The sequence below is a fragment of the Myotis lucifugus genome, unplaced genomic scaffold (genome assembly GCF_000147115.1).
Source record: "Myotis lucifugus unplaced genomic scaffold, Myoluc2.0 scaffold_137, whole genome shotgun sequence".
NCBI classification, from domain to species: domain Eukaryota; kingdom Metazoa; phylum Chordata; class Mammalia; order Chiroptera; family Vespertilionidae; genus Myotis; species Myotis lucifugus.
In genome coordinates this window covers 3380940-3442624 of record NW_005871185.1, presented here as the reverse complement: position 1 = coordinate 3442624, position 61685 = coordinate 3380940, and the positions used below count along the sequence as shown (strand labels likewise).

Genomic DNA, 61685 nt, shown 5'->3' with positions numbered 1-61685 from the left:
AAAGATACCTGACACTTTAGGCTGTGATCTCATTAGTGGTATGCATTCACTACAGATGGTAATATATTCAAAATTTTTTCTTTTTGTTAGCAGTGAGGAAGGAGTCTTAATAGTTGAATGAGTTAGTTGCTCTTTAAGTTGTTTTTACTGAACATCAAACATGGATTTAAAATTTTGTCTTTAACAAAATTAACTCAGTGTTTACTATCTTAGTCAAAAGTGTTATAATTCAAATTTTATTTATTCCATTCAAGAAACAGTGGATGGTCTTTGCCTGATGTCTTAGTTATCCCTGTGTAGCACGTTATCCCAAATTTAGCAGCTTAAAACTTGTATTATCACCCACAATTTCTGAGTCAGGAATCCAGGAACAGCTCAGCTGGGATCTGGCTTGAGGTTGCAATGAAACTGTCAGCCAGGGTTACATCATCTTGAAAGCTTGACTAGGGCTGCAGGAGTCATTTCAAAGATGGCTCACTCATTCACTTGGCTCCTGGAGGGATTTAGTACCTTCCTGTCACCTGGCTTTCCCCAGAGCGAATGATTCAAGAAAGTGAGCAGAAGCCATGCTTTTGTATGAGCTATCTTAAGAAGTGACATGCTAATAACTTCGGCCAAGTTCCGCTGGTCACAGAGACCAACCATTGTACCAACTAGGTACAATGAGGAATACCCAAGGACATTAATACTGGGAAGTGGAGATCAATGAATATGACTCCACATTATACTTGGAGAAAATTTTAGGCTTTGTTGACAATAAAGGCAGGTTTAATAAAAAGATTCTGTTACCTTACTCTCTAGGGCTTAATTTCCTACATAAGGGTTAGAAAGCATTGCACTTTATCGTTATTCAGAATGTAAAAGAAATAGGGAGTGGGTCTAAAAGTTTTGCTCTTATGTTGAGTTTTATGCCTGGGTATATAGTAATCTGTCTCCCAGATTAGTACATTTCTAGCTGTGTGAGTTGAATATTCCTGGGAATTGGGTTACAGTAGTGAGTAGAAATGATGAGCCTAAGAATTTTTCAGGGAATAAATCATGGCAGAGTATCCAAAATTGGACTTGCCTTATAAAGCTGTACCACAGGAATTTAGTCCTAGTTACAGCCAAAATAACATAGCCATATGGATAAAAGAGCTTGAGTAAGATTTTTAAATGTAGTTATCTTGATAGAACACAGAAACGTAAAGTCAGAATAATCTTACTGGGGCAGAAATTCTCAACCTTTCCAATTATAAATTTAGAACATTTGGTTTCTTAGGTAAAATTGTTTATCTTGAATCAAAGTCTGCTCCGGAAATAATTGGGAGCATAAAGTTAATATGAAGCAATCTCTACTTAGCCTCAACTTTAAATCTTGAATTATGGCTTGCTTTATAATTGTGATGAAAGCTTAAATCTAACATTTGTGAAGATATACTAATTGGGAAGGAATAGTTTGGAATTTTTGAACTTTGAATTAGGTATTTCTGATTTGTTAAATTTCATCCATTTTATTCTACTTACTGTCCTGAAAAAATCAAGACATCTGCCCTAGCTGGTTTGGCTCAGTGGATTGAGCGTTGGCCTGCAGACTGAAGGGTCCCAGGTTTGATTCCGGTCAAGGGCACATGCCTGGGTTGCAGGCTCCATCCTCACTAGGGGGTGTGCCGGAGGCAGCCGATCCATGATTCTCTCTCATCAATGATGTTTCTCTCTCTCTCTCCCTCTCCCTTCCTCTCTGAAATCAATAAAAATATATTTTTTAAAAAATCAAGACATCTGCGTTTATAAAGGACCCTAAGTAGTCTAAGTGAAATCCACGTTAAATGGCTGAAGCTTCAACAAGATATCTGACTACAAGGTTTTTCTTTGTTTTCTTGACCAAACTTCTGGAACTCATCTACTTAGTTCATCTTTTAGAAATTGTATTGATAATATCAAAAGTTCTCCATAAAAAGATTTGGACAATCTTAAATCCTATTTGTCACTAGCATTCTCCTACACCAGTGATTTTTCAACTGGAGTCCCACGGCACACTGTTGTGCCACAAGCATTTTTAAAACATGCAATACCTGACTGACTAGTCAAGAGCAGTGACCTCTTTTCCCTTAGAATGTCAAATTTAAAGATGACAACCAAAGGACTTGTATACATACAAAAAAAAAAAAAAATTGACAACAGCCCAGCCAGTTTTGCCCAGTGGTTGAGCATTGACCTATGAACCAGGAGGTCATAGTCGATTCCAGGTCCAGGGGTGCAGGAGTTTCATAACTCTGTTTTTACCATCTTCCTAAAGGAGAATGTTATCTGCCTTTTGTTGATGTAGAAGCTGATCAATTATTCTCTCATCATTGATGTTTCTGTCTCCATCTCCCTCTCTGAAATCAAAAATATATATTTTTTAAAAATTTTAAATGACAACAGCCAACACAATAGCCATCCAGTGTGACTGGATCAAAATTATACCCTGTTTTTCAGATTATCAAAAATAAATATTTTTTGTTATGCTGCAGAAATTTTGTAATTAGTTTATATATGCCATGAGATGAAAATAGTTGAAAATTGCTTTCCTACACTAAAGTATAATAAAACTGGATGAGGACACATTTGTAATAACTAATAAAGAATTTTTTTTAAAAAAGTATAATAAAACTGTCAGGTACCACATGTGTAATCTAGCTTAAGCAGGTAAAATCTGAATATGCAACTTGAAAAAATCAGTATAAATAGCAGTAAAAATTGGGTAAGATGGGGCCTTTATTATAATACACTCAAAGCAGTTTCATGACTTTGTTTTTTTGCCATCTTCCTATATGAGAATCTTGTCTGCCTTTGTTGCTATAGAAGTTGAAAATTGTTTCTACAGATTTATCAAGCACCTACTGTTTATAATTTTTATGGTTATGTTAGCTAGGTAAATAAATCGTGGCCTCCCTCTTAAAAAAGATTTTTTTAATTGATTTTTAGAGAGAGAGAAACGTTCATGTAAGAGCGAAACATCGATCGCCTGCTTCCTGCATGCCCCCTACCGGAGATCAAGCCCACAACCCAGGCATGTGCTCTGACCAGGAATCAAGCTGGCAACCTTTCAGTACACCCAACTGCCACACCAGCCAGGGTACATGCAGGCCTCTTAAAGGGAAGTAAAATTCTAATTCATGTAGAATTCATCTCTAAGTAGAGGCCTGTTTCTTTATTAAAATAACAGCCTCCAAGAATCTTTTTCCATATTTTTATTGATCTTTTTTTATATAAAGGAGGGTGGAGAGAGAAAGAAATATCAATGTGAGAGTGGGATATCAGCTGCTTCCTGCACGCTTCATACTGGTTATGAAGCCTGAAACCTGGGCATGTACTCTGACTGGGAATTGAACCAGAAACCTTTTAATGCATGGGAAGACACCCAACCAACTGAGCCACACCAGCCAGGGTGATCCTCTAAGAATCTTGACTTTACCTTTACTTTGTAAGGAACTTGGTGGAGAGGAGTATTCTCTACCCTGACTTGCTTTCTCTTAGTTGGCATTTTAGTTGGAGATCATAATATCAGCAAAATTAGGAGTGACCTTCCATATAATTTGACCTTTTGCATGAGAATCCAGAGTAAGCTGGTCTATCTCCCTAGTGTTTTGATCATTTGGTTTCTGATCTCTAACAATACTTCTTCCCCAGATTACTGATGCTAAAAATGAGCACCTACTAGCTACTGGATTCAGTTCATTTATTTTGCATATAAGGAAATCTGTTGACCTTTGTTTACACTTACCTGTGCAGGTTTCCTCATACCTTCTTATTTACTTGGTTGTGGTTAAAACACTGATAACTCCTGTAATTTTAACTACCATACTACCCCATATTAGCTTCCCCTTCTCTTGCCATACCCTCTCCCTACATAAAATTGTCTAGGGTCTCTTCACTTCAAATCAAAGGTCAGCAAATAATAGGACAAATTTAGAGCATGATTCCTGGATCATTGCCAAGCCTTAAGGTTAAGAAAAGTGTTCCTTGTAACCTTTAGGTACCCTCCCTTATATGAGATCTGGTCAAGGAGTGTACAATGGGTTAGGCACTGACAATACAGTAGTGAAAAAGATGGGCATGGCTCTGCCCCTGATGATCCTTAGCAGTCTGGTAGGGAACAAGTATTACACTATTTCAATTACCTTGAGGTACTATATTGGGGTGGGAGGCATAATAAATTTTACAGAATTTTTAATACACTCAAAGCAGTTTAAATCAATTTTGACTTTGGTTGTTGGGGAACACGAGACTTGGTTGGAAAGTTTGTAAGGAGGATATCCTATCTAATAAAAGACAAACAGGGTAATTGACCGTACCTTCACTACGCTTCTCATTGGCTAATCAGGGTGATATGCAAATTAACTGCCAAGAAAGATGGCGGTTAATTTGCATACGTAGGCGCAGTGATGGGAGGCGAAAGGGGAAGGACGGAAGCGCGGTGATCGGAAACCCAGGCGGCAGGCAAGAGCCGGGTGGCAGGGCAAAGGCGCCCCCCAGCCAGTGATCGCAATCGGGAAGCCAGGCCACAGGCAAGGTGGCACCCCCGGAACCCAGGAGCCGCCTTGCCTGCGACCGTGATCTTGATCGGAAAGCCAGGCCGGAGGCAAGGCAGCCCCCTGGAACCCAGGAGCCCGTCGGGGAGGTCTGCAGACGAAGCAGTGATCAAGCTATGGGGGGGAGGGTGGGGGGCGGAAGGAGCTACAGGAGCAGCTCTGGCCAGAGACTGAAGACTCCTGCCGGAGCGAGGAGCAAAGACTGAAGGCTCCAGCCACAGCGAAGACTGTGTCCAGAGCGAAGATGGAAGGCGGTGGCCAGAGTGAAGGTCTGGGTCCCGGGTGCCAGAGGAAAACTGGTGCCAGCAGCCAGGGGAAGGGAAAGCCTATTGCACGAATCTTTTCATGCAACAGGCCTCTAGTATTCTAATAAAAGGGGAGTATGTGGAAGGCTGCTTGCCCTGTTTATCAGTATGGAGACTTAGGGGAGTGCCAAAGGTGACACCCCCGATTATTCCTTGACCTCCAAACAAGTCTGTGCACGTGCAGACCCCTGGGTGTTTACTGGAATCCTTATGCTTAATCCCTGGATGTCCTTGCCTAGAGGACAATGTAAACACTTGTGTCCTCCCAAGATTACTCACCCTATTGATTGTACCAGTATTTAAAGATAAAAATTCCAATAAAAAAGCCTAACTAGGCAGGCAATCAAGGCTGCCTGGCCGCTATCGGCCATGCCATCCCTTAGCCCTCTCCCCCACAGTGAAACAGTGCTGGAGTAATCTGTTTATCCGTTGTCCAGGGGCTACTGGTCAGCCCCGGCATTTGGTTATGAATACAAAATGAATAATTGAATGTTAATATTGTGGGGGTTTTTTAAAATATATTTTTATTGATTTTTAGAGAAGGAGGAAGGGAGAGCAAGAGAAACATCAATCATTGTTTCCTGCATGCACCCCAACCATGGATTGAACCAGCAGCCTTTCAGTGCACAGAATGGCGTTCAAGCAAATGAGCCACACCAGCCAGGACAATATTGTTCTTTTTTTTTTTATATATATATTTTATTGGTTTTTTTACAGAGAGGAAGAGAGAGGGATAGAGAGTTAGAAACACTGATGAGAGAGAAACATCGATCAGCTGCCTCCTGCACACCCCCTACCGGAATCAAACCTGGGACCCTTCAGTCCACAGGCCGATGCTCTATCCACTGAGCCAACCCAGTCAGGGCAAGAATATTGTTCTTGTTAAACCTAATTGTGAAAAAATGGGAGATAATTAATATAAGACTTTAAAATTGAAAAACGCAAGATATATTAGCAACATTTCTATACAGAACCAACTAAGTTTAATAAAAGCTAGATACAAGTTATCAGGAGCATTCTGATAACACTCACCAGCTAGAAAGTGGAAAACTAACCCATTTACACATTGCAAAGGAGTAATTTAGTTTATACAATACTAGAGCCCCAGTGCGTGAAATTTGTGCAAGAGTAGACCTTCCTGCACCGGCTTCCCTCAGGCACCCAGGACCCGGGCTTCCCTCGCAGAGGGAGGCCCCACCCACCCGCAGTAGCCCACTGGCTGGTGGCCTGGGCCTTCCTCTGCAGGGTGGTCATGGGGTGATGGCCGGGCCCATGACCAAACACATCGCACCTGCCTTGGCTGGCCTGGCGCCAGTAGGTATCATAGTGTGGTCCCAGATGGTCCTTCCACTCTTTAGCCGTTCAGTCGATTTGCATATTACACTTTTATTATATAGGATAGTAAGTTCTTTTGAAACTTAGTGAATTCTCAGAATAGTGATATACCACATTCATGGATGTAAAGAATATTAAATGCCTTAAAAATGTTTGCAAAACAGAAGTTTAAGAATTCTAACAAGTATAATAACCTCAAGGAAAGTTGTAAAAATCAAAAAGTTTTGAAAAACAGGTCAGATTTAACAAAAGTACAATTATGTGTCTTAAAATGGGGGCTGCAAAATTTTGCATTAAGACAACTTAAAACTTTTAAAGAGCTCATATCTAAGGGAAATATTCAGATTTATTTTATAATGGAAGGACAAATCACAAAAAATACAAATAATCAAAAAAATTAAGTAGGCAATTTACAAAACTATGACTTTATTTTTGCCTCATGATGAGAATTTGAAGATATTTGCATCCTGCCAAGCCTAACTCTGCTGCCTTGTACCAGATTCATTTTTTACTATCCCATAATTCCACAATTGGATATTTTAAATTCTTGGTAAATGTTAAGTAGATAGAAAATAAGGCTATAGAAGATGTAACATTTTCAACCAACTTGACCTAGTAAACATATGTAGAATATATCACCCACCAACATAAGAAGACATTCTTTTCAAGTGCACAAAGATTATTCTCCAGCCCTGATCAGTTTGGCTCAGTGGATAGAGCGTCGGCCTGGGGAATGCAGGTCAAAAGTTGACCACTTGCTTGTATCGCTGCCATTCATTTCTGAAAGCTTCTAAAAAGAAAATTCAGTCCTTCCAGTATGGCTCAGTAGTTGAGTGTTGAGTGTTGACCCAAGAACCAAGAAGTCACCAGTTCAATTCCAGTCAGGGCAGTTGCCCCAGTTGCAGACTCAATCCCCAGTAAGGGGTATGCAGGAGGCAACTGATCGATGTTTCTCTCTTAGCAATGTTTCTCTCTCTTCCTCTCCCTTCCTTTCTCTCTCAAATCAATAAAAACATATTTAAGAAGAAAAAGATAATTCAGCCCTGGCTGGGTTGCTCAGTTGTTGGAGCATCATCCTGATAGGCCAGAGTTGTAGGATTCCTGTTCAGGGCACATGCAGGAATCAACCAGTGAATGCATAGATGGGTGGAGTGGCATCTCTCTCTGTCTCTCTCTCTCTGTCTCTCTCTCTCTCTCTCTCTCTCTTACCCCCCCCCATCTTCTCTTTCTCTCTCTCTAAAAATCAGTAAAATAAAATAAGCCATAGTTGGCTAGCTCAGTTGATTAAAGTGTCTTCCCAGTATGACAAGGCTGTAAAATTGATCCCAGCTTAGGACACATATAAGAAACAACCAATTAATGCATAAATAAGTGGGACAACAAATCTCTCTCTCTCTCTCTCTCTCATCTATAAATAATAAATTTTGAAAACTAAACATAAATGAATTAAAATAAAGAAAATGCAAGCTGCAGTCATAAACACGATGAGGTATTGGTGTCAAGATTGAAATAGACACTTTGATCCATACTTCTACAATGTACAACAATTGATTTAAAATACACCATGGGTCTAAATATCTCTTTATATCAAAGCCTAAGTGCCCAAACAACCAGTCAACTGGTTGCTGTGATGCACACTGACCACCAGGGGACAGACGCTCAATGCACAAGATCGGGCTCCCTCCTGTCTGGATTGGGCCTGCAGGGATCCATACAAACTGGCTACCCGACATCCCCCCAGGGGTCCCGGATTGCAAGAGTGCACAGGCAGACCAGGCTGAGGGACCCCACCAGTGCATGAATCCATGCACTAGGCCTCTAGTAAAGCTATAAAACTCTAGGAGAAACATCTGTGTGATCTTGTGTTAGTCAAAGATTTCTTAGATATGACACCAGAGGCAGGATCCATAAACAAAAATAATTGATAAATTGAACTTAAAATTAAGAACTATTATTTGAAAAACATTGTTAAGAAAATAAAAGGATAACTCAGGAACTGCGAGAAGGGATATATATCCACAATATGTAAAGACAAACTCTCAAGACTTAGTAAATAACAAGCAATGCAATAAAAATGGGCAATAAGTATATGAAAAGATGCTCAGTACCACTAGTCATTAAGAAAAAGTAAAGTCACAACAAAATATCACTATACACTTACTAAAATGATAAAGTTTTAAAAGACTGACCATATGAAGTGTTAGCAAGGATATGGCACAATTCAAATTCTTATACTAGGTGTACCAGTTAATAATGCAGATTTTTTCAATAGATGGAGTTACAGATATGTTGATATATATGCGATTTGATATGTATGTTATTTTGTTGTATTGACAACAAGCTTCAAAACTTCATATGTCAAATTTTCTGAACGTGTTAACATAGGTATTTTTACGCTTAAAAATATGCGATTTGATATGTATGTTATTTTGTTGTATTGACAACAAGCTTCAAAACTTCATATGTCAAGTGCTGCTGAATACTTTGGGAAGCTTATGGTGAACATACTCCATCTCAAGATACTTGTGAACGCTGGCTTGAACGTTTTGAAAGCGATGATTTATTTTTTTTTTATTTTTTTTTTATTTTTTTTTTTTTTTAATATTTTTTTATTTTTCGCTTAAAGTATTACAAAGGGTATTACATAAGAAAGCGATGATTTAAATGTGAAAGACAAAGAACGTCCAGGTCAACCGAAAAAGTTTGAAGAAAGACCAACAATGACAAGCATTATTGGATGAAGATGCGTGTCAAACTCAAAAACAACTTGCAGAAGGATTAAACATTGCTCAGCAAACAATTTCCGATCATTTACAAGCAATGGGACAGATTTTAAAGGAAGGAAAATGGGTGCCACATCAACTGAACTAAAGACAAATGGAAAACTGAAAAGTCATCAGTAAAATGTTGCTTCAACGGCACGAAAGAAAGACTTTTTTGAACTGAATCATGACTGGTGATGAAAACTGGGTATATTTTGAGAATCCCAAATGCAGAAAATCATGGGTTGATCCAGGTCAACCATCAACATCGACTGCAAGGCCAAATCGCTTTGGAAAGAAGACAATGCTCTGCGTTTGGTGGGATCAGGAAGGTGTGGTGTAGTGTGAGCTTCTAAAAGCAGGTGAAACCGTTAATACTGATAGCTACAGACAACAAATAATCAATTTGAACCATGCTTTGATCGTGAAACAGCCAGAATGGGCCGGAAGACACGGCAAAGTAGTTTTGCTTCATGATGACGCACCATCACACACTTCAAAACCAGTTAAAGACACGTTAAAAGATCTTGCCTGGGAATTATTAACCCACCCACTGTATTCACCAGACCTTGCTCCTTCATATTACCACTTGTTCAAATCCATGCAACACACACTTTCTGAGCAGCACTTCAAAACATATGAAGAAGTGGAAAATTGGGTTTCTGAATGGTTTGCCTCAAACCAAGAAAAGTTCTATTGGGACAGTATCCAAAAATTACCTGAAAGATGGGGAAATGCGTAGCTACCGATGGATATTACTTTGAATAAAGCACTTTTGACATTTCTCTTGAAATTATCATGTTTTCTTTGATTACATAGTCTATTATTGGTGGGAATATAAGACTTTGAAAAACAGTTAAGCAGTTTTTATTAAGAAGGCACACTACCCAGCCAGCATGGTTCAATGGTTTAGTGTCAACCTAGGAACTAGGAGATCAAGGTTTGATTCCAGGTCAGGGCCCTTCCCTGGTTTCTGACTTGATCCCCTGTAGGGAGAATGTAGGAGGCAGCCAATGATTCTTTCTCATTATTGATGTTTCTCTCTCTCTTGCTCTCTGAAATCAAGAAAAATATATTTTAGAAAGGCACACTTATTGTATGAATCATCCATTCCACTGGATATTCACCCAAGTATTAACCAAGGAAAATGAAAACAAATGTCCATATAGGGGGAGACTGAGTGGGGTTGGGGGGGGGGGGAGACAAAAGTAGGTTTACAGTTGTATGTGAAACAATTTATTCTTGTATTATTATTTACTAATTATTGTGTTATTTTCCATACAAACAACTGTAAACCTACTTATGCCCCATGTACAAGATTTGTACACAGATGTTCTAGCATCTCTATTTGTAATAGTCCAAAACTGCAAACAATCCACATGTCCACCAGTGTTGAATACATGATATATCCATACAATGGATACTATTTAGCAACAAAGACTAATTATTGACCCCCACAAAAAAGTGGATGAATCTCCCCCCAAAAAAGTATGCTAGATGAAAATGAAAGATCAGTAGGAGGCCGAAAACCAGGTGACACAGACTTTATTAGAGGAAAGACCTGCTGGGCTGTATTGCAAAGGGAGAGCAGCAGCCCGTGCAGCAGTTAGAACTCTTTAAGGAGAATGAGGAAGGCACGAGGGCTTGGGGTACTTGGTAAGAGCTGGTTGGTTAGTCGATGTATATGTCCATACAAGGTGTTCCTTCTGGACTGGGGCCATATCACATTTACAGTAAGTCATCGTCATTCCAGGGACGGGTGGGTTTATTAATCACATTCCAGGGAAAGGTGAGTCTATCAGAAAGGAGATAGACCAATAAATAAATGAATAAATAAATAAATAAATAAAAAATAGTCTGTACATACTGAAAGGGCGAGGGCTACGCCCTCCATCTTGCCCCGAATCCTCCATTTTTGGGCAGCCATGTGCTCAGCAAGGAGCTTCTTCCCGGAAGCCCAAACCTCCGCTAGCCACACCTAGGATTTCTTTAAACTAACCAATGATAATCAAGGGAAGTGTGCGCCATAGATACGACCACATCCTGTGTAACAAGACACCGACTTGCGCCTGGCCAATCGGCAGGGCCCACAGTCCTCTCTCCTCCCCTTACTCCAACCCCCCTATAAAACCCCTCTACCCACAAAGCTCGGTCTCTCTCTCGTCTCGCCGCTGCGTCGGTAAGGAGGCTGGGGGAGCCAAGCCCGGGCTTGAATAAAGACTCTTATGCTTTTGCATTGGACACGGCTGGCTCCCTGGTGTGGTTTCTTTGGGATCCTGAAATCTGGGCATAACACATACTGAAGTATTTCAGTATATAATATTATAGAAAATGAAAAGGAACGTGTAATGACCTCAGATTAGTGGTTTCCTGGAGAACAGGATGAGGGCCAGAGGAAAGAATTAACAAAGAGCATCAGGAAATAAGAGGGCAGAATGGATACGTCCATTTCTCATTGTACAGCATTGTTAACGGAAAAAACCATTGAAACCTGTGAAGAATTTTTGTGAGTTTATTTGAGCCAAACTGTTGACATATGCCGGGAAGCAGAACCTCAATGAATTGAGATAATGCTCTGGAGAATGGCGGTTACATCTGTATTTATACATTGCAATCAAAGGAAAGGGACCTGGGTGGGTTCCATGAAATCCATTGGTGATAGACTAGAGAGGCGAGAGAAAGCAAAGGAGGGAAACCCCTGGGATTGGATAAAAAGTAAAATGATAGACACATACTTAGGTGGGTGCAGGAACAATTAACATGATAATGAAGGAATGTGTGGTTTCTGTCCTGGCGCCCAGCACATTAGGTTGTGCCCCAAGGGGTCCAGAAAAAGTGAAGTTACAAGTTACCCTACATTTCAGAGGGTATGTTATCACAGATGCAAAAAGACAAATAGGCTCAGTTAAGGTAAAGGTTGACCTTGTCAGTAAAGATACCGGCTTAGGATATACTGGTAACTACCCACCAGCAACTGCTTTCAGTTAAAGTTTAATTTCAGACCATCCTTTGTGGTTACTTTAGGTCTCCGAGTTTGCAAGACGGCCACGCAGGCCTTCCCTGAGTGTGTCAGGTCAGCATGTGGCCCCTTTCGGCCACAGTATGATTTCACAGGTGTATACAGGGGTCCAAACTTATCACATTGTACATTTTTAAAAAAAATATATTTTATTGATTTTTTACAGAGAGGAAGGAAGAGAGATAGAGAGTTAGAAACATCGATGAGAGAGAAACATCGACCAGCTGCCTCCTGCACATCTCCCACTGGGGATGTGCCCGCAACCCAGGTACATGCCCTTGACCGGAATCGAACCTGGGACCTTTCAGTCCGCAGGCCGACGCTCTATCCACTGAGCCAAACCGGTTTCGGCCACATTGTACATTTTAAATATGTTCAGTTTCTTGTAGGTCAATCATATCTCCATGAAGCTATTTTGTTTTTTCAAGATACAGACTGGGTGAAAATATTTGCAGGACATGTATCAGAGAAAAACCCTTTATTCAGAACCTACAAAGAACTTTAACCATTAAATAAGACAAGCATCCTGATTTGAAAATGGCCCAAGATTCAGACAAACTTTACCAAAGAAGCAATGCAACTGTCCAATAAACAAACATGCAAATATGCTCAACAGCTCTAGCAATGAGAGAAATTAAAATGACGGGAGTCCCTCTATACACACTATAAGAGGTAGAATGAAAAAGACTGATAATATCAAGGTTTGATGATGATGTGGAATATGTGGAGTCCGCATATATTGCTGTTGAAAATGGGACACATTACAAGCACTTTGAAAAGCAACTGGAAAGTTTCTTTGGAAAATAGGTAAGATTTCAAAATTGTACCATTGGCTTGTATCGCTGGCATTGATTTGTGAAAGCTTGTAAAAAGAAAATGCAAGCCTGGAGCATGTCTCGCGCCGCGCGTGCATGGTGGGGCCAGAGGTCAGCGCCAGGCCTGGCACCCCGGCACGAGGGGGCGCGGACCGCCCTGACGAGGGGCAAAAAGGTGAGCATCACTAAGCTCTGCCGCAGGCAGTTGCCCTAAGAAGGAGGCACTGCTTTCACTTATTTTACTTACTTAATTTGTGGTGCCCTTGACCGGAATCGAAGCTGGGACCCTTGAGTCCACAGGCCAACGCTCTACCCACTGAGCCAAACCAGTCAGGGCAAAGCCTGATGTTCTTTATGCAGCCCTGGCTTCCAGGAGCAGGGAGAGGGTAAGTGGAGCAGAGCCCAGAGCTGCCCCCTGATGCGCCCGCCCCGCCCAACCCTGGGCCGCACCCCACCCCAAACCACCTCCGTTTGGTCAGCAGCTGCCCCCTTGTCATTCATCCCCAGATGTAGGAAAACAGAGATGTCACGAAATGAAACTGGGGATGTAAGCAAGGGATTTGTAAGTCAGGAAATGGGTCTTTTAGAGCCGTGGAAGGGTCTTAACTATTCGAGTGAAAGGCAGAGTCACTGGAGCCCTGTGAAAAATGGATTTGGCCTGGAGGCAAGGAAACAGATTTCACTTGGCCACCATATTTTATCATCAGTATGAGCAGTCGCCAGCTAGATAAAAATTGGAGGCGGGCGACGATCTGATGTCATCCTCTCATATCTATGAGGTTATACAGTAAACATTTGCTGAATGGGCACTGGGATTTGGGCTTCAGTCAGGAATGAGAATTAAAATTAGAGAGCTAATGTTCAGACCTTTCATTCAATAAAAATTTGTCTTATTAAACACTTCTAAATTGTGCCAGAAAGGTTTTAATGTGAAATTAATGGTGGTCCAAGGCAACTCTTAAATCATATTTTCTGAGCCATCAAAATTATTTATTTTACTTCAGGTTCCACGCAATGTAGTTGCTTAGAAAATCATACATAACCCTAGGTATGACATTTATTAACCAGAATAGTTTTTAAGCCAGAATACCTTATATTTTGATCACAATGAAATTATTTCCTACAGCTGGACATATGCATACTATACAATTTCTGGGAGGTACTACCAGTGTTATTATTAGGCTCTGAATCCTAGGGTCTTACTCATCTGCAACTTTGATTTGATTGTGCTACGTTCATTCAGAGGCTACTTAGAACTTCATATGCTAAGATGCAACAGTTAAAGAAAATTTCCAGACTGTTTATAGTTCTATCATTTATAAGCAACTTTGCAGGCCTTCTGTTTCATCATAGCTTTTAATTTTTTAAAAAAAATATTTTTATTGATTTCAAAGAGGAAGGGAGAGGAAGAGAGAGATAGAAACATCAATGATGAGAGGGAATCACGGATTGGCTGCCTCCTGCACGCCCCCCACTGGGGATCAAGCCCGAAACCTGTGCATATGCCCTTGACTGGAACTGAACCCGGGACCATTGAGTCTGAAGACTGACGGTCCATCCACTGAGCCAAACCAGCCAGGGCATAGCTTATTTTTAATTTACATTGATAGTTTTTAACTTAAAAAAAAATAGATTTTAGAGAGCCCTGGCCGGTTTGGCTTGTAATGAGAGTGTAGGCCTGCCTCCTGCAGGGTGGCAGGCTTGATTCCAGGTCAAGGGCACTTACCTAGGTTGCAGGTTCGGTCCCCCCCGGCCCCCGCCCCCTCCGTGCAGGAGGCAACCAGTGGATACCTGTCTTTCACATCCATGTTTTTCTCTCTCCTTCCTCCTCCCTCTCTTGTACTCTCGAAAGATCAATGGAAAAAATATCCTTGGGTGAGGATTAACAAGAACACCAACAAAACTGATTTTAGAGAGGAAGGGAGAGAGAGAGAAACATCCATTTGTTGTTCCACTCATTTATGCATTCACTGGTTGATTCTCGTATGTGCCTTGACAGGATCAAACCTGCCACCTTGGCCTATCAGGAGAGCGCTCTAACCAACTGAGCTACCCACCAGGGCTCATCATAGCTTTTAAACTGCTGCACAAACATATGATGTGGTTACTGTTTAACTCTACACTGTTTCTCAATACAAGGTCGGCTTCCTCTGCATCCATACTCCAGTAATTCCCATTATGCCATGCCCCGTGCATCGTCTGGAAGCTACCTGGTCTAGCCCACGGACACCTCAGATCTGGGACATTACAGACCTGGCTGTGGAAGCACTTGGAAATCCTTGACCACCACCACTAAATGGAGGACACCTGTTTGGGGGGGCGGGGGGGGGTATGAAATATGAAGTGAAACCAGGAAACCGGAGCTGTGACCACGGCTCCAGGGCTCCAAACCCATCTTGGAATTAGGAGACCTTCAGGTCTTCATCCCATCACCCGCGGGATCTAGGTCACACCTCCTCGATCTAGGTCCCTAGGACCCCAAGCTCGAGGTTCCAAACCCCATGCCCCCGAGCCACACATTCTCTTCTCCCAGCCGCGAAGCCCCCTCACCCCACCCCGACATTTCCGAAAACGGTCGTCTCCAGTTCGCAGGAATCCGTGCTTTGTTGCAAATGAAGGATGACGTGACCACAGCCTACATTTTCGAGCTGCATCGGGTCCGCGACGATCCTCCAGGGAAAGGGCAGTCGGAGACCTCCGGGTGCTTTTCCTGCTTTCTCACCTCCTGTCTCAGAGGTATCATCGCGCCTTCCCACCCGCTAGGCTAAGAGGAGCTCTCTCATCATTCTTGAAGCCCTCGATGCCCTCTTCCTTTTCAGTTTTTCCACTTATAAACATCTCCACAGAAAGACGTGGAAGGTAAAGCAGAGAAGAGGATACAAAGAAGTTTCTTAAAACACCTCCTTTTACAGGTTCTTAAGGCGTCCCCTTTAAGGAACCAGGCCCACCTCTTTCCCATTCATAATGGCTTTCCTTCCTGCCCATCACTCTACCTTTAAGAATATTTCCTGTTCCTTCAACCCAACTTGCACACCTCCGCCCCACGGCCCTCCTCATTGGGCCGCCTGAGGCTCGTTCACTCTTCGGTTTTCCCTTCACCTCCTCCCGCCCTCCAGCCTAGCGCAACGGGATCCCGGGTTGTGATTGGCTACCACGGCAGCCTCCCCGGGGCCTGATTGGTGGGCTGAGGGGCAGGGGCGGGAGCGCGGCGCACCCATGGTAGGCTGTTTGCCTGCCGAGCGGCCGCCGCGGAGGGGCGGGGAGGGGCGGGGGGAGGGGGGCTGGGAAAGTTGAGGCCGCGCTGCCGCCGGGTCTCCTGCCTAGAGGGCTCCGGCTCGCAGCGGCGGCGGCGGCCGCAGGAAGAGGCGGCGGGGCGGGGGGAGAGGAGGGCCTGGGCCCGCGCTCCCCCAGCCCCAGAGGAGCCGGCGCCGGCCGCGGAGGGAGAGCTTCGCCGGGGCGGTCGGACAGCCCTGCCTTACGCGCCTGGGATCATGACCCGGGCGGGGGTCGCCGCTGCCGCCGCCGCGGCCGAGACCGCGCAGCCCGCGGGTGAGTGACTGCGGAGGGGGCTGCTGACAGCGGAGCGGGGGGCGGGGGCCGGGGCTGCGAGGCCGGCTCCGGGGGGCGGCTCCGGGCTCCGCTCCACCCACCCCTCCCTGCTCCCGGAGGCGAGGGCTGCGCAAAGTGTGCCTCTTTCGTGGGGACCCTGCTGGCGGAGGCTGTGGGGTGCGAGCGCGGGTGCTACGTGCACCCCTCTTCTGCCCGACCTCCGGGCGCCCCCTGGTGCCAGGCCGGTGGGGGGCTCTCGCTGCTCACCGGCCCCAGATGCGCGCGGGGCGAGAGGCTCCTCGCCGCCCTGGTGCATAAAGAGCTGGGCACCCGGGCTCATCCGGACGGCCTTTGCCCGCCCCCTGCACCTTTTCCGGTCTCGTTCACCCCCTCTGCTCTCCTGGCTCGGAATTTCCTTGGGACCTGCTGGTCAGACTCACGTGACTTGCTTTTTGACTCTCACCCCCATGTCGCAGAGTTAGGCTTGCGTTTTCCTCTTTAGAAGCTGTTCTTTTCCTCTCCGAGTACGAGCGGTAGAAGCTAATGGCCAACTCTTGGAATCTTGTTCGTGTTTAACATTGTGATTGTTGGGTTCTCCCATACTCGCTGCCCCCTTTCCACCTTCCCCACTTACCCCCTACGGTTTCAGTGGGGGTACAGTCCTTTGAATTTATTAACTTCATCTGGAAATAAGAGACTGCATAAACCTGTGTGTGGAAATCTCAGCTATAGGCTTCCAACTTATGTTCTCATACCATTTTTTTTTTTTACCAGTTGTGGCTAACTTAAGTTTGCATAAAGAAGACAGTTGCTTACCTATAAACAAAGTATTCTTGAATAAACCCTTCAGTGAGTAACATGGAACCTGAAGCATATTCATATCTATGTTTTTTCTTAAAAAACGAACAAGCAAAAACAAACAGACCTGCTTTTTGAGGGATCAACAGGCTGTCCTACTCTCCAATCACCTTAATGACTTTTTCCTCCCACACAGGACACTTGTTCAATGTAGTACAGAGTTGCTGTATGGGGTACATTTGTTGTTTCCCTTTATTTGTGAAGTACTCGGAAAGTATCTGTTGCAAAATACTTTGTAGTTATTGCACTGCTGAAACCAGGAACAGTACAGTATAATGTCTCCAGGTACTACAGGAATCAATACTTAATATCACATTTTGCTTTAGTCTAAGCAGTGTGACTTTTGTATACATAGGTATTACATTCTCCCTGTATTTAAAAGAGAAATTTTATGAAATCCAGACATGGATGCAGCCTAGGACATTCTTTAATATAAAAGCACTTCATTGCAGGGATCTAAGGGCAGTTTAGGATTGAAATAATTATTTACTAAATTAGTTGTCTATGGGCCATCATGGAAATGAAATTCAAAAGTTGCAGATTGTGCAGTCAGTGAAACAGTCACGTAAGAGAAATTTATAGGCTATTTTCCCATTTTCAGAGTTTAGCATTGAAAATGCTAAGGGGAAAGAAACACTAAATCAGAGAATGTTTAACTCAGGTTAGAAGATAAGCTTCACCAGATGATCAACTCAAAATTGTTGCTTATGAACAGGGACTGAGATCAAGCGTGGGTCTTCACCATATCTGTCATGCTTTACCTTTCTTTTCTCTAGCCCCGTGGTTCTGAACCGACTGTACTTTAGAATCACCTTGTGTACTTTTACATTTTAATGCTCAGGCCATCCCCCCTCCTCTTCCCCCCTCCCCGAGATTCTCTTACTTTTTATATGGGATAGTCTCACCCATAGGTATATTTTTAAAACTCCCCAGGTATTTCTATTCAGTCAGAGTTGAGAACTACTATGAGTCTAGAACAGTGATTTTCAACCTTTTTCACCTCATAAGCTACTAAATTCCATAGCTCTCCAAAAAATAAACTTTTTGCTGATCTGACCAAAAAAAAAAAAAATAGGTGTAATTTTGATTCATTCACACTGGATGGCTATTGTTGTGTTGGCTGTTGTCACTTTTAAAATTTTTATTTTATTTTTTTCATCACCATGTTGTCATTTTTTAAAAATAAATATATTTTTATTGATTTCAGAGAGGAAAGGAGAGGGAGAGAGAGAAAGAAACATCAATGATGAGAGAGAACCATTGACCGGCTGTCTCCTGCACACCCCACATTGGGATAGAGCCCAGAACCCAGGCATGTGCCCTGATCGGGAATTGAACTGTTATCTCCTGGCTCATAAGTCAACGCTCAACCACTGAGCCAAGCTGGCTGGGCCATGTTGTCATTTTTTTATTTGACAATCTAAGGGAAAAGAGGTTAGTGCCCCTGACTAAATAGACATGTTTTAAAAATTTTTGCGGCACACCAGTGTGCCTCTTGGCAGCATACCAGTTGAAAATCACTGGTCTAGCACAGTGTTCAGTCTGCTAGGCTTGTGTTCCAGACTCTTCTAAATTAGGCCTTCACTCATGTGTCCACCTTTCCCCCCACTGCTTCCCAACAGGAACCTTGACCTCTTTGTGGTCCCACAGATACACAGGTCAAATCCCTGCTTTTGTTAACAACATTGGTCTTTCTCAGCATACTAGTATCTCCCCCTCTGCTCCCTTCCTCACCAATGTTTCTAACTCTTCTTTTATGAAGATTTTCCTGACAGCTCTCTCTAACTCCTAGTGATTGGCTGGCTCTCTTTGAACTTTGATGCCATCTATTGTTTAAAAGATTCTCTTTATGCTTCTACCATGTGGTGATTTAAATTCCTTTGTATATGGGTTTCATTATTCTCAAACTTAAAGGCAAGGAGTATTTTATTTTGGGCCCTTCTACAACATTTTGCTTTGAGTTGATTGGTTTGCTTTGGAACCCTACAGACTCTCCTTGCAACCATAGGTTTGATTCCATCCCAGATGGTTCTGTCTTGGTAGCTTCCTCACACTTTAACTCCCGTTGAATCATATATGGATGTCAGTTTCTTCCATATCTTTTCCTGACTTCTTTAGTAGGTTGACTGTTTTCTCTGTGGCCCCGTGACAGCTTGTACTTATTTCTGTGTTAACACTAATCACATTGCCTGAAGTAAGTGTTGATCCACCTCCTTCACTAGACCACTACCCCCAGAGCATGCATGTTGAGCAACTCCAGGAGGTACGAGTCACATAATATTCTTTTGTGACAAATACTGTTGCATATGGCAGAGCCAGAACACAGGACTGTGTTCTCTTCATCTTCGCATTCCTGGGCCCTAACAGCACTTTTCATTAGTAGGCACTTAAATGGTTTTTGTCTGAGTAAACAATGGTTGTGCTATATATTGTGCAAAGATAACCATAGACATCTTTAAGACAGATTGATTTGGCTTTAATTAATTTTGCTTTTAAATATTGTTATCTTTTACTCCTGTTATGGATTTGTTAGGGGTTAGTGGAATTTAAGTAATTATGGTTGTGACAGACCCCTTAAGCATGTAATCTTCCTTGCAGTATGCACAGGGAATATACTTTGAGTTTTTTACTCTGAGCTCTAGAGGTTGGCCTTTGTTATCCTTAAAATATTTGTGGAACTCTCGCTAAGAGAGAAACTGTTAACTGTCCAATTGGATAATTTTTCTTTTTCTCATTAAATTTTCCATATGGGTACAATTGCACTACTTCAGAAGGCCAGATCTTTTAATTAGATCGGTAGGGCATGATAAGTTGCTCCCATTAAATGTGCTAATACTGCGTTTTTAATTCAGTTCATCAAGTATTTATTTTGTGCTTACCATGTGCCCAACACTCTTAGGTACTAAAGAGAATACAGAACTAGTAAATGGTGTGAACTCAGCTCTTAAGAAGTTTTTAAACTTATTAGGAGAATTGGGAAACATCATATCAAATAATTAAGGAACTGAACATAGTATTTATTAGATGCTAATTTAAACATAAGTACCCCAAATCTATTATGCAATGGTCAATACCATAGGAAATTAAGAGAGGCCAGATACTCTTTCAGTAGACACTTATTACTCCCATACTGAGTAATTGTTGAGGATACAAATATGGAAGTTGTAGTTTCTACCATTTAGAAGCTTATAGCCTCGTGGAAAAAACCAATAAGCATCTAGAGCAGTGGTTCTCAACCTTCCTAATGCCGCGACCCTTTAATACAGTTCCTCATGTTGTGGTGACCCCCAACCATAAAATTATTTTCGTTGCTACTTCATAACTGTAATTTTGCTACTGTTATGAATCGTAATGTAAATATCTGATATGCAGGATGTATTTTCATTGTTATAAATTGAACATAATTAAAGCATAGTGATTAATCACAAAACCAATATGTAATTATATATGTGTTTTCCGATGGTCTTAGGCAACCCCTGTGAAAGGGTTGTTCGACCCCCAAAGGGGTCTCGACCCACAGGTTGAGAACCGCTGATCTAGAGTGTATTTCATGTTAAGATATTGTAGAGTATTAAGTCAGGATATTTTGGACCACCCTCCAGGGATCAGAGAAAGTTTCAAAGAGGATGATTAGGAGTTCCCAGTTGGAAAGTTGATATGAGCATTCCAGACAAAATAACAGATACAAAGGAATGGAAATGAAAGAGGGAATTTCTTGATTAAAGAACTGCAAGTAGGTTGATATTAGTAGAAAGTGGTATGTTGAAGAGCTTGGATTCTGGAACCAGACACAGGTGTTTTGCAAACTTTTATTCCTGAGAGGTCTGAGCTTTTGCAGATCTTGCCTGTGTGAGGTAGCAGTAGTCTACTGGTAACTTCCCTGCTAGTGTTAGTTCAAAGAGATGCCCCAGGATCCACACAATTCTCATCTATTCTCCTTGTAACTTCCCTTTTGTCTGTTGCCTTATTGCATGAGGACACTCTGATAGCCATACCTCCCAATTAATGAATCCATTATCAGGTCCCCTAGCAAAAGCATTCTCTCCTTAGCTACAGTAATTTCCTAAACAACAGAAGCCGCAGCGAAGGGGACAGAGAGGAGAAATTTGTAGTGTAACCATGAGAGGTACCACTTCTGTCTCTGCTTGCAGGACCAATTTCTCTTTGGTTATAAGCAACAGAAATTCCTTTGGCTAAGTTAAGCAGAAAAGGGGATTTATGGATAGATACTGGGTAAGCTCACAGAAGTGAAGAAAGACTAATGAAGCCTTGGGAAGGCCAGGGCACAGCAACTTCTAGGATCACATGGGTCTGTGAGGCTAACTCAGTCTCAGCCCGTTTTCCTTCTTGGACAGATCCTTATTGGTCAGCCCCTTGCCCACCCCAGAGGTGAGCCCATATTTTATGGTCCCATCAGGACCTCAGGAATGAGGAAGAGAAGCTCTCCAAAGAACAAGTGAGGTGTTGCCAGAAGGTCAAACATAAGATATTTCCTACAAAGTTCATTGAAGTTGGCAGTGTGGAGATCTTTTGGTGAGTTTGATGTAAGCAATTTTAGGAATAAAAGCCAGGTATCAGCAAGATGAAGAGTGAATGGCGAGTGAGGAAGAAAGGACAGTGAAGGGGCCTGATGGTTGGGCAAGAGAAAGAATGGGAACATCTAGAAGCTGTGGAAAGGAGAGAGAAAAAACCATTTTTGCCTTTTTAATTGGAAAAAAATAAGGATATATTTGATGAAAAAGCACTAATAGGGAAGGAGAGATTAATATATGAGAGAAAAGATATATTTTGTAACAAGATTACTGAGAAATGGGAGAGCTAGAGTCCAGAACAAAGGGAGAGGGTATAGTGTTAGCTAGAAATATTAAGGATGGTTTTATAGAGGAAGATAGACTTGCACTGGGCTTTAAGAAGTCAATAGGATTTAGATAAGCAGAGGGAAGTGGAAAGTCATTTCAGTGAAAAAGTAGCATAGATTTAGCTAAAAATGCACTAACTGATAAGGAACACAGGGAAGAACCTATCTGAATTGAAGAAGAGGGAAGAGTAGATGACATGATTAGTTCTATTACCCTGCTCCTTCATGTGTTGTACCAGGTGTAAGTGGATGAGTGAGACTGGTCTGTGAAGAAGGTAGTGTTAGGTAAGCCATGAAAGGTCAGACCCAAGAGTGGGTTTGATGCAGTAAATGTTGGAAAACACAGTATTGTAGATTTTGGACCAGGAGGGGTACATGTTGGAATACAGTGAGTTGGCTAGATTACTAAAATGTTGAGTTATAAAAACATTGAAGAATAGGGAAAAGACTGGGAGCAAAAGAGTACTAAGAACCAGGTATATGTAAAACAGGGCCTAGTCTAAGGTGGTAGTAATGAGCAGGAGAAAAAGATTGTGAAAATAATTGATATCATTTGGTGAGAAGATATGAAGATTATTTGGGGGTTTAGAGCCAGATTAAAATTAAAAAAAAATTTTTTTTAATTGATTTCAGTGAGGAAGAGAGAGGGAGAGACAGATAGAAACATCCATGATGAGAGAGAATCATTGATCGGCTGCCTCCTGCACGCCCCCTAATGGGGATCGAGCCTGCAACCTGGGCATGTGCCCTTGGCTGGAATTGAACCTGGGACCCTTTAGTCCACAGGCCGATGTTCTATCCACTGAGCCAAACTGGCTAGGGCAAAAATTTTGATGTCATTGATAAAATGGAGAAATTGTAAGTAGGTCTCTTAGGAGGCAAAGCAGATTAGCATGTTGCAAACTGACTTGTTAACTGGCTTTGAAATGAAATGTTCTGAAGAGGGCTTTGCCTAACCAAAGATTTGGAGCATGATCAGTGTTGAAAGGTAGCTTTATTATAAAAACATAATGACTTTTACACAGAAACAATTTGAAACTTTGTAGTGAGAAAGCAACCAGAAAAAAAGCATTGAGCTTTGGAAGTCCAAGTGAGAGAAAGACAAGGATCCATATTAGAGAAAGATGATGCATAATTGGAAAAGAGGAAGACACCCTGGGAGAGAGAATTTCCAGGAAAGGGAGAGTTCAGCAGCCCAAATCTTGCAGAGTGGAGAAGGAAGACAAAGAAAGGGCCTTTTGATTGGTGGAAAATAGTCCCTGACCTCTAAGAAAGCAGTTTCGGTTGGCAGAACAATCAGAAGGCATAATGCCATGGGTTTAAGAAGGACTGGCCAATGAAAGAAAGGTGAGAAATTTCACAGGAATAGTAGGAGAGAAATGGAATGATAGAAAGAAAAGGCAATAAATTCTTGTTTGATATGAGGAAAACTTTTGTATTTTGGAAGCAAACGAGGATTAAGGAGGAAATGAAGTGCTAAAGAGGAAAGAATCAGGTGTAGAGTCCCTCTCCACAGATGGTGGAGTTGTCTTTAGGATGGTCTGGTGGGCTGAAAGGATAGATGTATAGATAGAGGTCTGATATGATAAATGTATGATCTGGTTAAGGAACTTGTAGCAGATGACCTCCAACTTCCCAGTGAATTAGTGGAGGGTGGGAATAGAAAAAGGCAACTAATGTTTATTGAGCTCTTGTTATGTGCCAGACACTTTGCTTGACCCATTAAATGTGTTATCATGTAAATTCATAACAGTCCTCTGAGGGGTTGGTGATAATCTCCAAATTTTAAATGTGAAGATGCTAAGACTTCAAGGAATACTTATTTAAAAACCAAATAGCTAGTAAATGTCAGCTTTGAGATTTGATCCTAGGTCTGATATCAAAGGCTGTTCCCATTCCACTATACCACTCACTCATTAATGTGAGGAAAAGGATATGTAGGGACTTTGAGGATCTGTTAGTGATTACAGCGGCTGTGCCTCAAAATCACTTTAGGAGCTTTAACAATTTCTTGTACCCTACCCAGTCATTCATTTCTTCATCAGCATCCTCATTGATTACCTACTACAGTAGTCAGGGTACTCCAGAGAAACAGGACCAATAGACATACATCACAAGATGGGCCTGGAGCATCTTATAGGGCCAAAAAGTAAGAAAGTACTAAAATACAGGGGTGGGGGAGAGGAGCGGGGCAGTGTCAAAAGGACAAGGAGCCAACCTGAAAGAGTGCCCAGTGGCCAAGCTTGAACAATTTGAATACTAAAATAACGATAGCATTAAATTTTGACCCAAAGGATAAAATATATGTCCTGGAGTCTATACTGATAAAAATAAATGATTGTATAAATAAATGGGGGAGAACAGATAAATCTAAGAATTCTAAAAATATAATTAGATACTCCCTTCTCCAAGAGATGGAGATTAATTCTTCACCTTGAGTGTGGGCTAGACTTAGTACTCATTTCAAAAGAATAGGGTATAAATAAGGAAAAATAGTAACAGCAGTAATTACTTGAGTAGAGTTAACAGCAAATTTGAGGAAGAAAACTAGTGGGGAAAACTACTTTTTTACTTAAGTCCTTCAGTATGAGCTGAGTAGTTTAATATAAGGATGTTTTATTTGTTTAATGAGAAAAATCTACTTAAGTAACATAGAAAAAAATAAGAAAATAACAATAGTGTTATTAGTGTTGACAAGCTGGAAAGGGTAGTATTGAAAGATCAAAAGCATTGAGGAATTTATGAAAAATGCAAAGCATATAGGGTCAGGTTGATGACAAAACCTTACAATCTGTAACCCAATATTGTCTTAAAGGGGAAACACTAGAAAAGTGAGTTTTCCTTACACAGTTCTGGAGAACCCCAAAGCTCAGAGACTTTGAAAAGTAGTAGGAGGTTGAGGTTGGTTGTCTTAGTCTGTTTGGACTGCTATAACAAAATACCATAGCCTGGGTAGCTTATAAACAACAGAAATTTATTTTTCACAATCTAGAGGCTAGAAGTCCATATCAGGGTGCTAGGATGCTTGGGTTCTGGTGAAGGCAGCCTTCTGGGTTTCAGACTGTCGACTTCTTGCTGTGTCCTCACATGGTAGAAGAGGCAAGCAAGCTCTCTGAGCCTTCTTTTTATAAGGGCACTGATCTCATTCAGACCATAGCAATGGTCAAAGGGTAATTAATTAGACATCAGCACAACTGTTCCAGGACCATTTAGAATAGCTCACAGAGTAAGCTGCTAGAACATCTATAATAATAAAAGCGTAACATGCTAATTATACCGGACAGCCAAATGACCTTCCAGACGTCATTCTGGACTTCCTTCTGGATGAAGCCACGATAGCAAGGGCTGAGGCAGGGGCAGAGGCAGTTAGGGGCGATCAGGCAGGCAAGCAGTTAGGGGCGATCAGGCAGGCAGAGGTGGTTAGGGGCAATCAGGCAGGCAGGCGAGTGGTTAGGGGTGATAAGGTAGGAAGGCAGAGTGGTTAGGGGCAATCAGGCAGGCAGGCGAGTGGTTAGGGGTGATCAGGCAGGTGAGCGGTTAGGAGCCAGCAGTCCCGGCTTGCGAGAGGGATGTTTGACTGTGGGATCGGGCCTAAACCGGCAGTTGGACATCCCCAGGGGGGTCCTGGATTGTGAGAGGGTGCAGGCCGGGCTGAGTGCCCCCCCCATGCACAAATTTTGTGCACCAGGCCTCTAGTCTACACTAATAAAAGAGAAAGATGCAAATTAACCATCACTCTGCCACTCCCACAAGCCACGCCCACCAGCCAATCAGGAGCAGATATGCAAAGATGGTGGCCCCCAGGGAGCTGGAGCAAGCAGGAGGCTTGGATTGCCCCTGGCGATGGAGGAAGCCAAGCTTCCTGTCTGCCCTGGCCGGCCCTGGGCTCTGCTCAAGGCTACAAAGTTTCACTTATAGAAGATAAATAAATCCCAGATACCTGCTTCCAGCCTACCCTGGCCTCCGCTCAAGGAGGTGCTGGGGGGGAAAAAAAAAAAAAAGAGAGGCTGGGAGCTTGGGTCGCTGGGGGGCATGGCCAGCCTGAAAATGGCCATCAGCCCCTCCCCCAGGCTGGCCAGGCACCCCAGCAGGACCCTCCCCCCGCCCCCACACTGAAGGGGCTGTGGCCAGCCTGCAAACAGCCCTCAGCCCCTCACCCAGGTTGGCCACACCCCCCATGGGGTGAGGGTTCCCGCTGTGGGGCTAGGCCAGCTTGCAAACAGTCATCAACCCCTCACCCAGGCTGACCAGGCACCCCAGTGGGGATCCCCACCCTGAAGGGGGTGTGGCCAGCCTGAAAACAGCCCTCAGCCTCTCACCCAGGCTGGCCAGGCACCCCAGCGGGACCCCCACCCTGATCCGGGACACCCTTCAGGGCAAACCAGCCAGCCCCCACCCGTGCACCAGGCCTCTATCGTATATAATAAAAGGGTAATATGCAAATTGACCCTAATAGCAGAATGACTGGGAATGACTGGCACTATGACACACACTGACCACCAGGGGACAGATGCTCAATGCAGGAGCTGCCCCCTGGTGGTCAGTGCGCTCCCACAGGGGGAGCTCTGCTCAGCCACAAGCCAGGCTGATGGCTGCCAGAACAGCGGTGGTGGCGGGAGCCTCTCCTGCCTCCTCAGCAGTGCTAAGGATGTCCGACTGCAGCTTAGGCCTGCTCCCTGCTGGCAAGTGGACATCCCCCGAGGGCTCCTGGGCTGCCAGAGTGATGTCTGACTGCCAGCTTAGGCCCACTCCCGGGGGAGTGGGCCTAAGCCAGCAGGTGGACATCCCCCGAGGGGTCCCAGACTTCGAGAGGGCACAGGCCGGGCTGAGGGACCCCCCCAAGTGCACAAATTTTTGTGCACCGGGCCTCTAGTCCTATATAATAAAAGCCTAAAATGCTAAGTGTCTGGTTGTCCAGTTGGCCATTCAACCAATCAGAGCGTAATATGCTAATGATATGCCAAGACTGCTCAACCACTCACTATGATGTGCACTGACCACCAGGGGGCAGACACTCTGATCAGTAGGTTAGCTTGCTGCTGGGGTCTGGCTGATCGGACTGAGCGAGATGGGCCGGACATGCCCTGGAGCCCCTCCTTGGTCCCTCCCTGGCTGGCCAACTTCCCGCATCCCTCCCCTTCCCTGATCCTGCACCAGTGTGGTCCCTCGGCCTAGCCTGACCTGCGCCCTCTCGCAATCTGGGCTGAGGAAACCCCTCCCCACCCCTCGAGTGCACGATTTCATGCACTGGGCCTCTAGTACATATATAATAGGTAATTCTGTAGAAAGATCAGGAAAATTAATGTCAAATTGATTCCCAACTGGGATAGGGTAGAATTGCTAAGTGGTAGGGGGACTTTAATTTTCCTCCTCAAATAAAAGAAATGTGGTTAGGGGTAATATTTACTTTTTTTTTTCCAGTATAGTATTTTTGAAAATTTAAAATTCAATTGAGACTATGTACTATTTACAAATTAGTGACTTTAAAAAAGAGAAAAAAAAGAAAAAATAGAAATTAGTGATTTGATAATATTACATATCAAAATCTATGGGCTGTGGACAAAGATGTACTTTGAGGAAATAGTCTTAGATGCATTTATTAGAAAAACTGAAAAGTTAATGCATATTTTAGAAGAGAAAAGGCATGCATGTGACAAAAAAATTAAAATTATATGAGATATACCCTGTCTCCCTTTTCCCCTCCCCCAAAGATAATCTTCCCAGATATATTCTGTGTCCCGTTCATATATATATATGTTTATGGATCTTATGCGCTGTATTGTGTCTCCCAAAAATTCTTAAGTTGAAGTCCTATATATGTATGTATATTTTCTTTTCCTCATTCCAAAGGATAGGCATTATGTACAAGTTTGTAACTTTCAAATTAAAATATGTATGATAGATATATATAATTATATTCCAAAGTAAAAATAAAGCATGTTTCAGCGACATATATAGCATATTTTATGTAAAAATTTATGTTCATGTGATAATATGTATAGAATAGGTAATTCTGTAAAATATATATCCTATCTAATAATAGACAAACATGGTAATTAACGGTACCTCTGACACGATTCCCATTGGCTAATCAGGGCAATATGCAAATTAACTGCCAACCAAGATGGCAGCCGCAGCCAGGCAGCTGAAGCGAACAGGAGGCTTGCTTGCTCCTGTGATGGAGGAAGCCAAGGTTCCCCGCCTGCCGCTGCTGGCCTCTGAGCTGCACTCTAAGAAACAATGTTGCAATTATAGAAGCTAAACAAACCCCAGAAACCTGCTTTCAGCCAGCTGGGCCTCAGAGCTGGAGCTGCAACAGTGTTTCAATTATAGAAGGTAAACAAACCCAGATACCTGCTTTCAGCAGCGGAGGTCTCAGAGCTGGAGCCGAGCCTCAGAGCTAAAGCTGGCTCTCAGTTACAGTGACAGCCATAGAAGGTAAATAAATCCCAGAATAAAAAAAAAAGAAAAAAAGGAGAGGTTGGGAGCTTCAGTCGCCCGCCAGCCTGAAAACGGCCCTCAGCCCCTCACCCAGACTGGCCAGGCACCCCAGTGGGGACCCCCACCCTGAAGGGGGTGTGACCAGCTGCAAACAGCCATCATCGCCTCATCCAGGCTGGCCAGGCACCCAAGCGGGACCCCCACCCTGATCTGGGACACCCTTCAGGGCAAACCAGCCGGCCCCCACCCGTGCACCAGGCCTCTATCCTATATAGTAAAAGGATAATATGCCTCCCAGCACCAGGATCAGTGGAGCAGCGAGGCCTCACTGTCCCGGTGTCAAGTGGAGCCGCAAGGCCTCCCAGCGGATGGGCTGGGATCAGCGGATGGGCTGAGAATTTATTTGTATTTTTAACTATTACCTTCTGATAATTCTTTTTAGGAATGGTTAGGAAGCATTGCCCTAAAGTGGACCTAGGTTTCTCAAACATTTTTGTTCCAAATAAAAAAATGAAGAAGAAGGAGGATGTGAAGGAGGGGGCGGGGAGGAGAAGAAAGGAAAAGAAAAAATAAAATCTCCTCGAGACCTTGTTGAAAAAACAGATTCCTGGGCTCTACCCAGTGCTTCTCATTTGTCTGGAATGAATCCCCCAAATCTGTTTTTAGAGCTGTGTTTCCTAAAAGGAAAGATTATTTGATGTGAACCTCAAGAAGGGCTTTATCTGCTGAGATGGACTCCCCATGGTCTACCTGAGGGCCCAGATTTTATGAACAGTAAGAGTCTAGCAGCTGTTTGCTCACAGGGGTCCCTCGTGTACTCTGTATATTGGGAAGAACCTCAGACTGAACTCTCTGCTTTCTCTTTCTACCCTGGTTTCCTCTTTCTGCCAATGGATTGAGACCTGCCCTGTCCAATCAGAACTGCACAATTTTGATACTTCATTTACATAAATGGACCTAATTGGGACCCTGGATGGGAACTACTGCTATAAAAAAAAACCATCTTACCCAGCTGGTGTTGCTCAGTTGGTTGAGCTGCGTCTTATGCACCAAGAGGTTCCCGGTTTGATTCCCGGTCAGGACACATGCCGGGGTTGCAGGCTTGATCCCCAGTAGTGGGTGTGCAGGAGGCAGCCAATCAGTTTCTCTCTCATCAATGTTTCTATCTCTCCCTCTCTTTAAAATCAATAAAACCATATTTAACCTCACCCCCACCCCACCCCCCGCCTCTCCTTTATCTTGGTGGAACACAATTTAGGGTGCTACCTGAATCTGTCACCTGGGCTACAGATCTTTTTGCTCAAATAAATGCTTTGAATTCTTTATTATAGCCTAAAATTAATTTTGGTTTACAGAACTCATACAGTGCACAGTCTGAGTGCTGTCTTCCTAGTGTAGCCTTAGTGAAAGGTCCTTGAGTAAGTTTTCAGTCACTCTGACAGGAGAGAAGCGAAGCCGGGGAGTAGGAAATTAAAGGAAAGATAATTTTAAAATTAAGGATAGGTCTTAGTGTAAGAGATAGATGGAGGACAGTGAGAACCTGAGGGATAGTGAGCATGCCTAAGAGAAAGGAGAAAGTCACCTGGGGACCAACCATCCCATAACTGCAGTACTATCATCTTTGTGGGGTGGAGCATGGCTAAGCCTTAGGAAAGGGACTTTTGAAAGCAATTACATTTATTGCCTTGCAAGTGAAAATCTACCTGCATGCCATAGATCACCAGTTCTTGTTTTACATGCTGCTATAAACATGTATTGATTTTTCTCTGTGTAGTAAGAAGAAAACATAACTTATAGACCATCTTCTGGCAGAAGATGATAGATTTGGATCATAAACAGGAGGCGTTGGAAGCCAGGAATCAAAAGTGAAGAAATTCTGCAAGCCCTTGGGTAAGAAAGTGATGGATTTATTTACTCACATGCCTCACATTATCATTATATGGTCATCTAATGTGAGTGTGTTGCTTCTAGGCAGATATGTAACTTCACAAGTGTTAAGGATAAGGTAGAATAAGCTGCTGAAAATGGGTCTTAAGCACACATTTCTCCTTAGGCTGTCATCACCTCTGCATTCACTTCTATTATTTCCCAGGACCCTTCACTTCCTTCCCAGGTTAAAGCCTTAACCTAAAATACCTCATTAATATTGATAGCTAGCATTTATTGACTTCTTACTGCTAGGCTCCTTGCTATTGTGCTCTCCTTGCATTCTTTCCTTCCTTTCTTGAAATACCTCAATAATCTAGGTATGTGATTATGATCCATTTTGTAGATGAGACATGTGAGGTTCCAAGAGGTAATACAACTTGCCCAGGACCTCACAGCTAGGAAATGGCAGAATCAGGTTTTACAGTTGTGCTGGCTTCTGATTCCATACTTGCTGCCTTCTTCCTTCCTCTGATGGAGAAAAATGGGGAACCACACCTGCACATCCTCCAGTGCACCAGAACAGGTTGCCCAACTTGACAAACCTCTTTTGAAAGATTGTCAATCCCTGAGATTTAAAAGCATTTTAGTTTTCATTACAGAATATTTGAAAATTAGAAAAGAGAAAGAAATAACCTCTATTATTGCTGGCCTTACATAACTATGATTAATATTTCAAAGTATTTGCTTTCAGGCTTTTTTGGCACATGTGTATATTTTCTTATAGTACATACATTCTTTACTATTATGATATTTTAAATATAAATAGAATTTTCATATTCAGAGTTTAATGACTCTCAAAATGGTAACTTAAGACTTTTTTCAGTTTGAAATGAAAGAGGCCTAGCAAATGAGTGAATGAATGAATGAATGCTTCCATGTATAGAATATTACGTATTTGTCTGCTTATCACTTTTGTTTGTTCTGTGTTCAGAGAGAGGGTTCATTGTTCTAGTTTAAATTTTGTATCACAAACAAACAGTATCATGAACAAAGAACATACTCTCCCAACTCAAGTATGTTTTACCTGTCTTTCTAGGTCTTGCTCAAATCCATACCCTTGATTAACTTTCCTTGATTTCCAAGCCCATATAGTCTTTCTGCTTTTTGGCTACACCTCACATTTGACATGCATCTTGTTCTCCATCTGCTAGATATAATGTTTTTGTCCTTTTTTCTTATACATTTTTCTATCCCCAGAGCTTTTTTCATGATAACACTTTTATTTTTTTAGCATTTGGTATTTGAACCAAATTGCTATTAATATTTCTGAGATACTAGAATGATTTTAAACTTTCTGGTGTGTCTTTCCATGCCTTGTAGGTCCCTATCATTGTAACCATGCCAGAAATGACAGAAAATGAGACTCCTACAAAAAAGCAGCACAGGTATGTAGCCGCAGTTCAAAAATAATATAGTCTTAGAAGATAAGAAGCAGAATTAGTCCCTACTTTATTAAATAGGTAATCCTTAGGGAACTTTCATTTGGATGCCTAGAAAATCATTACTCTTTTAAAATATGTGTGGATAGATAGAAATCGCTTTATAGAAAGGGGTACATAGTTTACATTTACCTGTTCTTATTCTGCCAGCAGTGTAACAAGTGTAATACCAAATCAATTCTAAATGTTTAGTTTCTTCTGAAAGTTTTTACTCCAAACAGGATTAGTCTTTGTAGATCCTAAGCTCACGCAGGCTGAAGTCAGTTTGAATAGACATTTTGTGATATTAGAAACCATTATGTCAATATGCATATCAGTACAATATTATTTTTGGTTCTTTTATTTTTTTAGCATTTGGTATTTGAACCAAATTGCTATTAATATTTCTGAGATACTGGAATGATTTTAAACTTTCTGGTGTGTCTTTCCATGCCTTGTAGGTCCCTATCATTGTAACCATGCCAGAAATGGATTTTACTCCCTTCTGGATTTCTACCATTTTGGCCAGTGTTTCTCCTTAGAATTACATGGCCAATATTTCCATTAATTTAAAAAAAATATTTTTATTGATTTCAGAGAGTAAGGGAGAGGGAGAGAGAGATAGAAACATCAATGATGAGAGAATCATTGATCAGCTGCCTCCTGCAAGTTCCCCTTGGACCTTACCCCCCCCCCCCCCCCCCAGTCCCCCGGGGATCGAGCCTTCAACCCGAGCATGTGTCCTGATTGGGAATCAAACCATGACCTCCTGGTTCATAGGCTGATGCTCAACTATTGAACTCCACTGGCCAGGCTGCTTCCATTAATATTAAAATCACTATTCTCTTTTTTTACCCAATAGCTGTTAGAAAATGTTAATGTGTTGAATAATGGTACCTGAAAGGGAAAAATCAATCTTTTTAATAGATTAGCTTTTAATAAAATTTAAGGGTTTGGATAACTTAAGATACATAATTGCAAAAGATGGCTGAAATGCCACTTGTCAGTGCTGGTGGCTGCCATAGTTCCCTTCCTGGGGATTTCCAGGTACCTCCCTGCTGTTGCTTATCTCCTTTAAACACTCACCTCCACCTTAGCCTGGGTGCCAGGCAAACATCAGAAGTCACCTACTTGTGCCCTGGCTGGTGTCCTCAGTGGATAGAGTGTCGGCCTGCGCACCGAAGGGTCTCAGGTTCAATTCCTGGTTAAAGGCACATACCTGGGTTGCAGGTTCCATCCCCACCCCCAGTCGGGTGGGTGTGGGAGGCAACCAATCAATGTTTCTCTCTTTCTCTCCCCTTCCCTCCCTCCTACTCTCTCTAAAAAAAAAAGAAGTCACCTACTTGGCACATTGAGTGTTGACTAGTTCCTTAATTACATTTTTCAAATAGTTTTTGTTGATTTGCTTCCTGACCAATGGCTTGTGGGTGTGTAAGAATAGAGAATTGTAGTTACTTTCAGAAATTGTGGATTCTAAATTTATATTGATACTAGGGGCCCGGTGCACGAAATTCGTGCACTGGGGGGGGGGGTCCCTCAGCCCAGCCTGCCCCCTCTCACATACTGGGAGCCTCAGGGGATGACCTACTGACGGCTTAGGCCCGCTCCCTGCTCCCCTTGGGGAGCGGGCCTAAGCCACAGTCTGGCCTCCCTTTGTGGGAGGCGACTGGGCTGATCAGGGGAAGGCACCAGCCCCATCACGCTGCTGCTGCAGCCACTGCCAGTCACCACAGCCACCAAGGTGTTTTCATCAACATAGACTCCAGTCCCTTCACCATGAAAAAAATGACAACTTTCTTTAGGCATTTTCAAGATGTATCTTTCATAGGATATGACATTTCTTTCTTTTTTTTTTTATCCTCACCTGAGGATATGTTTCCAGACTTTTAGAGAATGTGGAAGAGAAAGGGAAAGAGAGAGAGAAACATCAAAGTGAGAGGAACACTTTGATTGGTTGCCTCCTGCATGAGCCCTGACCTGGGCCCCGGCCAGGGAGAAGCCTGCAACCTAGGTACATGCTCCGATGGCCAGCTCCGCCCCTGCCCAGGCCTAAAGCCTCTGGCTGAGGCTTTAGGCTTGAGCAGGGAGCCCCTCGACTCTGATCGCAGGCTCGGCCCTGCCCAGGAGCCCCCTGGCTCAGGCCCTTTTTAGGCTGCTCAGAGCCCACACGGGGCCTACCTCAGAGTGACCTCGGTGCCGATGATGTTCCCGGGACCCAGGCCACTGGGTGCTTACATATGCAAATCAACCGCCATCTTTGTTGGGTTAATTTGCATAGTCACTCTGATTGGCTGGTGGGTATAGCAGAGTGACACCAATTTGCATGTTTGTCTATTATTAGGTAAGATATCTGCAGTTAAGTTTACATACCATAATATATATTAAGCAAATTTTCTTTAGTTTCTTATTGATGCAACAAATACAAATTCATAAAATTGATTTTTATGGTTCTCAAAATGTAAAGTGGTGAAAATGGTTTTCTATTATTTTCATGTTCCTTTTATCTCCACTTTTTGTTTCAGAAAGAAAAACCGGGAGACACACAATGCAGGTAGAAACAGCAATTTAAATTTCATTTGTTAACATTTTTGTATTCAAAATGAAATTATACTACAGTTGATTATAAGCTTTTATGCTATATGTATAGAATCATTTTAGAAAAGTCTTTCTTTCTTATTTTTAATTGACTGAACAACCTTGCAACTCATGAAGATGGCTTGCTTATCATCTTCTGATTTATTGTCTGTTTAGATAATTTAAGGGTTAATATACCCTTGGAGCTACTGTGTTAAGTGATTTCACTCACTGAGTGATTTTAGTATTTTGAGTGATTCCAGATGTACTTTTCCTAAATAGAAAGTAGAGTATGTGTCTTTGCAGAAATTCCACAGGGAGCTGGCTGCCTAGAGGAATAGGAAAGAGATGAGCAGCAAGGTGTAGATCTTAAAGGTACTTAAAATGTGAACAGTCTTAAGTTGTGAAGTCCTAAATTATAGGAAGAAGTATAGAAAATAAATACTTAATTTTATCTCAAACATGAAAATTATAGGCCGAAGCCAGATAAACATGTATAGAAGTAATTGCACATACATTTACAATTTGGTACATTTTATAACATTTATTTTCTATCAGAGACTTCACTGAAATCAATCTAAAAAAAATAGAAGTTAATTTCTGTTATCTATATTATAATTGATATCTTCCTTTCGCTAAGTAAAGAACCATGGGGAAAATTTTATCTATGGAGAGAAGTGTTGACCACTGGTGGGATATTGCTGTTCCCCAGAAGGGAGTTGACTGCCTTTAATTCCCCTTTATCACCATGGGTAAAAGAGTCTTAATGTTGTTGTTTTTACCTCCCCACATTAAAAAGTCCGCTCCTAGATAACAACAGATACTATTGTTAGAGAATTCAGAAGAAAGGTGAACTATATGTATTGCTTTGCTTTTTTTTTTTTTTTTGGCCATATGAGTTTAATCTCTTTCAGATATATGACCTAAATCAAGCATGTCAAACTCAAAGGCTAACACAGGCCAAATAAAAAAGGTTTAAGTTTATCTAGACTGCAAAAAAACAAAAGCTTCAATTTTCATAGAAACATAGGTTTATTTTCGATAGAGACATGCTAAATACAAAAGGCTGAAATCAATGAGTAATTAACATAAAATAATAGAACATTTTAATAAAAATTAATATTTTTTCCTGAACATTAACTTACCAGACACTGAATAACTGCACAAATTAGTAAGCATAATGCAAATAAACCTATTTTTCTTGTTCTCCAAAAGCGAGGTATTTCCTGTTGCCCACACCAAACAAGTCAGTCCAAGACTAATGACGTGGCAATGGGCTGCTAAAATATTCGCTGCTAGTATTAGTGGAGAGAAATGGTGTGCCTGCGTGTAAGGCACGTAAGGGAAATGAATGCAACACCATTATAGTAATCAGTCATTAGTGAATGTTGTAATTTATTATTAATAATTATGTATAACAGGATATTGTAAAAATAAAGTTACGAAATTTTTATTAAAACGTTTCTTATATACCGTTATATTGGCTGGGCCACAAAAATATTCGTTGTGGGCCGCATGTGGCCCGTGGGCCGCAAGTTTGACATGCTTGACCAAAATGTTTTAATGGTGTCAGCTGTCACATGGTGCCATAAATATGTTCTGATAGTAATTTATTCAGAATGATTAGATATCATTGTAAAAGATGTCCTTACTGCTAGATTCTGAAGCAAAAAGAATATCTTTTGCAAAGCAAGACCTACCTATGCTACAATTTGAAAGATCATCCTTTTAGAAGCACTGGAATCTTATTAGACAGGAAGATTTTAGAAAACTTTCTCACAGAAAATAGCCAAGACCAATGTTTCTACTAACAGTGTCTTATAGAAATTATTTAGATAATGTCTTGTATCCTCTTTTGTTTTTTTTAATATATTTTTATTGATTTCAGAGAGGAAGGGAGAGGGAGAGAGAGAGAGAAACACTAATGATGAGAATCATTGATTGGCTGCCTCCTGCAAGCCCCCTACTGGGGAATGAGCCCGCAGCCCAGGCATGTGCCCTTGACCAGAATCGAACCTGGGACCCTTCAGTCTGCAGGCCAATGCTCTATCCACTAAGCCAAACCAGCTAGGGCTCTTGTATCCTCTTGATCCTTCTATACGACTTTTAAAGTTGTAGCACATAAACTGGAACATTTCCCAGTTCATTGAGAAGTTGTCAGATACCCAGTTTCTTGGATGGGAAAATTTCTGTGTGGCCAAAGTGAACAACCCAGACCTCATAGAAAAGGCCAAACCACTGCCTTTTCTTGTCTATTTTAAGTTATAACTACTAGATGTTTCTATTCCACAAATGTTCTCTAGTCATCCTAATCTGTTTAGAAAGGTCTCATTTGCCTGTCTGCTAAAAAGAGGCAATTTTCTAGTAACTTAGCTTATTAGTGGGTTCTTGAAATTTGGTTGTTAAAATCTCTCATAAATGCCCTAAACCAGTTTGGCTCAGTGGATAGAGCGTCAGCCTGCGGACTGAAGGGTCCCAGGTTCGATTCCGGTCAAGGGCATATACCTTGGTTGCAGGCACATCCCCAGTAGGAAGTGTGCAGGAGGCAGCTGATCAATGTTTCTCTCTCATCGATGTTTCTAACTCTCTGTCCCTCTCCCTTCCTCTCTGTAAAAAATCAATAAAATATATATTTAAAAAAATCTCTCATAATACTTGAACTACAATATAATTGCCTAACAGTAATGTAATATTAGCAATTTCTTTTTATAATTTGAATTTATTTATTATAGATCTCATTTTTTAAAGTGCTAATAAAAGTATTGCCTATATCAATTTTTATAACACTAGACTTAAAATCTGACACTTAAAAATCTTACTATAGTTAGTAGATACTATTTGATAAGATTTTCTTAGGTTTTTCTATGCCTAAAATTTCTTTACTAGGGAGAATGAAGCAAATTGTCTGTAGGTTTGATAAATGGATTTCCCCCCCCCCCTTTCTAGTGGAGAGGCATAGGAAGAAGAAAATCAATGCTGGGATTAACAGAATAGGAGAGCTGATCCCATGTTCCCCTGCGCTGAAGCAGGTAAGAAATACCCTTATTTTTATCCATAACTTGTGTACAGATAATCCCCCGTTGTTTCAAAGGTTATTCTTGTTCCCTGTCATGAATAGTTTTTTGGAGTTAATAATTGTCTCATAATTTTTCATTTTCTTAAGTTTCTGTATGGCTATATTTAATTCTTCCCACAATCTTCTAGTACAGTTTCTACATGATCAAATGAACCATATCATTTCTAGATCTTTAAAATCTTAAATTATTCAGTCCCATGATTACATGTATACTAGTATGTATGCAACTGTATTTACTAGGCATTTCTTTTATTTTCTCCAATCATGTTCTTTACTATCTTAAATTCTTACCTAGAATCTTCTAAGGATCTCTTCTTTATTTTGTTCTCCATACCTTATCAGCCTCTACTAAAATCTCAGCTTATTTAAGCTGACAGTTTTCTCTAAGTTTTTTGTTTCTTCTGATAATGAGGATAAAGCCTGCTCACTGAAATCAAAACAGTAAAAATGGAAACAATATGGAAGGCATAAAAAGTTTAAAAAATAAATAGAATACTGCCAACAATTAAAAAAATCTTAAAAAATAAGTTAAATAAATAAATTGACATCCTACACTCAAGTTATAATCACTGCTAAAACTTGTTACACATCTTTTTATACATTGCTTTGTGAATATGTCTGTGTAGTTTCACAACCTGCTTTGTATTTTCACTCAGTGGTACATAGTAGACTTAGCTGTAGATAGACACCTTTCCTCATGTGTTGTAACATTTTACTGGTTATATAGTATTCCATTGTAATGGGATATCATCATTTGACTTAGCCTTTTTTGAATTAATTTCTTTTGTATTATAGTATTTCATGGTTTTTATTAGCATTTCCCTGAATCGAAAGAGGTTTTAAACTAGTTTGAAAAACTATTTTTCTTTTTTACATTTTAAATGAGTATTTGTATATACTCTTTTTTTATGTAGTGCCTATTCTAGTTTTTGACCCATTTTTCTAGTGGGTTTTCTTTTTTTAAAAAATTGTATTAAGTTTATTGGGGTGACCATTGGTTAATACAGCTATATATTTAATTAAATTAATAGATTCAACAGTTAATATATACACAGCAAATAGCACCAAAAAGCTTAAAACAACAACAGACATTGGTCTCCTGCCTACTACTTCCCAATTCTAATGTAGCTCCTTAGAGGCAGTCATTCTCAACTGTTTCTTCTGGTATTTACCTTTCTATTTCAAAGTAACATGCTTATATTATTATATCTTATTTTACATTTTGTATATTGTCCATTAACTTCCTCTTATGCTTTTCCCTTGGCTTTCCCTTGAGTAATCCAATGTAATTCTACCATAACTTTTGATTAAATTGGCATTCAGTTTTTATGTTATGAAGACGGTCTAAATATTGTGTATGGTTGAGTCAAGGAGTATACTATATTATGTTTCATTTCGCATGCAACTTTTTTTGAGTTAATAATTGCCTCATTATTTCACATTTGCTTAATTTTCTATATACCTCTCTTTAATTTTTCCACACTTCCAACAGTCTCTTAATACAGTTTCTACCTGGTCAAATGTACCACATAATTTCTTTTTACCTTTTTTTTCCTTTGAGACTATACTTCTGGAGCCCTCTACCCTTTCTTTTCTATCTCAATTGGTTGGTCTCCTTTAACTCTTCTGTTTTAATTTCAGCAGCAAAACACTCACCTCTACTGAAACAGGTGGATAAGGAAAACATACATTTATATAAAGAACTGAGTGTAATATTCTAAGCAAATCCTATATAATAAAAGAGAAACATGTAAATTGACCGTTCTCATAATTACTGCTCTCATATTTTTAATTTCCAAGAGTCTTTTTTCTTACTCTTTTTGTTTCTTTTCATGCCACATGTTTGTTTCATGGAGATAATATCATCTCATCTATGAGAATGTTACAGGGTTTTTAAAAAATATTTTCTGTGTTAACTTTGTATCTTCTGATTTTTTTTTTTGTTTTTTTAGTTAATCCTCACCTGAGGATATTTTTCCATTAACTTTTAGAGAGAATGGAAGGGCGAGGGAGAGATAGAAACATCGATGTGAGAGAGACATAGATTGGTTGCCCCCTCCTGCACATGCCCCGACCAGGGCCAGGGATTGAACTTGCCTTTGACCAGAATCAAACCCGGATCCTTCAGTCCTCGGGCCAGTGCTCTATCAACTGAGCCAAACACTCGAGGGCCCGATTTCCCATTTTTACCACCACCTCCTTAACCTTTTACTTGGCTAGTATTATGGAGAAAAAAGATGCTTACATATTTTCCAGTATCAAGTATCATTTTTATAAACTTTCAGTACCTATGATAGATTAGGAACCTCTACGAATGTTTGTCTTTCTGTTTGGAGACTTTCCTGAAATGTTTAGTGATACTTAGTTGTTTTTTCATATTTGAGAATGAGACATTAAAAAGCTGATTGGCTAAGCTTGTCTGTTGGTAGCTCTGAGTGTTGAGTGATTAGTTGGTGAACGAGTGTTGTTGTTGTGAAACTCAAAAATATCAGTATTTGTTGCTTTTTTTGTTTGTTTTGGGGGTAGCTATTAAATTTTTTTTCCAGAGCAGAATTCTTGAGCCCTGTACCTAGGAGTGGGAACGGTCGGAAGAGCGTGAGGCTAGTTGCTATTATTCTGGAAGCTGAGTCAGGGAAGTGAGTGCTTTAGGAGGCGGTTTGACTTCACTCCGGTTTTCACTCAGGAGCCTCATAGTGTGTTCACTTCTGTGCCAAGTATCCCTGAGGCTGAAATTCTCTGGTTACATTTCACAGAAAACAAACTTGTCTCCGGTGGTTGGGGCAGAAAGGGGAAGTCATCCAGCTGCGTGGGGATTGGTTCTTATTACTGCATAAGAAGAGTCCTTCCACCAGCCTCCCAGTTTTATCCCCATACCTTTCACCCCACCTTCGTGGTCACGGAAGCGCCCAGTCCTGAACCTCCCGGGCTGTGGCAGGGAGGCCCGGATCAGTTTGCTTCTTCTCCACACTGTCCCCTTAGGAAGGTCTTTCACTTAACTTTCTTTTCATTCTCCCCTCCAGGGTGGTACTTAGTCTTGCATAAATGTTTTTTAGTCTTCTTAAAAACACACTTTCAGTTTCTTTAACAAATAGCAAACTTAAGGGCAGACACTATGTCCTCTGACTGTTTTTCTTCCTCTACATCTCAATGTATATAGTAGCTGCTCAGTAAATATTTGTGTTTGCCTAGTAAAATCTTATTTTCCTGCTCTTGGCTTTCATTCCTATGAGTGTCTCTGAAAGGAAACCATAATCATTTTAATTTCCTCGGTGTCTTAGACTGTGCAATGGAAATCAATCTTTGGCTCCCAGAAGCTGAATAGATTAAGATTTCCTGCATTATTGCTGCATGTCTCCACCCCCATCTGAAGTAGAGAGGCAGAAAATGGGCACTGTAAGGCTCTGCCTTTGTCTCAGCTCTTTTTTGTTGTTGTTGTTGTTAATCCTCACCTGAGGATATTTTTTCCATTGATTTCTAGAGAGAGAGGAAGGGAGGGGTAGAGACACAGAGAGAGTAATATCTATATAAGAGAGACCCATCAATTGGTTGCCTCCCACATACACCCCGACCGGGGCTGGGGATGAGCCTGCAACTGAGATATGTGCCCTTAACTGGAATCGAACCTGTGACCCTTTAGTCTGAGGGCCAATGCTGTAACCACTGAGAAAAACTGGCTAGGGCTGTCTCGACGTTTGAGTTAAGAAAGGACAATATCAGTTTTCTCTCTCAAAAGTGTTTCCTGGGTTACTTTGGTTTTTTGGGGGACTCAGTCTAAGGAACCCAGAATTGTAACTTGCTGAACCAAAGCACTAAATCACCAATTTCTGCATGAAAAGAGTTGTCTGGTAAAGTACTGGAGATATTTAATAATGTGCACATGGGAGTAGGAGTTAAACATGCACTGCAACATTTAAAAAATTATTTTTCAAAAAGATGTAACTTTATAATTAAAGATTTTTGGTCTTTCATTTGCACATTTTTCTGTTAGTCTTGAGCAAGGTTTTCCCTACCTGCATAAAAGACCAGATCTTACAGATTTCTGACTGTTTTTGTAAGTGGCCAGGTTACAGCCTGTCTGTTCTGATGGGTAGGTAGAAAAAAAACTATAAAGACCCACCAAGGTGATACTGGATTTGGTACCTATTGTGAAGAGAACCAAGATGAAAACATCTAAGTCGGGACCCCAGCCATGGTGCTGAGTAGAGAAACACCAGCTAGTTATCAAGACTGGCTGTTCTTTGACTAGCCAGTGTTGCTCAGTGGTTGAGCATCGACCTATAAACCAGGAGGTCACGGTTTGATTCTCCTTGATTCCTAGTCAGGGCACATGCCCGGTAGGAGGTATGCAAGAGGCAGCCAGTCAATGATTCTCTCATCATTGGTGTTTCTATCTCTCCCTTCCTCTCTGAAATCAATAAAAATACCTTTTTAAAAAACTGTTCTCAAAAATAAATAAATAAATAAAAAATTATTTTTAATAGCTGCAACATTTTTAATAGCTGAAGAATAAAAAACTGAAATGCCTCTTATACAGCTTAAATATTTATTAGTAATAGATAAAATAAATACAGCATTCAGAAGGTGTAACGTAGATACAGAAACCTAAATGCTATATAAAAGTGTCTCCAAGGGCCGAAACCGGTTTGGCTCAGTGGATAGAGCGTCGGCCTGCGGACTGAAAGGTTCCAGGTTCGATTCCGGTCAAGGGCATGTACCTGGGTTGCGGGCACATCCCCAGTAGATGTGCAAGAGGCAGCTGATAGATGTTTCTCTCTCATCGATGTTTCTAACTCTCTCTCTCCCTTCCTCTCTGTAAAAAATCAATAAAATATATTAAAAAAAAAAAGTATCTCCAAGGTATATTTTTAAATTTAAAAATAAAGTAACTTACTCTTTATAGTATCCTTCTATCTGGATTTAAACACACACACACACACACATACACACACACACACACACACAAACGGGCATAGAACATTTTGGAAGGGTATACAAGTCACTTTATAGTGGTGGCCTCTGGAAAAGGGTCTGGAAGGTTAAAGCCAAAAGAAATAATAGCTTTCATTATATATCCCTTTAGATTGTTTAAATTTTTTTTGCTATATGCACATATTGTGTTTTCAATTTTTAAAATTATTAATTAAGAATAAAGCAGCACTTTGACATAAAATACAATCTTTTCAAAAAGCTTAGGAATGAAATATACTGGGAGCATGACTCCAAAACTCAGTCAAGTAACTTTGTAGTTCTGGCTGACAGAGTAAAGAATAACATGAAATTTAATTTAAAGTCTTTAAATGGTCTTTAAGGCCCTCATTGGCCTCTTCTTTTACTACTCTTCTCCTATGTACTTTAGTCGGCTCATCTCCTTACTGTTTCTCCAACACGCCAAGCACAGCTCTGCCTGAGAGCCTTTGCTCTTACTGATCCTGCTACCTGAACCCTCTTCCTCCTGATACCTTTAAGGCATATACTTTTTGTACCTCCTTCATGTTTGTACTTAAATGTTGCCTTACAGCCCTAGTGGTTTGGCTCAGTGGATAAGAGTGTCAACCTGAGGACTGAAGTGTTCTGGGTTCTATTCCGGTCAAGGGCACGTGCCGCTGTGTCAGGCTCGATCCCTGGCCCAGGTCGTGGAGAATGTGGGAGGCAACCAATCAATGTCTCTCTCACACTGATGTTTCTCTCTCTATCTCTCCCCCTCCCTTCCACTCTGTCTAAAAATTAATGGAAAAATATCCTTGGGTGTGGATTTAAAAAAAAGAAAGTTACCTTACAGAGAGGCCTTCCTCAGCCTCTCTATACAAAATAGATTATAACAGAGTGTCTTAGTCATTTGGGGCTGCTATAAGACAATTATCATAGACTGGGTGGCTTAAACAACCAAAATTTATTTCTCACAGTTCTAGAGGATGGGAAGTCCAAGATCAAGGTACTAGCCCAGCCGTGGGCAAACTATGGCCCGTTTGAAATGAATAAAACTAAAAAAAAAAAGACCGTACCCTTTTATGTAATGATGTTTACTTTGAATTTATATTAGTTCACACAAACACTCCATCCATGCTTTTGTTCCGGCCCTCTGGTCCAGTTTAAGAACCCATTGTGGCCCTCGAGTCAAAAAGTTTGCCCACCCCTGTACTAGCCAGTTCAGTTCCTGGTGTGGGCTTTCTTCCTCACTACGTCCTCACATGACACAGAGAGAGAGCACTTACCTCCCTCATGTTTTCTTCTAAGGGCATCTCATATGAAGAGACTACCCTCATGACCTAATTATCTCCCAAAGGCCCAATCACCGGATACCATCACAGCAGGGATTAGAGTTTCAACATGAATTGTGGGGGGACACAAACATTCAGTCCATACACAGAGTAACCTCTGCCATCTCTCTGGCCGCTTCTTACTCTGCTCTATTTTTTCCCCCCACAGCATTTTATTCATATATATGTATAAAATTCCTCAAATTCAGGAACTTTTTCTGTTTTGTTTTTAATATCCCTAGTGCCTAGTACAGAGCCTGACACATAGTTGATGCTCAATAAATACTTAGTAAATGAAAGATAAATAGTAGAAGCTTTTGAATATTGGTGAATTTAAAACATTTTTCAAGATACATATCACATATCCTATGTAATAACAGCCTAATATGCTAAGTGTCTGACTGTTCGTTCGACCAGTTGCTACGATGCACACTGACCACTAGGGGGCAGATGCTCTGACTGGTAGGTTAGCTTGCTGCTGGGGTCTGGCTAATTGGGACTGGGCGAGACAGGCCAGACACGCCCTGGAGCCCTCCTGTGGTCCCTCCCCGGCCCCAGTTGTGCACTGGTCGGGTCCCTTGGCCTGGCCTGTGCCCTCTTGCAATCTGGGACCCCTCGGGGGATGTTGGAGAGCTGGTTTTGGCCCAGTCCCCGCAGGCCAGGCCGAAGGACCCCACCAGTGTATGAATCCATGCACCAGGCCTCTAGTATATGATAAAACCAACACTTTAAGTTTCTTTGGCAAGGTCTTAAAATGAAGACCTTTTAAATGGTTAATTTTCTTTGGCAGAGCAAGAATATGATCCTGGACCAAGCCTTTAAATATATAACAGAATTGAAAAGGCAAAATGATGAATTCCTGCTTAACGGAGGAAATAATGAACAAGGTAAATATTTTTTCTTTTTGTTTTTTTCCCCCCAGTGTTTAGACCTTTGCATCACAGTGCAAATTATGTTAGGATACAGAAGGCTTTTTGCCCACAAACATTATTAAGACCATGCATTCAGTGGATCTGGGAGAATAGTGTTGCAGATAAATTCATCTTAGTGAGCAATTCTAAATCTTGCAGGCATACATAACTTTGATTTTGGACTTGTCTGTACTTTTCATGTTTGCTTAACTCATGATATAAGTAATGCTGGATCTCCTTTATTCTAGTTGAATCATCCAACTAGGAGGAGCTTATAAGAGGATATAGAGGGATCCTGCTCAGTATAACTTAAAAACAAGATAAAGATATACCTGTGCCAAAACTTAACTGTGAATTTGCTCAAAAGGCCAAACCCTCAGTTCATGATTGTTTATATTACATGTAATGTGCACATCAGACTGCCTGATCATTTAGTAATATTTGATCTTGCTCTGGCTGGTTTGGCTCAGTGGATAGAGTGTTGGCCTGGGGACTGAAGGGTCCTGGGTTCGATTCCAGTCAAGGGCACATGCCTGGGTTGCAGGCTTGATCCCTAGTGGGGAGCATGCAGGAGGCAGCCAATCAATGTCTCTCTCATCATTGATGTTTCTATCTCTCTCCCCCTTTCCCCTTCCTCTCTGAAATCAATAAAAATACATTTAAAAAATAATATTTGATCTTTAGATAGAGGTGAGTCTTTCTATGTTATCAAATGAACCTCTTTTTCCACTTGAACTGGAGAATGGGTTTCCTTATAACAGCTGAACAGAAGAATATCACAGGCAAGTATAAAGCTCAGAGTGGTAGGCCACTGACAAGAGGAGAGAGAGAATTTCCTGTGACACCTCAGAAGGTCACATTTAAAGGAGAGAAACAAAGGCAGAATTTGTGGAGGTGGGGCAATGCTGGGCTGTTTATAAGAAGCGGGAAGGATATTGGAGACCATACTTGAAGGTTAGCTTCAGAATTTCAATTAGATAACAACTTATCCCCTCAACTAGCTCAGTTATCTTTATGGCCCAGGCCCTGGTTATGATGCTGTCAGGTAGTTAGATATATAATATATGTTTGGTACCCGTTTTGAGGCATCCTATAAAATGATTTGTAGACTTTTCTAGTGAGAGCTTCTTTGATTTCACAGCCCAGAGGCTGAAGCAGTCAAGTTACCTTAGGAAAAAGGGAAATTATTGAAAAAATACACGTTGCATGAGGCCCAGGAAAAGCTGAACAGCCAGGCCAGGGGTCGGAGCAGCAAAGGAGGCAGCTTCAGTGTGACTACTTGTCATCTCCGTCATCATCCTTTCTTTGGTGCTTTTTTGTATATCTGCTCTCTCTTCTTCTCCCAACAGTTTCCTCCACATACTCACGGTCCACATGACAATCTAGAACAGTGGTCAGAGCAGTGGTCTTGGGAGTCAGGGCACCTGGGTTTGTGTCCTGGTTTCATTTATCACTTAATTTCTCCAAGTTTCAATTTCCTTATCTTAAAATGAGGATAATTATAGCATCTATCTGGTTGACTTTAGATAAATTATATAACTACTCTGAGCCTGTTTCTCACATCTGAGAATGAAGACGACAGTAGGTAGTTCCCATCTCATGGTTGTTATGAAGATTAAAAGAGATAATTCTGGCAAAGCACTTGAAGTCTGGGACTTCAAGTAAATGCTTGATAAATATTATGTTATGATTGTTGTTATTGTTATTAAATGAGACAGTGAATGAAAAGTCCCAGGCATATAGTAAGTGTGCAGTAAGTGAGAACAACCATTATTATTTGGTCTATAATAATTATTTTTAAATTTCTAATGTCCATGGCACATTGACATCTTTTTCCTGTGTCTCTTAGTTTAAATATCCAAGGAAATAATTTTCTAGTCTCAGCTCATCCTTGTCAGGACAGACTGTTCATTTCAGGCTACCTCATAGGGCATTGGCCTTGAGGATTGGCTGCCTTTGTACCAAGAGTACCCCTGAGGCAAGACAGGTAGGGATATACGGGTCACAGAGCATAAATAGCAGCAGCCCAGGTTGCCCCGTTAGTAGGATCCAAGGGTGAGGCTGTCTTCCTTAGAAAGGAACAGGGGTGTGACAGACATCTCCATTACTCAGTAGGGTAACATACATCGTCCCTGCCAAGGAAAATGCAAGTTCCATTGTTGACGTTTTCCTCCATGTTCTGTCACTTTGTTTCTTACATGTTCTACTTGTTCTCTGTTGTTTCAATGGGTAAATTAGAAACGAGTTTAATGCCATTTATAAAAGAGACAATTACCACCATAAGTAATGTTAGCTGTTGTAGCATTTAATGCTGTGATATTGATATTCACTGTTATTTTCCTAGCATGTTACCATGATATCAGTATGTCTCCCTTGCTTTACCTTTGTAGCTGCCCCATTGGGAATTTTTGAATTGGGGATTTTAAGATTTCTACATTATGAGTAATTTTTAAAAAAATTATTATTTTTTATTTCAGAAAGGAAGGGAGAGGGAGAGAGAGAAACATCAATGATGAGTGAGAATTATTGATCAACTACCTCTTGCATACCCCTTATTGGGCATCAAGCCCACAACCCAGACCTGTGCCTCGACTGGGAATAGAGACCTCCTGGTTCATAGGTTGATGTCCAACCACTGAGCCACACCAGCTGGGCTTTTGAGTAATTTTTGACCTTTGAGTTGTTTACCTTTAAAGATATATACTTTTATTTATTTATTTTTTAAAAATATATCTTATTGATTTTTTACAGAGAGGAAGGGAGAGAGAGATAGAGAGTTAGAAACATCGATGAGAGAGAAACATCGATCAGCTGCCTCCTTCACACCCCCTACTCGGGATGTGCCCGCAACCAAGGTACATGCCCTTGACTGGAATCGAACCTGGGACCTTTCAGTCCGCAGGCCGATGCTCTATCCACTGAGCCAAACCAGCTAGGGCTAAAGATATATACTTTTATTTTTTATTTTTATTTTTTAAAATATATTTTATTGATTTTTCACAGAGAGGAAGGGAGAGAGATAGAGAGCTAGAAACATCGATGAGAGAGGAACATCGATCAGCCGCCTCCTGCACATCCCCCACCGGGGATGTGCCCACAACCCAGGTACATGCCCTTGACCGGAATCGAACCTGGGACCCTTCAGTCCACAGGCTGACGCTCTATCCACTGAGCCAAACCAGTTTCGGCTAGATATATACTTTTAAAAGATGGGATAGAAGTTTGAGATACCATTCTAAAAAGAAGAAAGAACTTGTATTAGGAAATAGCTGAAGATTTTCAGTTGAGGTATTTAGAATGCTAGAATTAGATTTCAGTAGTTTTAGTACACAGTTCTTAAATTATTGTAAATATTGATGTTTACAGGTAATTGTTTCATTTTTAATATTGTAGCTGAAGAAATTAAAAAGCTTCGTAAACAATTGGAAGAAATTCAAAAAGAAAACGGCCGATATATTGAATTACTGAAAGCAAATGACATATGCTTATATGATGATCCCACAATCCACTGGAAAGGAAATCTTAAAAACTCAAAGGTCTCTGTTGTTATTCCCAGTGACCAGATTCAGAAAAATATTATTGTTTATTCCAATGGGAGTCAGCCTGGTGGCAACAGCCAGGGAGCAGCTGTTCAGGGGATAACCTTTAATGTTGGCCATAATTTACAAAAGCAAACCGCCAATGTGGTGCCAGTGCAGAGGACTTGCAATCTTGTGACTCCTGTGTCTATTTCTGGAGTTTACCCTTCTGAAAACAAGCCATGGCATCAGACCACAGTTTCTGCATTGGCTGCCAACCAGCCTGTTCCTCTTTGTCTTCCGGCTACCATTCCTGCTCAAAATATTCTCAAGCTTGCCACCTCCAAAAGCGATTCACGTGTGCTTGGTGCCACCAGGGGCTCATTGGTTGCTGTTCCCATAGGACCTGAACCTTGCCAACATCGGTCCTTGCACACAAGTGTAAATGATCAAAATTCTTCTGAAAATAAGAACGGGAAAGAGAATCCTAAATTATTGAAAAAAACAGTCCCTTGTGCCACAAGCGTCCCCTCCAGCTCCTCAGCAACTACCACTAAAGTGAACCCTGGAGACAAGTCTTGCCTGAGCACACAGGATTTGAGAAGTGATTTTCAAACCACCTTTGTTGTTTCAGTTACCACCACAGTCTGCTCCCAGCCTCCCAGATCTGCAGGTGATCCCGGTCCAGTGAGCATTAGCAAGGGTGCAGACTCCGCAAGCGTTACTGCAGTGGTGGCCCCATCTGTCCCTGGAGGAGGGAAGACCACTGCTCCTGTGAGCAGTCCTTCTGCAAACCCTTTGGATAATGGTTGGACTCTTTCTTGTTCTTTGCCTTCTTCAGCTGTTAGTGCTTCAGATTTGAAAAACATTAATAGCCTTACTCGAATTTCCTCATCTGGAAACACGCAGACAACGTGGACTACTTTGCAACTGGCAGGAAACACTATTCAGCCCTTAAGCCAGACACCATCTTCTGCTGTGACTCCAGTATTAAATGAGTCTGGTACTAGCCCCACCACAAGCAAGCACGGTAGACATATGGCTACAAGCATCAACTTGAATAATTCCTTTCCAGCAGATGGGCAGCCAGTTGAGCAAGTAGTTGTAACCTTGCCTTCTTGTCCATCGTTACCTATGCAGCCAGTTATTGCCCAGCCACAAGTTAAATCTCAGACTCCCCCAAATATCCTCCCATTGAATTCAGCAATGCAAGTGATTCAGATGGCTCAGCCAGTAGGGACAGCTGTTAAAGCAGCTCCAGCTAATCAAAACGTTATCATTCTTCAGCCACCCAGCACCACTCCATGCCCAACAGTGATGAGGGCAGAGGTTCCCAACCCAACTGTAGGTCAACAGATAGTAATCATACAGGCAGCTAATCAGAATCCTTTGCCACTCCTCTCAGCTCCACCTCCTGGTTCTGTTCGACTCCCTGTCAATGGAGCCAATGCTATAATAGGGTCTAATTCTGTGCAAAATGTTCCGACTCCACAAACTTTTGGTGGAAAGCATCTTGTCCACATATTACCAAGACCTTCATCTTTATCAACATCTAATTCAACACAAACTTTTTCTGTTACCATGTCGAACCAACAACAGCCTCAAACCATTTCTTTAAATGGACAGCTTTTTGCTTTGCAGCCTGTGATGTCTTCATCAGGAACTACAAACCAAAACCCTATGCAAATTATTCAACCCACCACCAGCGAAGATCCAAATACTAATGTTGCCCTGAACACATTTGGCGCTTTGGCCAGCCTCAATCAAAGCATATCACAAATGGCTGGGCAAAGCTGTGTACAATTGTCTATTAGCCAGCCTGGCAATCCCCAAACTACTGCAAGTAGTCAAACCACCCCAGCTAACTGTGCTTCATTAACAGCAACTGTAGCATCTCCCATGACAACAGATACTTCAGCCACACTACCCAGTACTTATAATCTAGTGACTACTCCCTCAGTGAACACTGTAGCTTGTTTGCCTAACGTGAAGTCAAAAAGGTTGAATAAGAAGCCAGGTGTCAAGAAACACTTAGCAGCTAACAAGTCAGCATGCCCCCTGAATCCAGTCAGCAATGTGGGCCAGGTGGACTGCCCCAGTACTGAAGGCTCAGCAGAGCCACCATGTAATGATGGACTGCTGGAAAGCCCCCCTCTTGTGGTGCCATCTGTCACTATGTCCCAGGCAGAGAGTACTGTGAGTGTTTCTGGTTCACCTTCTTTGGATGTTCCGAATTCGGAATCGGTGATACCTGAGTCTGTACCCAAATCTAAGTCAGCAGAAGAGTCTAACTCACCCTGTCAAGAATCTATAACAAGTGAACATTTTGTGGTGGCCCCAGCAAAATCCAAAGATTCTGTCCCCATAGTGCAACGAGAGACTTCTCAGGATAAGCCACCAACTAGTTTAGCATTGTCTGATGCTCCCAAATTTGGTACTTCAGCCAACGTGTTGATTCCATCTCCAAATGATCCCCATGTTTTGGTTTCTCAGGTTTCTGGTTCATCATCTACCACAAGCACTACAAGTACTGACTGTGTTTCTGAGGTAGAAATCATTGCTGAACCTTGCGGAGTTGAGCAAGATTCATCAGATAGAATGCAAACTACAGGTCTCTTAAAGGAGCAAGGTTTAACTGCATTGCTGTCTGGTCTTGCTAAAGAAAAAGACCCTCAGAAATCATCTCTTTCAGTCCAGGTGGACCATCCTGACTTTTCTTCAGAAAATTCTAAAATAATTGATTCAAGTATTGATTTGCATTCCAAACAGGAGCTGTTACTGATGAACAGTGATGATAGAGATCCAGGACAGCATCATTCCTGCATCCCTGATCAGGAGATTATTCATGGCTCCTTGCTTACCAGTAGGCAGGCTGACTCTCCCATGTCAACCAGCTCGGGCAGTAGTCGTAGTTTTTCAGTTGCATCCATGCTTCCTGAAACAACTAGAGAAGATGTCACCAGCAATGTAACAACTAATACGTGTGACAGCTGTACCTTTGTAGAGCAAACTGATATAGTCGCTCTTGCAGCAAGAGCTATTTTTGACCAGGAAAACCTTGAGAAAGGAAAAGCTGGTACCCAGGCTGATACAAGGGAAGTTACTTCAAAGCCTTCTGAAGCATCATCTTTAGAGGGAGACCAGCCTTTTAAAACACAGGTCTCTAAAGAGAATAGTCCAGGTCAGGCAGAAGCAACACCAAATGAATTTAGTTCTCAGGATTCAATTGAAGCAACTGTGGATAGGCCCCTTGAAAAACCAAGTTGTTCGGTAGGAATTAAAACATCAAATGCCTCTTTGCAGGTTTCGAATTCTCAGCCACCAAGCATTACCAGTTTAAGTGTGAATAATCTTATTCATCAGAGCAGCATCAGCCATTCTCTTGTCAGCTGTGCTGGATTGTCTCAGACTTCAGAGTCAACAACTGTTTCTGCTACAGTTAATCTGACTGTTTCATCTAGTTCCTATGGCGGTCAGCCTCCTGGACCATCTCTGATGACTGAATATTCTCAAGAACAACTAAGCACTATGACTGGTACTGTACCAACTTCACAGATTCAAGAGCCACTCTTAAAGCCAAGTCATGAAAGCCGTAAAGACTCTGCAAAACGTGCCGTCCAAGATGACCTTCTACTGTCTTCAGTGAAACGTCAAAAACATTGTCAGCCAGCCCCCCTCAGGCTTGAAGGTATGTCCCTGGTTAGCCGAACTCCAGACAGCATTTCTGATCATACTCAAATGATGGTTAGTCAGATCCCTCCCAACTCTTCAAACTCAGTTGTGCCTATTAGCAACCCAGCACATGGAGATGGCCTTACGCGATTATTTCCACCTAGTAACAACTTTGTGGCCCCTGCATTGAGGCAAACTGAAGTTCAGTGCAATTCTCAGCCTTCGGTTGCTGAGCAGCAGCAAACCCAGGCTAGTCAACATCTGCAGGTCCTGCAACAGCATGTTCCAGCTCAAGGGGTATCTCACCTGCATAGTAACCATCTCTACTTAAAGCAGCAGCAGCAGCAGCAGCAACAGCAGCAGCAAGCAGGGCAGTTAAGGGAGAGGCATCACTTATATCAACTGCAGCATCACATACCTCATGCAGAGAGCTCTGTCCACTCTCAGCCCCATAATGTCCACCAACAGAGAACTCTGCAACAGGAAGTTCATATGCAGAAAAAGAGGAATCTTGTTCAGGGCACTCAGGCCTCCCAGCTTTCGTTACAACCGAAGCACCATGGAACTGACCAATCCCGACCCAAGAGTGGTCAGCCACATCCCCACCATCAGCAGATCCAGCAACAGATGCAGCAACACTTTGGAAGCTCCCAGTCAGAAAAGAGTTGTGAAAACCCTTCAACTAGCCGGAACCACCCTAACCATCCCCAAAACCATCTCAATCAAGATATTATGCACCAGCAACAGGAGGTTGGAAGCAGGCAGCAAGGCTCAGGGGTTTCTTCTGAACATGTATCTGCACATAATCCAATGCAGAGGCTCTTGACATCAAGAGGCATAGAGCAGCAGATGGTGTCCCAACCAAGTATTGTGACTAGACCTTCAGACATGACCTGTACTCCACACAGACCAGAGAGAAATAGAGTTTCAAGTTATTCTGCCGAGGCACTCATTGGAAAGACATCTTCTAATTCAGAACAGAGAATGGGTATATCGATTCAGGGTTCTAGAGTTTCAGATCAGCTTGAAATGAGAAGTTATCTTGATGTACCCAGAAATAAGAGTTTGGCCCTTCATAATATGCAGGGTCGTGTGGACCATACTGTTGCCTCAGATATCCGCCTGTCTGATTGTCAGACATTTAAACCAACTGGAGCCATTCAACAGCCCCAGAGTAATTTTGAAGTACAGTCTTCAAGAAATAATGAAATAGGTAACTCTGTATCGTCATTGAGGAGTATGCAGTCTCAGGCTTTTCGAATTAGTCAAAACCCTGGTCCACCACCAATTGACCGCCAAAAGAGATTACCTTATCCACCAGTTCATAGCATCCCAACAGGAAATGCTATCCCACCAAGGGACAGTGAAAATACATGTCATCAAAGTTTCATGCAGAGTTTGCTTGCCCCTCACCTTGGTGATCAGGTCATTGGGAGCCAGAGATCACTCTCAGAACATCAGAGGAATACACAGTGTGGTCCCTCCCCTGCAGTTGAATATAATTGTCCCCCAACTCATGAAAGTGTCCATATTAGAAGAGAGAGTGAGAATCAGAATAGGGAAAGTTGTGACATGCCCCTAGGTGCAATTAACACCAGGAACAGTACCTTGAATATCCCTTTTTCGAGTTCTTCTTCCTCAGGAGATATTCAAGGTCGAAACACAAGTCCCAATGTTTCTGTGCAGAAGTCCAATCCCATGAGGATCACTGACAGTCATGGGACCAAGGGCCACATGAATCCTCCAGTCACAACCAACATGCATGGGGTTGCAAGGCCAGCTTTGCCACATCCATCTGTGTCTCATGGAAATTCTGATCAAGGGCCTCCTGTACGTCAAACTAATTCTTCAGTTCCCCAACGATCAAGGCATCCCTTGCAAGACAGCAGTGGTTCCAAAATTCGTCAACCTGAAAGGAATCGTTCTGGAAATCAAAGGCATAGTAATGTCTTTGATCCGAGTCTTCCCCATCTGCCCCTCTCTGCTAGTGGCAGTATGATTCTTGGACGCCAGCAACCCACTACAGAGAAGAGAGGAAGTATTGTTCGTTTCATGCCTGATAGTCCTCAAGTACCTAATGATAATTCAGCACCTGACCAGCATACACTATCACAAAATTTTGGTTTTCCTTTTATTCCTGAGGGTGGCATGAATCCACCAATAAATGCTAATACTTCTTTCATTCCACAGGTTACTCAGGCTAGCGCCACTAGAACTCCAGCACTCATCCCTGTAGATCCCCAAAATACTCTACCTTCCTTCTATCCCCCGTACTCTCCTGCTCACCCTACACTGTCCAATGATATTTCGATCCCCTATTTTTCGAATCAAATGTTCTCAAATCCTAGCACAGAGAAGGTAAACAGTGGGAGTTTAAATAACCGATTTGGATCAATTTTATCTCCTCCAAGACCTGTTGGTTTTGCTCAACCAAGTTTTCCTCTTCTCCCTGATATGCCACCAATGCACATGCCCAACTCTCACTTATCCAATTTTAATATGACATCTTTGTTTCCAGAAATAGCTACAGCTCTTCCTGATGGCTCAGCAATGTCACCTTTGCTTACAATCGCAAACTCCTCTGCCTCTGACTCTTCCAAGCAGTCCTCAAACCGACCTGCCCACAACATAAGCCATATTTTAGGTCATGACTGCAGTTCAGCTGTTTAAATACTGATAGACTAAGTGTAAATGTCACAGGTGAGATTACAAATGTATTTGTATGTGCATGCACACATACATGCACATGGAGAGAGAATTGTGTGTGTATGTTTTTGTGTTTGCATAATCAATTTGCAGTTCTGAATGTAGGGAAGCTGTATCAGATGATGCGAATACTGGGTTGTCAAAAACAAATTACCTTTCACTTTTAATTGCATGATGCGCTTTTTAAATTTTCCAAGCAGATTCGCATTTTCAAGTTTGATTTGTAATGTTATATTCCCTAAATATTAATTAGCTGGAAGTTGGGGAGATCATCTTGGGGTGTGCTGAATAGTAAGAAGGACCTCGATTTTGAACTTTGTTGTTGAAAATTTGTAAAGTAGTTGAAATAGTTGAGTTGTTAATGCAGATAGTCCCAGAAAACACAATACTCATAACCAAATGCTGGTTGATGTCAGCATCTAGAACAGTTTCTTATCCATGACAGGTATTGAATTAATACAGAATGTATATCCATGGTTAAAGTCAAGCAAATAGGTGAGTTGTTTAATCAGCCTTTATTCCCAAGATTTGGTTTAGGTAGAGGCTTCTTTCTTAATTATAACAATTACGTAGTTATCTGAATTTCATGTTCCGTTCTTCAAATTAGGAAGCCATGTTATCCTTTAATGTGCCAAGATCCTTAAAGATAGAAAGTTAAAAAGGAAAGTACATAGATATTCTCCATGTTGTACTTGCATTTTGCATTAGCCCATAAAGATAAGAACAGTTGTGGAGTTTTGCATGTGTTCAGTTAAAAACTGTTTCATAAGTTGAGTTTTGTTTTTATATTCTCTCTTCATTCTATTTATTGATTTTAAAGTAAATTCTTTTACATTTGTTTAATTGGTAGGGACTGATCAGTAAATAGTGTCTTTGGAATCTACAGAGTTATTTGAGCCCTACTTTTTAAATATTTCTTTGCAAAGTCTTAAGCTCTGTCCTTATTTTCATTTACTGATATTTTTTATTTAAAATATGGCATTGTATATTGCATTATTATCCTTCATAGTAGAATTATAAGAAGATGAATTTGTTCATTATTTTTCCTGATGGCAGATGTGAAATGGTGCTTCAGAAACCGTCTTTATACTAGTATGTCTGTATGTATGTGTGAGTGTGTGTGTATATACCCAGATTTTAAAGTATAAACTGGTGTTTAAAAATAGGCCTACCATCCGAAATTGGGAAATTGAGACCCAAGACCTGCTGAAGTATACAAAAACTTGATGTAGGGGCCTTAAAAAGCCCCACTGAAGTTAATAATAAATCTAAAAAAATGTATGTATATATTCATATATTGAATTTGAAAACTTAAACTAAGTCAACAACGATATATGCTCATATTCTCAAACCCACTACTTTTTGTTGTTATATTCTGCCAAAACTGGATGGAGTGGGAAAGATGCATATAAATTGTTCTGTCTTCTCTGTTAACAAAGTGAACCCAAGAACCAGCATTTTTTTTCCTCCTTAAAAAAGCCTCCTAGGGCTTGGTTAGAGCAGTGACTCCAGTGAATACCTCTTCTAAAGACTCGGCAAAAGGGTCATCTGTGCCTCTTCAACTGTTCTCACCAAACTTTCCCATCCGCTCCTGCTGCTGACTGAAGTAGCCTCCTGGGGGCAAAAATACTGTAAATGAGAAAAGCTTTTGTATTTTTTCCCTTCAAAATGGTCATGGGGAAGAACAGGAGAGCTTCATGAATAAGATTCAGCAAAGCCACAGATAAACGCATCAGTTAAAACTGTTAATTGAGACAAAAATGTGAAATTTATGACTTTTTTTTTAAAATCTTAACTGAGTTTTAAGCTTTAACAGTCAAGTTTTTCTTTGTACTTGAAAAGTCCAGTCTGCCAGTTTCAAGGACAGTTTTCAGTGTGTTTGATTATTTCTTCTTCTTCTTCCTCCTCCTCCTCCTCCTCCTCCTCCTCCTCCTCCTCCTCCTCCTCCTCCTTCTTCTTCTTCTCTCTCTCTCTCTCTCTCTCTCTCTCTCTCTCTCTCTCTCTCTCTCTCACACACACACACACACACACACACACACACACACACACACATTGGCTAGTGAGTTCTGAAGAACTAGGGACTCTTAGATATAATTGGAACTAAGGTAACAAGCTAAGGAGAAGCTCAATTTGAACTCTGATGGAAAGGCCTCAAAGCCTGGAACTTTCAGATCCTTCTCTGTTGCATTGATTGTATTTTTCTGCTCAGCTCTGTTCAGAGGTAGCATTTACATTTCTCAGAGCTTTCATTCCAGGCATGTAACACCTTGATCCTGAATGAGTCTTTATTCCTAATAAGGCTTATTTGACCACCTGAGAAAGGATGTGACCATCTGCAAGTAATTTGGCTCCTGCTTACATGTAGCTCTAATCTTACAGAAATGTGCATATATATGTAAGAGGCCATTTTTCATATGAACTCAATTCTGAAGTGTTCAGAGCATAGTAATCTTATTTGATTTAAAAGCACAAGTGTATGAGATTTATCAGCAGTATTAAGTATTTGATCATTAGAGCTACATGATTTTGGGGTGGATTTTATTTTAATATCTGTTGATCTCTGGATGTAATATTTGACAAAGGATTGACAGAGAACCATAGCCAATTTTGGTTATAGTAAATTTAATGTTATTCTTGGCTCCTAGTATATGACGATAGAATGTAAAACCATTTCCACAAATAATTTTTTAATTTCTGGAAGTACACAAACTTATGTATGAGATGTAATTGAGAATCATTGATTAAATTAGTTTCTCTTTTAGTGTTGCTAATCACATGGAATCAGTTCCAGAAAGTGGTTGTTTCCTCTAAACATTTCACACAGTAACTTCTAACGAGGTGAAAAATTTCAGATTTCTCATCGTGTAATTTTTAATATGTCAATCATGGATAAATTAAATTTGATGTATTTTTTTTCTTTTTTGGTACAAACAGGTTGTTTTGGGATGTTTTATACTACTTCAGGAAATTTATTTTTGTTTTTATTGCAAGACCCTTTGGGGATACCGGAGATGGCACCCTTTATCTAAGTAAGGACTAAGAATTCCAGAGTGACCATGCTTTATAAAATTTTATGTATTAGAACTGTGGAGAGAGAAAAATGAGGAGGGAATGTTTTTTTTTGCAGCAATTTCAGTCACATGTCAGGGTGAACTTCAATGAAGGTCAACTTTTAAAATCAGTCTTTTAAAATACAAAATTATTTAAACAAAATTATTTAAAATTATTTTAAAGATAATTCATTTGCCTTGTTCTTGCCTTCTAACATTAGCCATTTCCTGGAGAGGCTGAAGTTATACTCCAAAAAAAAAAAAAAAAAAAGGGAAGACATTTTAATGGGAGTAAAGTTTTAAAAACTTGAGAAAGGATCAAGACTTACAGATATGCATCTTCTTAGCTGTACCCTTCCTTTGATACATAGGTACCTAGGCTCTTAATTTTTTCCATCTGCTCCATGTCAAACAGGTGGCAGGGAATCTGGTCATTTCCTTAGCATGGTGATTACTCCTTTGCCTTGAAACATTCATTGGGCACACCATCTATTGGGTCAGTGTGTGACAGGAAGTCATACTCCCAAATTAGTGATTCCCAATTCCTGGTTTGGGGAACCACTATGTCTCACACTGTATTAAGGAACAATAAGAATTTTTGAAACAAAAGTAAATAAAAATTGATTTAAGATATTGAATGTGCCATATAGCTCTGTTCCTTATTTAATGAACCATGTTTCCCCCTGTATTCTACACTTCCTGTGTGAGCCTGAGTGTGTTTCTACCAGAGTCTGTGGGGACATCAAATGTAGAGTGAGGCAGTCCAGATTTGCCGGTAAGAAGTGTTGAGGACCTTTTTGGACACAATTTCTAGTTCTGCCCACATGCCTCTTCCCTGGTACTGCACTTTACCTGAAACTGTGCCTCTGGTCCCAAGACCAGCCATTGGAACATATTATTCACTCACTCCTCTTTTATAGCAAAGGACCAGCCAGGATGGTACATGTCAACTAATCAAGCACCGGGAAGACAAGTACAGCTGATGTTTCTCACTATTGCCTTATTCTCTGAGCCATCTTTGATTTCAATCTTGTAAAAAACTTACTAGGTAGAAGCAAAACTTCTTTTAAACTCAGAGCTTGTATGTGATGGTCATCCAACATCCTTATTTCTAGATTTGTGCAAACCCATCAACAATCTTTTTCTGTATCATGCATGTATTTAGATGCTACATTAACATGAGCCAACTTGTGTTGAAAATATTGGGCATAATATCCAAATTGGTGTTATTTTGGATGACTGCATAATCTTCATTAGAGGTTTCATGAGAAATAGAAGATAATCCTTTGTTTGCAATTTAACTTTAAAAAAAAATCTTATTTTGGGGGGCTCAGTTATGTGTTTGGTTATATATAATACGATGTCATAGGAAGTTAATGTTTACTCCATTTCGATCCCCTGTTCACTTTTCTGGATCTCTGTTCCACATCCCCTGACTCTTAAATCCATTTTTCATCTGTGAGGTCATTGAGGCACTGGACTTGATTATATTGGTAACCTACAAGGGGAGTTGAACTGTTGATCTTCCAAGAAGAAAGGGACCAGACAGTGTTGCTTAAAATGCTGCAGTTGTGTTACTGTGAAGAAAAGATTTGCTTCCACTTTTAGCAGGCCATATCTATATTCATTTTGGTAAAAATAGGTGGAAAAATCTGAGAACATAATTACCTTCACAAATTATTTATAGGTACACTGGGCAAGAAGCTTACTGTAGGGCAGTCACTAGAAAAAACAACTAGTGCTTTCGAAAGTGTAATATTTGTATCTCTTTCCATGCCAGCAATGCCCGCTGCGCACTGTGTCCTATTACTGTAAATCACCTGGTTTTTAATTCTAATGGGAACTAACTTGTTTTGTAATGGAATCCAGAGCAGATATGTATAATATGACCAGGATTGTCCTACAGTTGTAAATAAGAATAGGTCCTGTTTATTTTGACATCTTTTTACAAATGCATTGTATTAGGGTGTGAATATTCTGAACCATGCTCTTGTTTAAAGTTTTGAAATTTTTATTGGTAAATGTAACATTTTAATGGTTGTAATAATTATTTGTATAGATATAAATATAGTATTTTATTTAAGAAAATAAACTTTGCATTTTTGCATTGTGAATTCTCTCTTTTCTGATCATTCCATGTGCCACTTCAAGCCTGGTATTAAAACAACTTCTCTTGCAAACTAGTCTCATATTCAAATAACCTTTAAATTTTGCCAAGGTGTCTGAAAATGATACCATGACACATTTCCCCTGGGGATTATGTTCCTGATCAAAGAGTCAACTTCAAATATATCATAATTATGAGTAGCACTATATTTTCAGAGCAAACTATACACCTCTATGCTTATTGTAAAAGGTAAAATTAGAATTTCAGATCTGGAAGGATATTGAGAGATTATTCCATTTACACTTTCCTCCTTGCATATTATAGTGGAGGAAACCAAAGCAAGCACTTTGGGGCAAGAATTAGCTCTTTCAGCACAGCCACATCAACTTGGTCCCATCTCACCAGCATGAAGTTTGAGGGGGAAAAATGTTGCAGAGGACTTGTACAGGATAAAGCTACATAAAACGTAAATGTCTATAAATCAAACTGTTGTGTAGAGATAGCCTACAGATGTGATTAGAATATAAATTAGGGAAATGGTCAATTCAAAGTTCAGGATAATGGATACTTCTTGGGAGGAAGGGTTAGTATCAAGAACATTGGTATGTTCAATTGAATTGGTTAGTGGATATTCAGGTGTTTATTTCATTTACACCTTAAGTTTTTGTCTTATGAATGTATAAAATATATCCCAAAATTGAAACAGGTAAAATGAGGACCTTAGAGATCATTTACTCCCACATGGGCTGCAGGAAATTAATACAATATTGTCCTTGTCCCAGCTTCTTAGGAGTTCAGATTAAAACTCAGTATTCTGACTATTCAGTATTTAGTGTTTTTTCTACTACTGCACACTGCCTCTCATACAGGTCGTGGATGTATCATATATTTTTATTACATGGGGAGCCCTAATATGCCCTAAAGGTTGTACAACCCATAAAAATGTGACCACCATGCATAAATTCAATCTCCTTAAGATGAATGCAAGTTATAACCGCTATGTAAAGTTTGTTGGTTTTCCAGTTTACTTAGATGTTTGAGGGGAAATTATTTTAATTACATATCATCTTAAAAAGCTATGCAGGGGATTTTCACTGTAAGGTAGGATGTAGGAGTGAGTGGCAGATCATCAGCCCCACAGCAACAACTAGAACAAAAAGATAAGTTTGAATAATCATATTTGAAGAGATACTAAAACGCATCAACTATAAGATACACCAATTGGTAAACATGGCAAAACATGAAGAGTTCACCGATATGGTTTCAAATTCCACATTGCAACTTCAGGAAACTACCATTGTTGAATTTTGATGTGGTATCAAGGAAGAATAGCTACAATTATCTGGAAAGGCTACTAACTTTTCCAACTACATATTTCTCTAAGGCTAGATTTTCTTCATATACTTCAAGCCAAATGCATACTGCAGCAGAGTAAAGGCAGAAACTGATCTGAGAATCCAGCTGTCTTCTATTAAGCCAGATATTAAATAGATGTACAAAAATGCAAAACACTGCCACTGTTCTCACAATTTTTTTGTTTTCTTTTGAAAAATAATAAAAATTTTATAAAATAAAATATTTGTATTATGTAGTGAGTTTGTTGCTATCTTTAAATGAATATTTTAAATTTCCCATTTTTATTTCTAACACTAGAGGCTCAGTGCATGAAATTCGTGGAAGGGGGGGGGGTCCCTCAGCCCGGCCTGCACCCTCTCGCAATCTGGGACCCCTCGGGGATGTCTAGGCCTCGGGGGATTTAGGCCCAATCCCTGTTACATTTCTGAATTAAATGATTTGCAATGTGGTTACAAAATTTTGTTGCTGATCTCTTGGGGATCGGGCCTAAACCGGCAGTTGTACATCCCTCTCTCAATCCAGGACCGCTGGCTCCTAACTGCTCACCTGCCTGCCTGATCGGCCCTAACCACTCGCCTGCCTGCCTGATTGCCCCTAACCCCTCACCTGCCTG

At 41.1% G+C, this 61685-nt stretch overlaps 1 protein-coding gene across 3 annotated transcripts; it reads left to right on the top strand.

The window, feature by feature from the left end:
* Positions 1-16085: 16085 nt before the first annotated feature.
* USF3 (upstream transcription factor family member 3) lies at positions 16086-58242 on the top strand. Of its 3 annotated transcripts, XM_023758686.1 has the most exons (8): positions 16086-16341; positions 30273-30388; positions 31748-31812; positions 34368-34396; positions 37366-37448; positions 44543-44639; positions 48057-54553; positions 55616-58242. In XM_023758686.1, exons 3-7 carry the CDS (start codon positions 31766-31768, stop codon positions 54521-54523), a joined length of 6723 nt encoding a protein of 2240 aa, XP_023614454.1. In that variant the 5' UTR covers positions 16086-16341; positions 30273-30388; positions 31748-31765; the 3' UTR covers positions 54524-54553; positions 55616-58242. The 3 variants fall into 3 exon arrangements, with proteins under 3 accessions (XP_023614454.1, XP_006094518.1, XP_023614453.1); XM_006094456.3 differs by having other exon boundaries at positions 16087-16341; positions 48057-58242; XM_023758685.1 differs by lacking the exon at positions 16086-16341 and adding an exon at positions 28350-28393 and having other exon boundaries at positions 48057-58242.
* Positions 58243-61685: the final 3443 nt, after the last annotated feature.

Excerpts from the sequence above, each read along its gene's own strand:
- USF3 (XM_023758686.1), top strand. The coding sequence starts at position 31,766 with ATGCCAGAAATGACAGAAAATGAGACTCCTACAAAAAAGCAGCACAG. Across the intron at positions 31,813-34,367 it reads CCTACAAAAAAGCAGCACAG|AAAGAAAAACCGGGAGACAC; the intron begins GTATGTAGCCGC and ends TTTTTGTTTCAG. Across the intron at positions 34,397-37,365 it reads CCGGGAGACACACAATGCAG|TGGAGAGGCATAGGAAGAAG; the intron begins GTAGAAACAGCA and ends CCCCCTTTCTAG.